Genomic DNA, 72,089 nt, shown 5'->3' with positions numbered 1-72,089 from the left:
GGAGTTCTTAAATATTTGGAAATTGAGCAATATGCATTTAGATACTATACGGGTCAAAGAACAACTCTAACGAAAATTAAAATATATTTTGATCTGAATGGTAATGAAAATAAAACATCTAAAAATATGTGGGTTCTATAGCCATATAAAAGAAAAGAATACAGACTGAAAATCTGTGATCTCAAGAAGCTGGGCAAAGACCACATTAAACACATAAACTTAATGAGAAAAGGGAATAAATCAAAGTAGAAAAGATATCGAACATATAAGAGAGAATATCAATAAGTCCAAAAGTTATTTGTTTGAAAAGACTAATTAAATTTATAACCCCTACCCAGGTTGTTCACAGATAACAAAAGTGTAGAAGAAAAAAACAGAAAGGAAAGTAGTGACTTTGCTAGAGATTATAAAGCTATTGAAAAGATAACAGGAGATTATTCTAAACAACTTTAATATAACAAAGACTTAAATGGGAATGAAATTGAAAAACACTGTCTGTCAAAAATGATAGAAGAAGAATTAGAAAATCTACATACCTCTCATAGCACTTGACTATGTAATTAAATATTATTAAAAAATATCTCCAGGACTGCACAGCTTTATTGGTAAGTTCTTCCAAAGTTTTAAAGAAGAAATAATATCAGTCTTACAAAAGTATAATAGTCTATAATAATAAAAGCATAATATGCTAATTAGACCGGACAGCTGAACGACCTTCCAGACATCATTCTAGCCGTCCTTTTGGACAACCTTCGGGACGAAGCCGCAGCCCAGGGGCTGAGGCAGAGGTGGCTGCAGTGACAGGCAGGACCAAGGCAGAGGTGGTTAGAGGTGATCAGGCAGGCAGGCAGAGTGGTTAGGGTCAATCAGGAAGGCAGGCGAGTGGTTAGGGACAATCAGGCAGACAGGTGAGTGGTTAGGGGCAATCAAGCAGGCAGGCAAGTCATTAGGGGTGATGAGGAAGGCAGGCAGAGAGGTTAGGGGTGATCAGGCAGGCAGGCAGGTGAGCAATTAGGAGCCAGTGGTCCCGGATTGTGAGAGGGATGTTCGACTGCCGGTTTAGGCCATATCCCAGTGGGATCCCTGTGGGATTGGGCCTGAACTGGCAGTTGGACATCCCCCAAGGGGTCCTGGATTGAGAGAGGGTGCAGGCTGGGCTGAGGGACACTCCCCCCATGCACGAATTTCGTGCACTGGGCCTCTAGTGTATAGATAAAAAGAGAGAATACTTCAAAACTCATTTCATGGGGCTCTCATTGATAACAAAAATTTAAAAAGACATTATATGAAGGAAAATTATCTCCTCATAAAAATAGTTAAAAACTCTAATCCAAGTATTAGAAATTAAAATTCAAGAAATATATTAAAAATGATAATATGCCCCAGCCATGTTAATTTTATTCCTGAAACATAAAGGTGTTTGAACAGTCAAATATCAATCTCGGTAGAGAATGGGATTCTGGGAGGTTGGCAGAGTACGAGGCACAGAGAATCTTGTCTCCCCACCTAGACAACTGCAGGGGCAGAATCTGCCTGATAGAGCTTTTTTAGAACTCTGGAGTGTGTTGAAGGCTTACAACTTCCAGGGAAAGACAGAGGTAAATTGTGATTAATTTCCATCAATTTCAGCTCTTAGCACAGTAGCAGCCACCGATCCCCCATCTCCAGCCACGTGGCAGGTACCAGTACACATGTCCTAGAGCAGCTTGCACACAGCTTATGCGAGCCCGCGTGAGCAAAAAGGACTCTGTCCTCTAAATACTGGAGATATTTTCTCTGATCTCTGCTTGCTGCTTCTGGACATAATCCTTCTTTTGTGGACATACATTCTCATTCCTTTGGAATAACCTACCAAGGATTAGAACTGCTAAATAATATGCTAAATATATGTTTAGCTTTATAAGTAACTACCCACAGCAACATAAGAAGTTTTCAGTTGTACTATATCCTTGTCAATAATTGGCATTATTGTATTTTTATTTAAGTGTAAAGTAGTAATTAATTGTGGTTTTAATTTGTGTTTTCTCTATGACTAATTGAGAAAAATTCAAAGTCAAGGGGTTCGCTACTTGGGGTGCTCTATTCAAGAATGAGATGTGGTTGTCACAAGGTAGTTTTATTTACTTGTAGCAAGTAGAAGAGACAGGGAATTATATCCAGAGCTCTGTGAAAGGAGGCTTAGCCATTGCTTATACTTGTATACACTATTTGGTCAATTATGTTGTGATTTCTTGTTTGCAATTGACTACCTTTATCAGGTTGTGTTATCAGGTTTTGTTGTGTTTGTGCTTCTGTCAAGCTCATCCCGATTACAGCTGGTCTGCAAAATGCTGCGGTACATTTTCACATTTAACAAGAATAGTATTTAGTAAGCATGGCCCAGACCTTGAGACCATTGTCCTATTGAAAGGAGTTAAAGCAGAATTTGGTAGACAGGAAAAGGGGTGGAAGAAGGAGGAATCGTGGAACTAGCTGAAACCACAAAATGTTTAGCAGGAAAACAGGATAGCAAAAAAAACAGGGTGTTTTGAAATAAGGAATTTTTTTTGCAAGTGCAAAATAAAATGTTGCAAGAAGGCCAGGAACCAATCACAGAATGGCACCGATAGACAAAGGCACAGATATAAGGGGAAGAGCAGAATGCTTCGTTGCAACCCATTTGGGTTCCCTTCCCTAGCAGGGAGCTTCTGTTTGCTTGCAATAAACTCCTGCCTTGCTTGAGCTCCTCTGGTCCTCGGCTTCATTCTTTGATACCTTGAGACACCACCCCGGGAAGAATCCCTGCTCACCGGTTCTGGTATCACGATCTTAACATATGATATTGAGCTTACTTTTCATATGCTATTGAAAATATTGAAACTTTTATTTTGCTCTATGAGTTTAAATCATTTGTACTGTGTGCATTGTACTTTTTATATTTCTACATTGTGCTTTTTATGGTTTTGAGCTTCTCTTGATTATGGATTACATTTTTCTTTTTCTTGCCATGTCTAATTAATTTTATGTGTACCAGACATTAATTATGATATGATTTAGAGACATTGTATCCATTTCCTTCTGAAGTTTTCTGATTTCTGTTGTATCAGACAGTTCAATAATTTCTGATTACATTTATAATAATAAAAGGATGATATGCTAATTAGACCAGACATCCTTCCGGACGGCCTTCTGGACAAAGCTGGGGCCGGAGCGAAGGCCAGGTCCCAGGTGCCAGAGGGAAGCCAGTGCCGGCAGCCAGGGGAAGGAAGACCTACTCTTGGACAAATTTCGTGCATCGGGCCTCTAGTTGTGTAATAATGGTTTTACCCTTTGTCAGGATAAATCTGTGGCAAGTCCAAGTCACTACCTAGTCAGGACTCAAGCTCCAAACATGGTCTTCCCTTAAATCATTTGAATTTGTTTTCAGGTTTTGTTAGGGTGAGTCTAGAGTAGCCCATACTCCTGAGAGCATCCTTATTCTGAGAGGAAAGCCTTTCTCACATCTCAGCATGCACCTAGTGGTAAGGGATTTCCTCCATCCAGAGGCAGATCTCCTCTGTTCCAAAATTGACCTATAATATCTCTGCTTCATTTTTAACTCCATGGCAACTGCTTTCTGGTACTCCTATAGTCTCTATGCATGTAAACCGAGACATCAGCCAAAGGGTTAAAGGGGATCCTCACTCTCCAGGCCCATGCTCCACCAATTCCAGCCCCTTCAGTAGCTGCAAACTCTGATTCTTTAGCTCAGCAGGACTACCTCACGCTGCCTGGAGTCCAGCTTACTGGCGAGGATGATCATGAGGTTGACCTCATGAATTCCCCTTCTCTGTGGGATTGCGTTCTTGGACTGGATATTTTACAGTTCCTGGGAGGGTTCCCTTTTCTAATATTTCACTCAGATTATGATGTCAGAAAAATTTAAAGGGCCCCAATTCAATAGTCAGACAAATTTTTAAACTGTTACATTCTTTGAAGTACATCCCAAATATGTTTTCTCCAATATCGTTTCCTTGCCCAATGTCTTATATACATGATTGTTAACTTTATTGCAGTGGATTTTAGGATTTGTTGAGGTGTGATAATATTACAAAAACAAATCATTCAAAAATTTGAAAACTATTATTTAACAATCAATTAATTTTATTTTCTAAATCTGGTTCATAAGTAGAATATGATGAAATGGATGAGAGTCAACTATTATGTCCTAACTAGAAGCCCGGTGCACGAAATTCGTGCACGGCGGGGGGTTGTCCCTCAGCCCAGCCTGTACTCTCTCCAATCTGGGACTCCTGGAGGGATGTCTGACTGCCCGTTTAGGCCCGATCCCACCAGGATCGGGCCTAAACGGGCAGTCGGACATCCCTCTCACAATCCAGGACTGCTGGCTCCCAACTGCTGCCTGCCTGCCTTCCTGATTGCCCCTAACCGCTTCTGCCTGCCAGCCTGATCACCCCCTAACCACTCCGCTGCCAGCCTGGTTGATGCTTAACTGCTCCCCTGCCAGCCTGTTTGCCCCCAACTTCCCTCCTCTGCCAGCCTGGTCACCCCTAACTGCCCGCCCCTGCAGGGTTGATCACCTCCAACTGCCCTCCTCTGCCAGCCTGGTCACCCCTAACTGCCCTCTCCTGCAGGGTTGATCACCTCCAACTGCCCTCCCTTGCAAGCCTGGTCCCTCTCAACTGCCCTCCCTTGCAGGCCGGGTGCCTCCCAACTGCCCTCCCCTGCTGGCCATCTTGTAGTGGCCATCTTGTGTCCACATGGGGGCAGGATCTTTGACCACATGGGGGCAGCTATATTGTGTGTTGCAGTGATGATCAATCTGTATATTACTCTTTTATTAGATAAGATAGGGGCCTGGTGCACGGGTGGGGGCCAGCTGGTTTGCCCTGAAGGGTGTCCCGGATCAGGGTGGGGTTCCCTTGGGGCGTGGGTCGTCCTGAGCGAGGGGCCTGTGGTGGTTTGCAGGCCAGCCACGCCCCCTGGCAACCCAAGCGGAGGCACTGGTATCTGGAATTTATTTTCCTTCTACAATTGAAACTTTGTAGCCTGGAGCGGAGCCAAGCCTGGGGCTCTGGCAGCCATTTCTGTGGCAGTTAATTCACCTTCTACAATTGAAACTTTGTAGCCTTAAGCGTGTGAGCCCTGCCAGGGTGTGCGGAAAGCTTTGCTTCCCCTGTTGCCACCGGCAACCCTGGCCTGCTCTCTCAAGCTCCATTCTGCCGCCATTTGTTTGAATTTGTTTACCTTCTATAATTGAAACTTTGTAGCTTGAGTGGAGGCTTAGGCCTGCAACGGCTATGGAAAGCTTGGCTTGCTCTGTTACCTGGGAAACCTTGCTCTCTGTGGCTGTAGCCATCTTGGGTTGGGTTAATTTGCATACTCGCCCTGATTGGCTGGTGGGCGTGGCTTGGCTGGTGGGCGTGGTTTATGTAGCGGAGTGATGGTTAATTTGCATATTACCATTTTATTAGAGAGGATGATTTGAAGATAGAAACTATGCTTTTTAAAATTTTATTTCTTATTTCAGTGTACGTTCAATATTATTTTGTATTAGTTTCAGGTGTATAGCATAGTAGTAGATAATCATATACTTAACAAAGCAACCTCCTTGATAGTTCAAGTATCCATATGGCACCATACATAGTCATTGCAATATTATTGACTATATTCCCTATGCTGTACTTTATTTTTTTTCAGGTTTCTAGACAAGTGGTAATTCTGTTTTTCTGAGAATGCAAATCAATTTTTCCATATGTGTAAGAAAGTACTGATACAACTTTTGACAGTATTGCAAACCTAATTTACACCTTAGAAATATTGTACCCTTCGGGAAACAGTTTAGGGGATAACCGCTACAAAATCTATAGATTTTATGAAACTTCTGACCATAAGTATAACTTTATTTTGAAAAATAAGTGATAACAGATATCATTTTTATACCCAGGACTATATTTCTTACACTCTCTGTCAAGCAAATAATCTTCTGGGTGCTGAGTCAGCAGAAAATTTATTTTAGTAAGGCATATGTAATACATTAATTTTCACTGCCTTTAAACATAATTCAGATATTTATATAAGTTGTGTATATAATATCCATTTACATGGTAGTATAAATTTTCTATAATGATATTATGTCTCTGAGCTTGCTTTGGTGGATCAGGGTAAAAATCTTTTGTTGTATCTTTTTATCATGCCTTATGTGAAGTATATATTGTCCTCAAGAGGTTGCAGGATTTTATAATATCCAAACCATCATTTTTTTTTTCCTGTTCCCTCATTTTGAGACAGAATAGCACTTCTGCAGCCATAAGTAGGCTCAACCTTCCCCATTTTGTCCCAGAGGATACAAGCCAGTTTGGATGAATTAAGTGTGAGTTGAGAGAGCACTATGGGTAATGACCAGAAGAGATACCATGAGCAAGAAACAAGTTCATTGCCAAGATTTGAAACACTTTCACCTCATGCAAAATCAACTTAAACCACTGGGAATTTCAGATGAGGTTTTGTTTGTTTGCCTCTTTTGAGGAAGTTGTTTTCTCCTTTGCAAGAAAATGGGTCCCCTAAGGTTTATAAAATAGGCCAATGTACTTTAGGGATTCCATATTGTGTTAACAGAGCAACATTTTAAACTCCAATATAACTATTCATCAAACCCCAAATATATGTATATATTCTTATCTCTAATAAACAAACACTATAGGCAAAAATGTTGTTTAGCAAAAGTTTCCTCCTCTACATTTTTCTTACCATTATCATGTGAGGTCTTGATCTGCAATGTACAAAATTAGAAATGTATTTTAAGTATATCCATTTCCCCAAAAATAACCAATTCAAAATAAAAAATGAAGTATTTAGGGGAAACGTTTCCTTCAAGGCTTTAATTCTTTGTTCATCTTACCTTCTTTTCATTTATTTTATTTTTTTTAATATATTTTTATTGATTTCAGAGAGGAACGGAGAGGGAGAGAGAGATAGAAACATCTATGATAAGAGAGAATCATTGATTGGCTGCCTTCTGCACACCCCCTACTGGGGATTGATTGAACCTTCAATCTGGGCATGTGCCCTTGATCGGAGTCAAACCCAGGATCCTTCAATCCGCAGGCCAATCCTCTATCCACTGAGCCAAACCAGCTAGGGCATCTTACCTTCTTCTTTTAAAAATATATTTTCTTTTATTGATTTCAGAGAAGAAGGTAAAGGGGGAGAGAGATAGAAACATCAATGATGAGAGATAATCATTGATAGTCTGCCTCCTGCATGCCCAACTCTGGGGATTGAGCCCACAACCTGGGCATGTGCCCCAGCAAGGAATTGAACCATGACCTCCTAGTTCAAAGGTTGATGCTCAACCACTGAGCCACACCTGCCAGGCCATCTTACCTTCTCATCTAGACCTAATCTGATCCACCCAAATTTATGTTGTGATAATCAAATCTCCCAATGTCCCTTATTCACTCTTTCCCCCCCCACAGCATTTGATCTACTAAAAAGCTTTTTGTTTATTACTAGTGGCCCAGTGCACGAAATTCGTGCATATTAAAAGGGGATTAATTAGAGGAAATAATTTAATATTGCTATTTGCCCTTTATAATAGAAGTGTCAGAGATGAAAGAAAATTAGTAAAATGTATATGAAAACCTTCCTCCTGTCAGAGTCTGGGGCACACCACGGGACCCAGAGTCAAGTCCCCGCCCACCCAAATGCGCATCAAAATCGTGTGAGACCCAGACCCAGCCATTCCACCCCCCTCCCCCATTGGGCTAGATCCAGACCTGGCCAGTCCCACCTTTGTCAAGCCCCGCTGGGCAGGGGGCATAGCCTCAGGTCCCCTGTCCCTGCACCAGGACGGGGGGCATGGCCTCAGGTCCTCCATCAAGCCCTGCCAGGTGGGGGGGCGCAGCCTCAGGTCCCCCATCAAGCCCCGCTGGGCGGGGGGGGGGCACGGCCTGAGTTCCCCCAACCCAGCACTGGGGGTGCACCTTGAGGTCACCTATCAAGCCCTGCTGGGTGGGGGGCATGGCCTGAGGTCCCCCGTCAAGCCCTGCCAGGCAGGGGATGTGGTCTGAGGTCTCCCGCCCTGGTGCTGTGGTAGGGGGCATGGCCTGAAGTATCCTGTCAAGCCGCACCTGGTGGGGGGCGCGGCCTGAGTTCCCCTGACTCAGAACTGGGGGTGCACCTTGAGGTCCCCTGTCAAGCTCTGCTTGGTCGGGGGGCATAGCCTGAGGTCCCCTGTCAAGCCCAGCCAGGCAGGGGGTGTGGTCTAAGGTCCCCCTGCCTGGTGCCGGGGTGGGAGGCATGGCCTGAAGTCCTCTGTCAAACCCCACCTGGTGGGGGGCGCGGCCCGAGGTTCCTCGGCTTGGCCCTGGGGCAGGGGGAGCAGCCTGAGGTCCCCTAGCCCAGCACCAGGACAGGAATCGCACCTTGAGGTCCCCCATCAAGCCCTGCCGGGCGGGGACATGGCCTCAGGTCCCCTGGCCGGGCACCAGGGCAGGGGGAAAGGCCTGAGGTCTCCTCTCAAGCCCCACAGGGGCGGGGGAGGGCGTAGCCTCAGGTCCCTGCTGATTGCTCATTAAAGCTCCTTATGGGAACTTGGCCTCAGCTGTGGGTGCAGCCATCTTTGTGACAGAGTGATGGTCAATTAGTATATTCCCTCTTTATTAGATAGGATACTTACTGGTTTTGCCTTAGATTGTAAGCTTCATTGCCTGTCTGTTGATTTGTTATTGAGAAAGTTCTCCATGGGGCATTTTTATTTCTGGACTTCTTATAAGGAGAGGCACTACAGCTTTTTTTATTAAGATTATCTTTTTAAGGATTTTTATATAGCAAACACCTTTGGAAGAAATCATAGATACTATCTCCATTCAAAACAGAGGGCAGGTTTTCTTGTTGTTGTTGTTTCCTAGTAAAATAAATATAATATGTCTCTTCAGGGCAAAAGTTGACCATGTTTGCTTGCATTCCATTACAGAAGATTGGGGTTTACTAAGGTTGGGCTTCCTCAGGAGTGATGCAAACTCACTGTGTACATAGATCCTCAGAAACTACAGCCTTTCATGCTCTAAGGCTTAAGGGGCAAGAAAAGCTGGTGCTAACACCAAGTTCATTTTGTCTGCTGTGCTATGAGTAATGATTCCCTTTGTCTTTGCTCCAGGAGTCTTGTTTCTTGTTGTTAGCATCTATAAAACCATGGCAGGCTAACTTGTTATCTTGCAAGTAGGGAAACATTTTCTGACTCTCACACTTGTTAACACTGATAGAACTCAAATGCCTACAGCTCTTTGAACATACTTAATATATGTTGAGTTAATATGTGAGTGAATAAATAAGAAAGAAACTGATAGCACTTATGTGAATATATCTTAATATTTGTGAAGTAATAGACCTTGAGGATCATAATTTGTTGAACTAAAAAGAAATGTATATGCCAATATGTTAGTAGGACAGAGGGGTTAAGAATTTGGGTTCGTGAATGCATTTCTAGTAACTCATATTATTCTCTGTGTGACCTCGAATAAAAATTTCACAATCTTAATTCCTCATTTATAAGTTAGAAGAAATCCTATATAATAAAGAGGTAATATGCAAATTGACCATTACTCCAACACACAAGATGGCTGCCCCCATGTGGATACAAGATGGCCGCCACAAGATGGCTGGCAAGAGAGGGCAGTTGTGGGCGATCAGGCCAACAAGGGAGGGAAGTTGGGAGGGACCAGGCCTGAAAGGGAGGGCAGTTAGGGGCGACCAGGCCTGTAGGGGAGGACATTTGGGGGGGACCCAGGCCTTCAGGGGAGGGCAGTTGGGGGGAACCAGGCCTGCAGGGGAGGGCAGTTGGGGGGAACCAGGCCTGCAGGAGGGCAGTTAGAGGTGACCAGACTAGCAGGAGAGGGCAGTTAGGGGCATTCGGGCCAGCAGGGGAGCAGTTAGGAGTGGATCAGGCTGGTAGGGGAATGGTTAGGGGTGATCAGGCTGGCAGGCAGAAGCGGTTAAGGACAGTCAGGCAGGCAGGCGAGCGGTTGGGAGCCAGCAGTCCTGGATAGTGAGAGAGATCCCAGATTGGAGAGGGTGGGATGGACACCCTCCCCCCACTCCCCGCACCCCGTGCATGAATTTCATGCACCAGGCCTCTAGTAATAGTATAATATCTGTAATATTGTTGCATTAGATGAGATAATATAGTAAGTACTGTACTGAAATGTATTACTGTTATTATTTTGCCAAGCCCCCATATTGAGTCTTCCTTAGTCTATGAATAATAGCATGATTTAGAGAGTCCACAAATGCCTTGTGTAATAAGTCTGTTCTTTTTTATCTCCCAGGCGCCACTACACTCTGACATACTTCACATTCATAGAACAACTTTAATCTGTTAGCTGAAGGTCATTTATTCTTCTGAAAATTTCTCAGCAATTCTTTTTTTCAAATATTGCTTCTGCTTTGTTTTCTTCCTTTCCCTTATGAGCCTGATATTTTTGTTTGAGTGATGAGCATTGCATTTTTTAAATGTAGTGGGGGATAAAGCTTGGAGGCTAAATATAATGGTAGCTTCCTTCAGACTAAATTTATATTTGCTCTGGCAGATGGCTAGAGACACTAGCCATTTGGAGCATATAAATCTAATCTTAGGGAATAAAGTAATAACAAAACTTTGCTTTAGTCCTTGAGGGAAGTTCTATTTGTGTCTCTTGCCTTAATCCTATAATACATCCATTTAGAGTCCCTGCCCAGAGTTCTTGGGATTTCCATGGTACTTCTCTAGGAATATCCTTCAGCTCTAATTTTTGTCCTGTTAGACATACAAGACAGTTAACATTCCTCCCCTTCTCGGGTGCACAGATGCTTTTCTGCAAAGCACTGAAACCTCAGGGGCAATGTGGTTTCAAATACGCACAGTGACATTTCTACATGTTCTTCTCTTGTATCCAAGCCCTATAATTATTTACTGCCTTGTTAGCTTTCCAGTGTACACACACACACACTCTACATTTTTCCATTAGAACTTGCTCCTTTATATTAAGCTAAGTAGACCAATGACTAATTAAGATAGGGGATATTTCTTAAAATATACATCATATGTTTATGAATAGCCAACTATTATACCTGATTTACATTTCTAATGTATCCCATTATGTAACAGGGATAAAAGTATAGATAATACAAGTTATGAAAAATTTCTAGAATAAGAATACATTTTAACATCTGCAGCCAATCTTCAGAACAAGATATGCTTGGAAATAGAAAAATGATTATCAAGTTAAGGAGGAAGGGAAAGAAGGATCAATGTGCAGGGCTTTTAGAAATGAACTATTTGGTTCACTGAATTCAGTCCTAAATCTTCAGGTAACTCTGAATTATCCAGATGAAAAAATATGCAGTCATCTTACAACAATTATTTTTTTTTTAGTAGATGATAGAGGATGCGAGGAGGGAGAGAGAGAGAATGGGGATCCTGAAATGTAGGAACACTGATGGATAATCGATAATTGAGGGCCTACTGACCAGTGTGTGAGGAATACTCATCTGTTCTGTGCAGGGCCAGCAGCTCTGCTCATACCTGCCTTAGTGTACAGTATTCAGAGGGGAGATGATGACCTTTCCTCCCACTAAATTTGCCTGTGGGTACAAACTGATATAAAGTGGAATAGGTAAACCTCCATCTCATCTAAAGCCTTAGTGTCCACCAGAGCATTTCCTTCTTGTTTCAGAAATATATTTTTTTTCTATTTTACGAGAGTTCAAAGTAACTTAAATGTCCTTAAATCATCGTTTGCTTTACAGGTCACTGACCATAAATTTCTGCCCTATTTACTAGCAAAATAATAATAAAAAATAAGCTCAGCTCACTGACTTAATTATTTAACAATCAAAGGAGGTAGCTTTCTTATTGTGTATAATGTCAAACGTGCTGACCCAACTCTGGACAAACTTTAAAAGAATTAGTGAATCGTAGTTTCTTTTTCAGTGAGATAAGGTAGCAATGTTATTTCAAACTAGAGGCCCGGTGCATGAAATTTGTTCACTGGGGGAGGGGGAGAGGCGATCCCTCAGTCCAGCCTGCACCTTCTCGCCATCCGGGAGCCCTCGGGGGATGTCTGACTGACAGCTTAGGCCCACTCCCCATCAGCCTGGCTCAGGGCTTCTGGATAAGCAGTGCTCCCCTTATGGGAGCAAAATGACCACCAGGGGGCAGCTCCTGCATTGAGTGTATGCCCCCTAGTGGCCAGTGCACATCATAGTGACTGATCATTCCACCATTCAGTTGATTTGCATATTAGCCTTTTATTATATAGAATTTTTAATCCTGTTTTAAAATTGTATTCCTTGAGAAAAACTTTCTTTCATGAACATGGCCATATTTAGATAAAGAGTATGTTTTATGTTGTATTAATTTCTACATGTGAAAGGTGGTTCTCTTCCTTTCAACCCTTGGGTATCTTAAATCTATTGCCCCCCCCAAAAAAATTTATTGTGATATGATTGACATATAACAGTGTATACCTTTAAGGTATAATACCATGTTGATTTGATGCACATATATTGCTAAATGATTACCAAGCAAGGATTAGTTATCACCTTCATCACCTTACATAATTACTATTTTTGTGGTAAGAACATTTAAGGTCTTTTTTAAGCAACTTTCAAGTATACAATGCAGTATTGTTAACCAAGTCACTATGCTGTGCAATAAACCCAGAACTTTTTTATTTTATGACAAGATATTTGTACCCTTTGATCATTAACACCCCATTGTCCCCCAACCCCCCACCCCTGGCAGCCACCATTTCTAGTCTCCATTTCTATGAGTTCAGCTTTTTTAGATTCTATATATAAAGATCTTCTAGTATTTTTGTCTTTTTCTGTATGACTTACTAGTATTTCACTTATATTAATGTTTATGTCTTCAAGGCATAATGCCCCAAGGTCCATCTATATTGTCATAAATGGCAGAATTTCTTTTTTTTCTCATGACTAAATACTTAGGAAGTTTTTATAGCTTGGCAATTGTGAATAGTACTGCAGTGAACATGGGGTATGCAGATATCTCTTCAAGATCCTGATTTCACTTCCTTTAGTTATATACCCAGAATGGAATTACTGTATCATATGTTAGTTTTATTGTTAATTTTTTTTTTGAAGAAGCTCCATAGTGTTTTTCATAGTGGCTGCACCAATTTGCATTCCACCAACAGTGCACAAATCTTTCCTTTACTCCACATCATTGCCAAAACTTAACTCTTATCTTTTTAAAATATCTATTCTAACAGGTGTGAGGTAATATCACATTGAGATTTAGAAAAGCATTTCCTGGTGGTTAGTGATGTTAACCATCTATTTGTGTACCTATTGGGCTTTGTATGCCCTCTTTGGAAAAAAACATCTATTGAGGTCCCTGGTCTGTTATTTAATTATATTGGTGTGTGTTTTTCTGTTTATATTTTTTACCTTTGAGTTGTAAGAGTTCCTTATACATTTTGGATATTAACCACTCATCAGATAAATGATCTGCATATATTCTATTTAATTATGTAAGTTGCCTTTTCATTTTTTTTGGATAGTTCCCTTACCGTACAGAAGCTTTTTAGTTTGATGTAGTCCTACTTGCTTATTTTTGTTTTTGTTGCTTGTGCTTTTGGTGTCACATCTACAAATTCATTGCCAACTTCATTGTCAAGGAGCCTTTTTTTCCTATGATTTCTTCAAGGAGTTTCATGGTTACAAGTCTATGTTTAAGCCTTTATTTTATTTTGAGCTAATTTTTGTGAGTGGTATAAAATAGGGGTCCAATTATGTATTTTTTAATATATGGATATTTCATTTTCCCAACACCATTTATTGAAGAGACTATTATTTCCCCATTTAATATTCTGGACTCCCCTGTCAAGTATTACTTGAGGGTATATGCAAGGGTCTATTTCAGGGTTGTAGATTCTGTTCCATTCCGTCTACATACCTGTTTTCAATGCCTGAACATTCAGTTTTGATTCTTGCAGCTTTATAATATTGTTCAGATCAAAGAGTGTGATGCCTCCAGCTTTCTTCTTTCTCAAAATTGCATTAACTATTCAGTGTATTTTGTGATTCATTATAAATTTGAGGATTGTATTTTTTTATTTTATTAAAAAATACCAATGGAATTCATTTTGATAGGAATGTCATTGAATCTATAGGTGACTTTGGCTAGTATGATAATTTTAACAATATTAAATTTTGATACATGTACACAAGATATCTTTTCGTTTATTTTTGTATTCTTTAATTTTTTATCAATGTCTTAACAGTTTTCAGTGTGTGGATCTTAAATTTATTCATTATTTTGTTGGTGGTTTTTATGCTATGGTAAACATTATTATTTTATTTCTTTTTCAGATATTTCATTGTTACTGTATAGAAACACAACTAATTGCTCTGTCTAGAATTTCTAGTTCTCTGTTGAATAGAAGTGATAAGAATGGGCACCCTTGTCTTCTTACTGATCTTAGAAGAAAAGCTTTCCGCCTCAGTATGATATTAGCTGAGGGCTTTTCATATATAGGCTTTATTTTATTGCGGTACATTCCTTCTTTACCCAAGATGTTCAGGGTTCTTATGATGAGATAATATTGTATTTTGTCAAATGCTATTTCTGCATCTATTGAAATGACCTTTTTTTTGCCATTCTATTTAATTCGATGTATCACATTTATGGATTTGCATATGTGAAATCATTCTTGCATCCCAGGGATAAATTTCACTTGATGATAGTGTATGATACTTTCGTTAAGCTGTTATATTTGGTTTGCTAATGTTTTTGTTGGTTGTCTTTTTTATAAAATAACTAGAGGCCTGATGCATGAAATTCATGCAAGAGTGGGCCTTCCTTCCCCTGGCTGCTGGCACTGGCTTCCCTCTGGCACCCAGGACCTGGGCTTCCCTCAGGCCACTGGCTTCGTCCAAAGATTGTCCGGAAGGATGTCTGGTCTAATAAGCATATTACACTTTCATTATTATAGATATATGTGAAGTAACATACCATCTATGTTCATCAACAGTATTGATCTGTAGTTTTCTTTCTACATAGTGTCCTTACTTGGCTATGGTATGTAGGTGTAATGCTGACCTTGAAAATGAGTTTGGGTGTATGGACTCCCCTTCAATTTTTTTAAAGCATTTGAGAAGGACTGGCATTAATTCTTCTTTAAATGTTTGGTAGAGTTTACCAGTCATACCATCTAGTCCTGGGCTTTTCTTTGTTGGGAGGTTTTGATTACTGATTCAGTCTCCTTACTCATTGTTGATACGTTTATACTTTTTATTTATTTATGATTCAGTCTTGGTAAGTTATATGTTTTTAGCAATTTATACATTTATTGATTATCTAATTTGTGTACAATTGTTCATAGTAGTCTCTTATGATTCTTAATTTCTGTGGTACTGTAATATCTCCTCTTTCATTTCTGATTGAATTTAAATCTTTTTCTTTGCTTTGCTTAGCTCCATGGTCGGCAAACTGCGGCTCGCGAGCCACATGCGGCTCTTTGGCCCCTTGAGTGTGGCTCTTCCACAAAATACCACGGCCTGGGCAAGTCTATTTTGAATAAGTGGCGTTAGAAGAAGTTTAAGTTTAAAAAATTTGGCTCTCAAAAGAAATTTCAATCATTGTACTGTTGATAATTGGCTCTGTTGACTACTGAGTTTGCCGACCACTGGAGCCTTAGCTAAAGGTTTGTCAATTTTTTTTTTCTTTCCAGAAAAAGTGACACTTAATTTCATTGATTTTTTTTGCATTGTCTTTTGGTCTCTGTTTTATTTATTTGTGCTCCATTCTCTGTTTTTTCCTTTCCTTTGCTAACACTGGGCTTAGATCGTTCTTTCTGTAGTGCCTTGAGATGTAAAGGTCAGTCATTTATTTGATATCTTTTGTTGTTGCTGTTGTTAATGCAGGCTTTTATCACTATAAACTTTCCTCTTAGATCGGCTTTTGCAGCCTATAGGTTTTGATATGTTGTGTTTTTATGCCTGGTTGTTGACAGCCTCCTTTTTGTTTTCCCAAGGTTGGTGCTAAAGCTTAAATAATAGTTCTCCCTGGACCACAGATTCCAGCCAGCTCTCTGGACATGCTCGCTGGCTTTCTGCCAAAGCTCACTCTTGCTGCAATCAAGAGCATGCACAGGGAGCCAGCCATGGGGTGGAAGGGTGTGCAGGTGAGGCATCTGGAGCACTGAAAGTACCCAGGGGCCGGGGGAGCGGGGAGTCAGCAGGTGAGGCACCGCAGAGGCTTTGTATGGGTCTTCTATGGCGTCTATGATCTACAGGATCGATATCCCATTCATACATTCCTGATCCCTGGCTGCTGTCTCCCTGCCACTTATACCCTCCAACCCTCAATCCACACCACCTTCATGCAGCTCTCACAACCCAGTACTCTGGTTTGGTTGAGAGTGAAATGGTCTTCTTTGGCAGCATCCCATATAGCTGGAGAAGCCCAAGCTCCCATGCATTCACTCTTAACTGATTTGGTCCCTATGCTGCATTGGGGGAGGCGGTGATGCATTTGAAGTCAAGCTGTTCCTCTTATCCTCTCAAAATAGTCCGATCTCAGATATTTTTGCTCCAACGATGTGCTGAAACTTCACTGGATGCTGGACTTCCACAAAGTCTCTCTTGTATGTGGGTAGTTGTTGAAGTCAGTGTTCTTCATGGGCTCCAAGACTGCCCCCAAGAGGGGCTGCAGCTAGTTCACAGGCCAGTTCAGGGTCTGACCATGGGACCGTCTGTCTGCCAATGACCCAATACACCTGTGGACAACACTCCTCCTGGGTCTTTTGGCATATGGTGTTGGATCCCACAGTTCCCACAAAGGCACTTTTGTTTATAGAGGATGCCAAACTTAATTATTGTTGTTGGGGGGGGATGTGGGGGCGATATGTTGAGGGACATTGTATTTGACTGTCTTGCTTGATATATTGCTTTTTTATTTTATCACTTACTGTTTTCATGAATTATAAAATTAAATAAATTTTCTTTAAGAAACTTTTAGAAAAATCAAGGAACACTTTATTATCAAGAAAATATTTTATATATGCATACTTTACATACATAAGGTTCAACATCTCAAGTTCAGCATCTAGGGTACCTCACACTAAGAACACTTTCTGTTTAATTCATAAAGTATAAGTGCAGATGTGCTGAATTGCTTAAGGCAAGAAGCCTATTAAGCTCAAGCCATAGATTCAGTCGCTATATAGGGCTCCTTAAAAGGAGTGCCACCTCCTTTGAATGCTTCATATATCCCTTTTCTTTTTCTCTTTATTTTATTCTTATTAATTTATATTTGTTTTCTTTTTCTCATTCTTTCCTTCACTCCTTTGTTTCTTCTCTTCCACCTGCATAGATTTCTTAAGTTTTCTCTAATGTATGACACATTTTCATATTTGCCAGATTATTCAAGTATTTGTAACAGAAATAATGCAAGTTGAGACACTTTTCCCCCCTTCATTCTCACTTCTTTTGCTTTATTAAATTCCACCTTCTTCATTGTGGATTATGTATATATATTGTATATAGGCATGTATTTTATAGTTAAATAAGATTAAGGATAAATTATAAGAAACATACAAATATGGACAATTGTGTTAAAAGCATTTGGAATAGATTGACTACTAAGGAGAAACATGAATAATTTTCCAGATCTGTTTTATTGAGTCCTAAATCAGGAAAACATTATTTTTTTTTCTATTTTATGACTCTTTATAAAAAAGCATTGCTAAATTATATACATTAAAAACTTTACATCCAATAGCAAAGTACCTTTATTGACAAGAGTACAATGAGAGCAAAGGGAAGGCCTTGAAATTTTTGAATATGTCACTGTTATTTTAGGGAAAGATTTGAGATTTTGTTTGAACTATAAAGTCATGGCCTGTATAAGTAGTCATTCAGTATGACTGCTCAGTGAAGAACAGCTTTCTTCTTGAATTCATTTTTAAGTTTCTTATCCATGTATACACTATAAAAAGAGTCTCAAGATACGTTTCTTGGGCTGTATTTTTTTATTGGACAATTCAGTATGTTTCAAAAGATGTGCACATTTGGCATACACTACACTGTGAGCTTACTGGAGGATTGTGAAATAGATAAGTTTCATGGACTGTTTTATTTCCAGTCTTAGTGAAATGGAGACAATCTTTATATAGGCGAATAATATGCACTTCTCTTGTTTTTATCCCTCTGAGTACATGACCTTTGTTTATTTTATATAAAATATCTGTCCCTGGGGTATGGCTTACAATTTGTTATTGAAGTAATGAAAAGAGAAATAAATCATACTTAGCTGTGAGATGTGAAAAATAGAATATGGAATAAGATAATAGCCAAGTATTGATTTGAAAAGTACATTTCAGTGAGTCTGGAGTCTTCAAATTATAGTCTTTAAATATCTATTTAAATATACCTATTTTTCCATTAAGGCTTAGCCAGAAAGTTTAGAGTCAGGGGAAAGAAAATCTGAGTTAGGGAGAGAGAGAATTTGAAGCAAACTAAGTCCTTCCTTCTGGCTCTGGAGAATTGAGAATGGGAGAGAAGGTTATCATTATTGATCCTAATGCCTTTGGGGACAGAATTATCTGGTGCTAACCAAGAATCCACTCACATAAACTAACCTTTTATATATAGCTTCCCTTTTTTCCCAAAATAAATGTGGTGGCAGGGAGATGGAGTACAAGTAATTCAGGAAAAATAATGAAAATTCCTTTCTCAATTTACTATGCCCATAGGAACTGTGATATATCATTGCAGGACATTGTCACTTTGTGATAGCAAATATCTCTGTCACAACTTCCTAAAGGAAATAATCAGTATTTTCCCCCAAATTACTCCGTAATGAGCTCACTGAGTGAGTCTCTCAAATGATGCTTGAGAAGCTCTGTGAAGGACTGAAAATGGAGGGTTGGAGTCAACTCAAATATGTCAAAGAAATGACATCTTATATGGAACCCAAAGTCAAGGCAAAAAATTACAATAATTTGTTATTGGAAGTGAAGAAAAATGTGAAGGCAAAGGCCTGGGAGATAAGAATACTACAAATACACATAGGTAGTCAACAACACTATTTAGCATCTAGCTTATAAAAGCAGAACTCATAAAATAATCAATATCCCAAAGCCACTAGAATTGAATTATGCCATAATCAACAACTCTCCCTTCTCTCATCCAATTTGATTAAAGTTCTATGACTATATTGACTGTTTTAAAATTAGATATCATATGCCTCCCACTTAAAATGCATTGATTTCAAGAAAGCCCACCTACATAGTTTAACTGCTTAGACCTATAGCAGTCTCCAGATCTCAACTGCCTTGAGTACTTGTAGAATTAGTGACAAAATATTATAAAACCTCCCTTTCAAAAACATTATCCAAACACAACATAGTTCTCCAAATTAATACAACAAAAACATGTAAACATGGTCAATGCCTTTAGGGCAGTCTGAGTCAGAATTCTGACAGGATTCCCAGGACCCAATAGTAAAGATTATTACAAGACTCCCATGGCTGAAAAATACCATACAGAGTTTCTGGAAATACAGTTTCAGAACTAAGCATTACCTATACTGAATTGAAAATATATAAAAATAAGAGTAACATACCATAAGACATTGAACTTCATGCACATTTTTTAGTCATGGAAACATGTTTCAATTAAAGTTTTATAATTTCTATGGGCTCATCCAAATTCAATCAATGCAGAAATAGAATGTTTGTATTATAATTACACATCACTAAGGATAGAAGTATGCAAAGGTGACCAACACATTCCATGCCCATGTGGAACTAGACTAATGAGATTTAATTCATATTGGATTAAAAAGAGATAATGACAAAACTGGCCCTTTACTTCATTTTCCCATCTACAGGGACTCACCTCTTTTTCAAATGTGTTATTTACAGGAGACCAGCATTTAACATTATGAAACTGAAAGAAAGAATACCTATGAATACACTGTCAACTGGTTGTTCTTAGCACTTGTAGATCTTCTTAAGAAGATGAACCCTTACCTCCACCACACACACATACACACACACAGCTATAGCTCACAGAAGACTTTACAAGCTCCCTGAAAATTTCTGAGGACTTACACTTTTATGAAGTCTTCAGCTTCTTTGTCTTTAGCAGTTGTGGGTATTTATGCTAGATAGGAAATTTATCTATTCAAATATTTCATGTATATATATATATATATATATATATATATATATATATACATATTTACAATTTGTAAAAATTTTCATATATTAGTATATATTACTAAATATTTTAGAGAAAAGTATATAACAAATGACATTAATGGGGCAAATTCTTATAATACCACCTGACCATTCAATGCCAGTTATTTCTATTGGTCCTTACTTTATAATTCAACCTCTCTCAATTTTGCTGCATCCTCCACCTATTTTTTTCCATATTTTAGCTCTTAACCAGTTATCTTACTGAAGGTACTACATTGAACTTACCAGTACCATTTGAATCTGTAGGTTTTGTGCATGCAGGGGTGGAGTGTGGGAAGAGGTATATTTGATATTTATTCCAATAATTTAGTGGTTAAAAAAAATAATCCATGTTCTTAATTTCTCCTGGAATCAGTGTTGGTAAATTGTATTTTTCTAGAAAATCATATATTTTATGCCAATAAATTTATTGTTCAAATTTATTGGCATAAATCAGTTCATATTTCTTTTTTAAAATAAATTTTTATTGATTTCGGAGAGGAAGGGAGAGGGAGAGAGAGAGAGAAACATCAATGATGAGAGAGAATCATTGATTGGCTGCTTCCTGCACACCCCTACTGGGGATCGAACCCGCAACCTGGGTATGTACCCTTGACTGGTATCAAACCCGGGACCCTTCAGTCCGCAGGCAAACGCTCTAGCCACGGAGCCAAACTGGCTAGGGCCAGTTCATATTTCTTACTTATATGTTTTATATAAATTGCACAAATATTAAGTGTACAACATGATAGATTTTTTACTTGTGCATATTTTCATATAATTACCATCTGGATCAAGATAAAAAGATCAAGTACAGTGCTCCAGTGAGCTTTCTTATGCCTCTTCTGAATCGATACCCCCAAAGGCAATCACAGTTCTGATTTTTTATCTTCATAGATCAGTTTTGACTAATTTTGAACTTTATTTAAATCAAATAGTATGATACACATTTTTAACCTGGCTTATTTTACTCAATATTGCATTTGGGAGAATTATGCATGATGTGTAGTTACAATTTGTATTTTTTTAATTGTATATAATTATATTGTGTGGAATACCATGACTTATCCATTTTATTCTTGATAGACATCTAAGTTATCTTCAGTGTTTGTATTTTTAATAATAAAGCTTCTTTGAAAATATTTTATATGTATTTTACTGGACATATAAATTTATATTGTGGGCTTTTACTATTGCTTTAATTCCTGTGCTGTCATCGCAATATCTCTTTTTTAATTCTATATTGGTTATAATTAATTATTTTTGCATTTTCCATGTTTCTAATTAATCTCATCAAAACTTTGGGAAACATTGTTATTTACAGAGAGAACCATTTTTAGGTATCTTGAGGTATATTGTATATACATTTCCTTTCATTGATTTTTGCTCTTATTTTTACTGTGTCATTCTTACTAACATGGGAATGTTGGGTTTATTTTACTGTTGGCTATATAATAACTTCATGATAGATCATTAGTGACTATCAGTCTATCTTCTCTTCTAATTTAGCCTTTTCAAGCTATACATTTCTCTCTAAATATTGCTTTGGCTGCATTTCAGTGTTTTAAAAAATACTAAAACTCTTGTTTTAATTCTGTTCAAATTATTTTATAATTTCCATTTTGGTTGTACTTTTGAGCCTTGAATTATTTAGAATATTTTCTAAATTCTAAAAATATCAGGTATTTCTCAGTTATATTTTTGCTTAGATTTCTAGCTTACAACATTGTGATCAGAGAATATTAAATTATATCAATAATTTCAAATTTATTGAAATCTGCATTATAACCTAGGATACTGTTAGTTTTTAAAATGTACTATGCATACTTTAAGATACTTTAAGATAATGTAGAGTTAGATAATCTACAACTGTCCATCAATTGATGATTGGTAAATATGGTGACAGAATTTTGTGTGCTTTTTATTTTTTATTTTACATATAATTGATATACATACAACATTGTATAAGTTAAGCTGTGCAATGTATTGATAGTATACATCTACGTATTACAATATGATCATCAACATAGAACTAGCTAGCACATCTCTATCATATCACATAATTATTACCTCTTAATTTGTGGTAAGAAAAATTAAAATCTAGTCTCTCAGCAACTGGAAAGTTTACAATAGTGCAATATTGTTGACTATAATCTCTAGGCTCCTATTAGATCTCCAGGACTGGTTGCAGGTTTACACTCTTAAGCAACATTGCCCCAATTTCCCAACCCCCAAGTTCCTGGTAATGAGGGAGGTGTTTTAAAATCTCCATAAATATTAAGGATTTGTCTATATATCCAAATGGTTCCCTAGTTTTTGCTTCAGTTGCTTATATGCTATGATACTTGATAAACATTTTAATTATTATACCCATTGCATTTCAGTTTTTAAAATTATCAAACGACTTTTCTATTCCTAACAATAAATTTGTCTTTAAATGAATTTGATGATATACCCATATATGTTCCTCTTGATTCTTTTGCATTTTTCTTTTCCTTCTTTCTGTATTTTCTATAACATAGAACAAAATATATTTATTTTTTAAATCTAATTTAAAATGATGGTGTGCTGCTTTTATTATTATATTTGAAATGTTCACTATATTATCCGAACTCAAGAAACATGTTTCCATGAAGTAATAAAGCGCAAACATGAGTGATATTATGTTAAGCAGAGTGCATTTAACATTTAGATTTAGGCAGGGATTAATATAAAAGTAAATACTCCACTGAGACTTCTATTTAAATAACATGACACTAGTTTTGTACTATTAATACGTATGTTGCCAAGAAACAGAGTCAAGGGCCGATGATGAATTGCACCTACACTTAAGAAAAATAATTCTCATCTTTTCATAGCTATATATAACTCTAAACACAAATTATATTTTCAAAAATAATCACAGCCACATTTCATAATTTAAAGATGTCTTTTAGCTTTTGAAATGTGAACTGTGGTACTGAAAACACTGTAATTCCTAATTCTATGTTCTCTTAAAATGAAAGAATCAACATTAACCCAGGAACTCTGAGAAACTATAAATTCTTAATGTCAAAAAAGCAGTCCAAGTGGTCTGATACCTAAAGTAGCTGAGAAAGAGTGAATAGCAAGATTTTAAGAGGCATTGCTTGCAGTTATGACCATCAGTAACATCTATGACCACTGGCATTAGCAGAGACCCACCAAATTTGAATGTGAATTGGTTATCCACAGACCATAAGGATCTACTGTGCCAATGAAAAATACTGTGCAGTTTTGATAGTTTGACACATTTTTTTTCTCCCAGGAATGCCAGTTCTCTTCAGTTGTTGACAGAAGCATGGGCCCAAGCTGGCTACTAACAACCTAATTCAGTATGGCAACAACTTGGCATGGGATTGGACTAGTGAGTGCATGTAATTTATCCAATGAATTCTCCCATACTTTTGATCAGCCTTCCTACAAATTAGATTGTGTAGAAGCAGGCTGCCTCCTCAAAATCAGACCCGTAATGTTTCCTTTAGCAAAGAAGTCATAATTGTCATCTGCATGAGTGTTTTGTTAATGTAGAACTATGGTACTGTCTGCTTTCAGCATTTTTTTTACATAAACCTAACAATATAGCAAATAAAACTATTCAAGCACATTTCAGTTTCTGGACTACAAGAGATAGGCTCTAAAATCTGAGCTGGTTCATAATGACTTACAGAAGTTATAAAAGTCTACAACTGAAAGCTTTGCATTTCAAGTTTTCATTTCTTAGCAAATGCAGAATGCAGACCATGCGGGGTGAGAGCTGTTGCATTGGTAACGCTCAGAAATTGCGTTTGTCTTAATGTGTTTTCCATCCATGTGGCACACCTTGTGCTGCTCTCTGTGTTTCTGAATTTTATTATTTCATTGAGCCACATTAGTGATACCGTATAAGACACCTAAAGGTCCAGTGACTTAACCCAGACATGAGGGTTCAGCCACCTAATTTCCTATTCATATATTATGCTTGAAAATTAAATATAATTTGATTTGGTTTATAAATACTCTGTTTTTCTATTTTGCTGTCACTATAAACTTCAGTTATAGAAACACATTAAATGTTATTAACTATTTCTTTGTATTCCTTATTTTTCTTTATCCTGATATAAATAAAATTATCTGAATTCTTTAAAACTTGGTGTAAAAATTGATCTTTATTTTATAATATTACACATGATGATTTTTACACATAATTCCATGACATATACATTCATTACATTGAATTGTTATTCTTTTGTACGTAATTTGCATATAAGGAAATGTGAGTTGCTGGTAGAAGCAGTCCTGAAAATGGTCAAAAGGAATATAGAAGAAAGGTAAATTATTTAAAGACATGAATTTAGAAACATTGATTTGTGAAAAATATTTCAGTATAGTTTGAGTTAACAAAGACACTAGCAAGCAAATGATGCAGACAAAATCAGCCGCTGCCAGCTTCAATCCATATGACTTGTGAATTGAGGTGTCTGGATTACCTGCTCACAGAACTTACTTGTGCCCACTAGTCCTGCTTGAAATCCATCATGTGTTAGGACAGCTTAGGTATTGAGTATTGGCTATGATTTTGCAGGTGTCGAAGAGCTACCAAGCAGTGAATTTACCCTATCACCTTAAGTCACTGACAGTGTGTTAAATCTCATGTCTTAAGCAAGTATCCCCTACACAATAAATTCTTTATTATCTAGGTTTGCACTCTGGCCCCATTGATCAAACACCCTGAAAATCCAATCCTAGAAGTATTCCAACTAGTGCTTGAAATTATTTACATACACTGAGTGGCCAGATTATTATGATCTCTGAACACATAATAATCTGGCCTCTCTCTCTCTCTCTCTCTCTCTCTCTCTCTCTCTCTCTCTCTCTCTGTGTGTGTGTGTGTGTGTGTATTAGAGGCCTGGTGCATGAATTCGTACATGGGTGGGGTCCGGCTAGCCTGGCCAGGGAAGGGGACATGGGCGGTTGGCCGGCCTGCCTGCTGGTCAAACTCCTGGTCGAGGGGACAATTTGCATATTAGGCTTTTATTATATAGGATATACACGGAGTGGCCAGATTATTATGCATTCAGAGATCATAGTAATCTGGCCACTCAGTGTATATAGCCTCTTTCCTCAACTATCAGAACCAACACATTCACACCTGAGTTATATTAAAATGGAACCAAAATTTCTGGCCTGGCAACTAGGAAATGTGATGGGGGATGGCCCTGCGTGAGGCACATATTGCCTTATGAGAGAGAAGTTTCTGCAAAATATTTCAGTTTCAGAAGCTTCCTGACCCGTCCAGTGGAAGTGCTGGCCACCAGCACAAGCAGAGAGTCTAGGTAAGAATGGGTGATCGGAAGGCCAACATCCTCAGAAGCCTTCATTCATATGTCATTTTCTGAGTGTTCAGGGTCATAGATTTTCCTCACCAGGGCCCTCATTTTTACGGAACAGATTTGTCCTGACTAATGTCTTCGCAGCTCTGTTAACTCTTAAGGAATTAGGTCTTCAGTCTGCTACTCAACTGCATCTAACCATCCACTATAGGAGGTGAGGACTTCTTTTTAAGCTACCACAGAAGCTCTTACTTAGCCATTATCATCTTTGGTTTATCATTTTCTTTCTTCAGGGCATCAGTATGATTTAGCAGTAGTCATCTAATTCCCCCCCCCCTTTTTTTAATAAGAATCATTTTCTCCATATTATTAAAATAGCTGTATCATCACACCTGTCACAGCATTACTCACTTCTGAGCAGAAGGCAGGCATTTTGTACCTACCCAACTGCCATTTGTTAAAGGCTATCTCCCCCAGCCCACCCCAATTTAGACACTAAGATTGTATCCAAATGTTTAAATCAGAATTGAAAGTGTTAGTCCAGGATGGGTTTGCCCTGAAACAAGAGCTTCTAAGTCCTTTCAGAATTGACTTGTGGGTTATACTGAACTCTTCAAAACATATCGCTATCCAACCAGAATATGGTAATTGAGGTGAAAGGATAGAGACTGGTGCTGGCATCTCAGACAATCTCTCTTGTTGAAGATTATTACAAGTTATAGCTGAAGGTCTCAAGTAAATCAGAGTTTGTGGTGTTATTCTCTAGAATAGCTTGTTGTGGATATAGGTGGATCTAAGTCCGTATAGATTTCACCTAGGTGATCAAATCTTTTCAATCCATATTTAGAATTCAGTCAGAAATACATGCAAAAGGTGAGGGTCCAGGAGCCTTCACTGGGCTGAACTAATAACATGTTGCATGTATTGAAAAAGCTACTCAGCAGTGACCTCCCTAAACGAAGGAGAAGACGGGAAATCATAGCTGGGAGCTTTTTCAGGTACATGGAGAGATTTCTTAGATACCATGCTGTGATTAGAATCCAGGTGTGTATGGTCCAAAATTGATGTCCTTAATCAGAAATATGCTATAGGGACTCTCACTGTAGTGAGGGTAATAAGATTTTCTACCTTGAAAGTGACCACAAATGTAAACCCCAAAACAATTGAAGAAATACTGGAAATCACAATTGCAAATATGGACATTTATGAGATGTAAGAATATCCACAGTCATAGAGATAACTCGAATCCTGAGAACTTGAGGTTGTTGTTGTTTTTAAGTACAGAGCTATGAACTGAAAGAGCTTTATGACCAGTAGAGTCCAGCTGCCCTCCTCTGGGTATTAATGACTTTAATTTCTGTAAGCACCCACAGTGGTGATTCTCACCATTTGATAACTTTCAGGGACATTCACAGTAAATCAGGGAGTGGGAAAGAAGGGTGAACATGTATTAAACTGAGCATCAAATTTGAATCATACAAAGATTTAGATTTATAGACAGCCAGAATAGTTAAAAAGGTCAAGATTTTGTTTAAAAATTCAGTGATATCAAATGGGAGTGATAGAGCAAGAAGAGAAAACTTGATTACTCTGCCAATGATAGAACTCAAGACACAATGTCAAAATCCCTAAAGGAAGTGGGAATTAGAAGGCATAAAATAGATTCCTGTGTGTGAAGAAGATAGTTAATATTAGCAGTTATAGAAAACAACCCTAAATTCTTAAAGGTTTAACACACTAGAGGTTAATTTCTTTCCCATATCCCTAGTTGGTATATAGGCGGCCTTCCAAATGGTGATTGAGGGGTTCGGGATGCTTCTCTCAAATTGGCATGATTCAGAGTTCTCGGTCTCAGCTGTCCAATGAATAAGCAAGGAGGAAAAGTGTTCAGAGAATGCTACAGTCTAGGCATGGAAGTGGCATCTTTCATTCCCATTCATATCCTATTGGGTTAATATAACGGGGAGACAGTATAATGACGTGGCCTGGGTAGAATTTGTCTTTACCACATCAATCATCTAAAACTGACTTTTGTTTATGAGAAAGTTGAATTTAAATAAAATACAAAAAGGTGATCAAGAGCAGAATGAATCATTTGTGGTGGTAAAATTAGGACAAGATACATTTAAATGGCCTGATTATGAAACTTCAAAGCAGACATAAGGCTAATAGGTAAGAAGAAGGCAGAGAATGGAAGAATGAAAGGTAACACTGATATCAAACAGATAAGCTGAATGTATGGTGTGGTGTCAGCTTCAAGCGAATTCTGAAATTGACTATAATAATTGAGTTCTGAGTGATCTAAAGCTAAAACTAAAAGTTAGTTATTGTGGCTATAAGTTTATTTTGAATTACAATTGTGATAATTATATTTATATTTAAAATCCAGTCCACCTTAAGCATTTTTGAATCATAAACTCCTCTGAAAAACTAATGAAAACTGAGGACCTTCTACTTAAAAAAAACAAAACACACACACACACACACACACACACACACACTGAAAATACACAGATTCACGAAATCTCCACTCAATTTCTTTGAGTCCTCAAGTATTTTAAATTCCCAGGTTAAGAATTTCTGTTTTGGCATATAGAAACAAAATAAAACAATCTAAAAACTTTACTTGAGACACATGATTGTGTCAGGTTGAAAGCACTAGACTTTGTAAATACTAGTACTGGGAGAATCTGAACTTGCATCAAAGTATTTTCAGCCAGGATTTGGAAAATAGCTCCCAGGACAAAGCTATCCTATTTTCAGAGAGTCTGATATAATTGAGATTGAGGAAGCGCTGTTTTCTTTTCAAATGAGTATTAATCCCTCTATTGATTGAAGATATATAATAAGTTTTACCAAGTCCTCCCCCTAAAAATATATGGAGCTTCCCAAATAAGCGTATGAAAAGATATTCCATATGATATTATCAAGGAAATGCAGATGAAAACAACAATGGGATACTCTTACACACTTATGAGAATGACAGATATCCAGAACACTGATATCACCAAATGCACCCAGTATGCAGAGCAACTCGCATGTATTGAAAGATAGTCTCATAGTGTCTTTCAAAACCAAACATACTCTTTACCATATGATTCAGCAGCTCTGCTCTTTGGAGTTTACCCAAAAGCAGTGGTCAGCAAACTGTGGCTCGCGAGCCACATGCAGCTCTTTGGCCCCTTGAGTGTGGCTCTTCCACAAAATACCACGGCCTGGGCGAGTCTATTTTGAAGAAGTGGCATTAGAAGAAGTTTAAGTTTAAAAAATTTGGCTCTCAAAAGAAATTTCAATCGTTGTACTGTTGATATTTGGCTCTGTTGACTAATGAGTTTGCCGACCACTGCGAGTAAGCTTACATCTATATAAGACTTAAGTCCCTACAAATACTTGTACATGATATTTATGGAAGTTTTCTTCATAATTGCCAGATGTTGGAAGCCAACATGTTCTTCAGTCAATGAATGGGTAACTAAGCTGTGGTACGTGCAGGAAAAGGGAATATTTTTCAGTGCTAAAAATAAATGAGCTATCAAGATTGGCTTAAGTGAGCTATCAGGCCATGAAATGACATGGAGGAAACATAAATTCATATTACTAACTAAAATAAAACAATCTGTAAAATATACATTCTGTATGATTCCAATTATGGAACCTTCGGGGTCAGGCAAAACGGAGAGATGGTATAAGAAGATCAGTGTTTGCCAGGGCTTGGTGGTGGGGAGAGGGATTAATAGGTGGAGTAGAGAGGCTTTTTAGGGCAGTTGAAATGCGCTATAAGACATCATAATGGTGGACATATGTTTTTAGATAATTATCTAAACCTATAGAATATACAATACCAGTGTGAATCTTAATGTAAAGTCTAGACTTTGGGTGCTTATGATGTGTCACTTGTAACAGATGGATCACTTTGTTGGAAGATGTTGGTAATTGGGAGGCTGCGCATGTGTGAGGGCAAAGGGCATATGTAAAATCTCTGTACCTTCCTCTTAGTTCTTCTGTGAATTTAAACTTCTTTTAAAAAGAGCCTTTAAAAAACGTTTAAAAAAAAACCAGAAGCTGTATTCCTCAGGGTAGCCTCAAAAAATTCTACCCAGAATAAAATAAATGTAGCATATTTGTAAATGCACCACTTCTTCCAAAATTTTCTTACAACTTTTTTGTTTCCCCCCTCAAATATCTATTTTATTGATCTTGATAATAGGAATATATGATTGCAGATGAATGTGGAGCAGCATAAAAATAAGGAATTAATTCTTATGCCTTAGAGCTAAAGGGTACCTGGTGATTTGTGTCTTCAAAAAGCACTTTATGTCTACAGCAGGTGCAGTGATATCAGCTGAGAAAAAAAACTTCAGTTCTCTGTATTCAAAGATCTCATTGCAAAGAGAAAGGCCCCTTGTGGTTATTGGCAAACGAAATGATGTATCAAAAACATTTAGCTCTATGCCTAGCTTGCACTCTATGTGCAAAAAAGGTAAACTACTCTTCAAATATTAGATTTTAACATTCTACATAAGAAAAATATATAAGAAGTATTACTATTTTTTCTAGTGAGTATGCAGAGTTATATATTAGTTTTCTATTTTTATTTTCTATTGGCTATCAGCTTTCTTTGGCTTGTGGTTGCATCACTCTAATATTTGTCTCCATCTTCACATTACCTTGCCCTCTTTGTGTATATAAATATCCCTTCCCTACCCCTTATAAGAAACACTTGTGATGACATTGACTGTCCATCCAGATAATCTAAGATGATCTTCCCATCACAAGATCCTTAACTTAATCACACATATAATGACTCTTTTCCAAATGAGGTAATATTTACAGGTTCTAGTGGTTTGGACCTGATATCTTTGGGGGACATTTTTCAGCCTATGAACCACAATCATTTGTATTTATACTCAGAATAGTCATGTGAAATAGATATGATGAATCTCATGGTACTGATGAAGACACTGAATTTTAATCAACTTAACAATTAGTCAATAATCACACAGTCAGTGATATTGTCAGAATTCAAACCTTTTGTACTCTAGAGTCCACAGATGCTACCCCTGCACATAGCTACACTCCCTCTCCAGCACCAAATTGTACTAATTATTGGTTTTCACTCAGTCATTTATAAGGCAGTGTTAATATTTACCAACATACTCCATAAGACTAGAGTAAATGGACAAATATGTGTAAATTTTATAAATGTGCCATTCTACAATAAATATAATATATTATTTACATATTTTAAAAGGGTAGATTCGTCTTTTGTCATTACAATGATCACAACGTAAGTGTTTGAAATGGGCTATTTCTTTGTTCTATAAATCAAAGTTCTATCTCTATTATTGACTTACTAGAGGCCCGGTGCATGAAATTCATGCACTTTGGGGGGCGGGTGTCCCTCAAGGGATGTCTGACTGCCAGTTTAGCTAAACCAGCAATCGGACATTCCTCTTACAATCTGGGACTGCTGGCTCCCAACTGCTCACCTGCCTGCCAGCCTGATCACCCCCTAACCACTCCCCTGCCAACCTGATCCACACCTAACTGCTCCCCTGCCAGCCCGATTGCCCCCAACTGCTCTCCCCTGCCAGCCCAATTGCCCCCAATTGCCCTCCCCGGCTGGCCCGGTAACCCACACCTGCCTTCCCCTGCTGACCCAGTTGCCCCCAACTGTCCTCTCCTGCCGGCCATCTTTGACCACATGGAGGCGGCCATCTTGTGTGAGGGTCAATTTGCATATTACTGCTTTATTATATAGGATGCACAGGGGAGTTTTGGTTTCAGAGACTGTCGTTCAAGTCTGACATTAGTCACCAAATCTTACCCATTTCAGTGTAGTGTCAGGTTTTAAAGAACAACAAGAAAACTTGCTTCTTCATAAAGAATCCCTTCATGGACAAGGCCCATACTTTTTTTAGGAGGTCAAATCAATAAAACAATAGATTCTCTCAAAAGACTAAGTAAATGAGTGAAAGAATGCACGCAGAAAATGGGAATAGCTGATTTGTGATTGGAGATGAAGTTTCATCTGGGTGCCTTTGGTATTGAATTAAGTGATAGAAAGATCATGTATTAATATGAAAAGTATATTCAAGCAATGAGACTTTGAGAAGGTATAAAGACAATCACTTGAGTTCCATTATCCACCAATAGAGGAAAGAGTTTCTCCTCTGTACTGTTCAGATCATCAGGCCTGACTTCCAATCAAGACTTGCTAATAATATTTAAGAAAGAAAACTGTAGGAATAACATTTGGGACCAACACTTATAAACTGTGCAAAATTTTCAATTATTATTATAGATCTAATTTTGTGGTAGCCACTCAATTACGGGTTGCTTGCATATTTTATCATATTCTATGTGAACAAATCTTTTAGGACAATATTATGGGCCTAAGTGTATATTTGTATCCAATGAGAAAAGGAACCATCTCTTTAAGAAGTATCCCACTTTTTAAAAAGTTTCCTTGATTTATTAACTATCATTTAGAATTATTGGTGCCTATCCTGGTGATCATCTTCTTCCCTAACCAAGTTAGAGTGCCGTTCTTGTGATCCAAACCGGGTCCCCCTGCTTTTTGTCTAGCATTCCATTTTTTTCACCCTAGGTTATCGTTGTTCTTATTAGTGAGGGCAGGTTGAATGCATTCAGTCTGTGCAACTACAGTGCCCATCACCATGCCTGGCACTTAGAAGGTTCTCAGTAAGAGACCTTGTTCTGTAACACCTTTGCCTAAATTCTTCAATAACACACATGACCCCCAGGATAAAGCTCCAACTCCTTTAATTGTTATAAAAGGCTTGCACTATCCATTTTAAATGTTCTACTGTACCTGATCTCTTGTCACTACTTTCTTCATTCTAACAACATAAAACTTGTCCTTGTTCTTTTTTTTTCCAAATTTACATGCACACATTTTTGTCTAGATAGAACACAAATCTACACAGTTTCAGGATTTAAGGGTCAAATAACTGGCTGAAGTAGTGAAAGCAAGCAAACAACCTAAACTTAGTCCTTGGTATTTGTATACAATCATGTGCCACATAATGACTTTTCAGTCTATGATGGAACATGTACATGGAGGTGGTCTCATCTACACTAGTAAAAGAGAAACATGCAAATTGACCGTACCTCCACTACTCCCACCAGCCATGCCCACCACTCAAGCAGGAGCAAGTATGCAAATTAACCCAACAAAGATGGTGGCAGCCACGGACTGGAGCGAGCAGGAGGCTTGGGTTGCTCCTGGCGATGGAGGAAGCCAAGCTTCTGCCTGCCCTGGCGGGCCCTGGCCTCCGTTCAAGTCACAGTGTATTAATAGTAATACTATTGGATAGAAATATTGAGGCACTGACTTGAGCCCAGGGGAGTTTCCCACAGACATCTCCCCTTTCTAAACCAGTGTTAAAACTGAACCAACCCTTGTGTTTCTTACGATGGCTGCAAGATCTGCCGGCAATAATCCTTAGAAAACTTTGAAGAAGAGGGAAGCAAGCAAATACCATAAGGAATAAGCAAGTTCAGGAATTACACAATCTATATAATGCATGGGGACAACAGAGGGATGAAGATAATGATCTTTTTTAGAATTGTACTATTTGGGGGTGTTATTATTCCCTTTATAGTGTTCTAAAATGTTTTTGTCTCTTTATAATAAAAATGAGGACATTCATATCCCCTTTAGTTTTAAGTTAGCTAACAGAAATAGTTTTTTAAAAAATACTTTCTTTTAAAAAAAGTATCCCTTTAACCTTCCTTTGTACTTTTCCCCAACTCTGCTGTGACTCTTCCAGACAGTTCAAGGGCACCTGGAGCGGGAGTGGTTTCTAGAAAGTACAATGAGTTCAATTGAGTCTGGCACATTCGGTGTATTTTTTTTTTCTTCTTTCTTAACACCTGGATGCCAATTTTATACACACTTCCCTGATGTGCCTCACATAATAGCTGGATAAGGGAAAGAAAAGTCCCTGCTGCCACCGCTCTGTGTGCTCTGACCATGTGCGGTGGCTCATGGTCCTCATAATTGAGAGGCAAGCTGGGCTGCCCCACAAGTGGGGGGCCAAGAAGGTAGGGAGGTCTGAGGCAACACATCGTTTGGCTCCAAAAAGAAGGATAATGGTGCTTTAAGATTAGGGCTATATGTGCAACACACAATAGATAATGAACCAATTATGGGGTGCCTCAGTTCACTATAATTGAACTAAGTGGGGTTTAGAGCCTAAATAACTTTGGTAGTTATACTTCCTTTCTTTACCTCATGAGCTCCCTCATCTTGGCTCCATAATGACACACATCCCACTGTATTTTCCAGGTTCTGGTTCTTTGCCAACTCCCCCCTCACCCAGACTTGCCTCCAAAAGCACCCTGAGCACTTTTTTATGACATATGCTTAGCTCCCTGAAACTAAAACACTCTGGTGGGTAATACATCCTCAATAAATATATATTAGTTAAAGTACTTTAAATGTGACTTATTGGAGTGTTTTTGGGATTTTATTGGGGTCAGTAGGGGACTTGAACATAAATTAGGTTATAAACAGATGCATCTAATTGCAAATAATTGTTATATCTTGAAGCTTGCTGCCCATAGAAATTAGACAGAGTAAAATTGGATATATTAAATCTTAGTAGAGATTTTACTCCAATTCCTTCAGGTGGTGAAAGCTCCTTTAAAATTACTTATTTTCTAATATCTTTAATTTGTTAAAATACCCTCACAATGTTAGTCCCTACTTCCCATTATATAATAGCCAATTAGAGGAGGGAAAACCAAAGTACTCTTCAGGAGGGGAAAAGTACAACTCTAGTTTTCATAATTAGATTTTTCCTTCCTGCTAAGATTTACTAAATTTTGTTTTGATCAGCATATGATAATTGTTTTGAATTTTTCCTCTTTGATATACCTTTTTACTTTCTCAAACTGTATTCTGGAAAATACACACACACACAGATTCACACACACACACACACACATATGGTATGGGTTTATAAAAGATATGTCAAATATTTTTGGCCACATACGTTTCCTTTGCCACATATGTTTGCCATATATACTTTTATTCAAATTTAAGATTTTCTCCTGGATGTTTGTGATCCTAATTTTATAAATAAATAAATGCTTAGTAAGCAATGTAGGTTACTTTGTGTGTTTAACAGACCAAAGAAATACTATCCTACCTAATAATAGACAAATATGCAAATTGACCGCACCTTCGCTATGCCAAAGCCACGCCCACCCGCCAAAGCCACACCCACCAGCCAATCAGGGCGAGTATGCAAATTACCCAACAAAGATGGAGGTTAATTTGCATATGCTGAGGGAGGGAGGAGTGAAGACTGAAGACAACTTAGAAGGAAAGGGAGGAAAAGCGGAAAGCAAGGTGGCTGCCAGAGGGAAAGCCCAGGTGGGGCGGGGCGGAGCGGGGCGGGTGGCAGCGGTGTGCGGGTGCAGGCGCTGCAGCCACAACAGCGGCGCGCCGGCGGCAGCGGCAGCGCACGCGGCCGCAGCGGCCGCTTGCAGGATTCTTCCTGCAAATGGACTACTAGTAACATATAAGAACTTATTATCAAGAAAAGATTCTTAATGAAAATCCAGATAATATTTCTACACTTAACCTTCTAAACTCCAGAGTCCATTTAATGTTACAGATAAATTCAAAGTTACTTACAGATTTGCCAAATTCTATAGAATATTGTAATTTAATGAATGCTTCTGCTCTAAAGGAGGGTTGTTCTTAACCTGGGGTCAATGGACCCCTGGAAGTCTCTGCATAGGCTTTAATGGGTTTGGAAATTGTTGAAATTGTATCCATATTTTGCATAAATTTGTACACATAAATACATATCATTCTATCGAAATTGTCTCAATATTTTGCATAAATTTATACACATAAGTACAGCCCACTTAAGGGGTCCATGTCACAGTCAAGGTTAAGAACTTCTTTCACAGGTTCCTTGGTAAGACACCTAATTCCAAACTGTGTATTTCACATCAGAGGAAACTGAGGATTCAATGTTAGCGATATTGCATATCCAACATCTGGCATACACATGACAGGAAGTTGACTCTCCTGTTTTGCATCTGAATGCTCTTTATTAATTTTGTAACTCTGGACTAGGTTATTAAAAAAACAAACAATTCATTCAATTCATTTGTTCATTAATTTAGTAAAGAGTTTTGAGTGTCTACTATGCACACATCTCTTAAGTTAGACAAACACAATCTACTGAATAAAACAGATATAGTCTGTGATCTCAATTTATAATCATGTGAAACAGTAAAAAAATCTAGTAAACAAAAGTACATACATAATTTTAAAGTTTCAATACATTCAATAGAAAATGTCCCAAATAGTAATATTCAGGGAAAACAGAAAAACTTATTTAAGGAGGTGCTCAGGAAGGACCTTTTGAGAAAGAGACATTTAAGCACAAACATGAAGCATGAGAAGGAACAGCCAGGTTAGAAGTGAGAGAAGAGTTTTCTAAAGATAAGGAAGAATATAAGAAGAGTCTATGAGAGGATAAAGGTTTTTCTAGATGTTTTTGATGAAGGGAATGGAATATAGATTTGCTGGAGTTCATGAACTTGTTAAGAAAGGGAGAATCCTAGCCAGTTTTGCTCAGTGGTCAGAGTGTTGGCCGGAGGACTGAAGGGTCATGGGTTTGATTCCAGTCAAGGGCACGTACTTTAGATGCAGGGTTGATCTGGCCCAGTAGGGGTGTGTGCAGGAGGCAACCAATTGATGTATCTCTCTCACATTGATGTTTCTCTCTCTCTGTCTCTCCTCCTCCCTTCCACTCTTTAAAAATCAATGGGGAAAATATATCCTCAGGTGGAGAGAGAGAGAGAGAGAGAGAGAGAGAGAGAGAGAGAGAGAGAGAGAGAGAGAGAGAGAGAGAAAGGGTGGAACAAGTCCAGGATGAAAATAGGCAGGTGTGCATATCATGGAGGCATTGAGAGGGCATTGGGCAAGCACTTCAAATTTTCTGGAACACTGCCTCATTCTTGACAAACACAACTCATGTGTTTCTTATAGCAACCTTTTGGAAGTAGATGTCAACCTGCTTTTAGATGTGAATAAACAAAAGCCTGTCCAAGGTCATATATTTAGTAAGTCACAGAGGTAGAATTCAGAACCAGGTCTTTGAGTCAAATGATGCTTCTGCTTTTGGCCCCTACACTGTGAGTGGCCATATTTTTTATTTTATTTTTTTGCCTAATAAATCAACCTTATTTGATGTAAGAGAAGTCACTTATTTATTTATCCACTTATTACATAAAAGCCCTGTGTCCTACACAGTCTAGGAGTGGACTTCTAATATAGAGGATACATTATACATATATGTGTAGGAGCAAAATGTATTATGATGTAATTGGGATCAAGAATATTTTTTTTCTATTTCTCATTTTTTCATTCCCTTCATCGTTTCTCTGCTTATGGAAATACACTGGCTTTTTCAATATCCACTACTAACTTCCTCTTAGGTAAAACTTGCCATATCCCAGTGACCTGAAAAAGCTCAGTCTTTGCCCCATAGAGTATGAACTTTCAAACAGCAATGAACTTGCTAGGTCAATTTAGGCAAATATGTATAAAAATACCTCAGAGTCATGATAAGAACATAAATTTGTGTTTTCAGTGTACTTTAGAAACAGAACATTCCTTTCTAAATATATATTTTATCCTCATTGGTAAAATCTGATAGAAATAAAATAGAAGATACAGAAAGCATTAAAATATTTCAGCACCTAGATTATAGCCAAACCAAGGACAACACTTTATTGCAAAGAAAGTTAACCATGTGCCTTTAATGTCTAATATAACTTTTAATTCAGTACAAAAGGTAAAGGCATAAAATAAAAAGAATGGCATTAATGACTTGACTTTTTTTTCTATATAATTATAGAACATTGTTTAAAAGATAATTGTGTCTGCTTTTCATATGTCATGAGACTTTCCAACCTATCTTTGAAACTTGAAATTATAATGAAAAACATGACATCTACTGATGGAAACGTCTAAATTAGGCAGTGCAATAGAGAAACCCGCACAAAGATCTTCAGTGGAAAAACTTCTGTTTTTAAACTTCTGTGTGGTGTTGAGCAACTCTCACTGTATATAGATCATAATTTTCTCATCTGTAAAATGAAGGAGTTGGTCTAGGTTAATGAATGAATCAGTTACGGTCCCAATAGAGAAACAGCACTCATAGGATATATATATATATATATATATATATATATATATATATATATATATATATATATATATCACCTAATAATAGAGTAATATGCAAATTGACTGTGCCTTCGCTACACCCACAAGCCACGCCCACCAACCACGCCCACCAGGAAACCATTGCAGGGACGTTGGGGTGTGGCGGAGCACAAGGCCGGGGAAAGCCTCGGGCAGAGGCTTTTCTGGCCTTGGGCACCAGCGGGGAACCTGCACGGATCACAGGCAACGACCAGGGGGTCGGCTCCTAAGATCCATAGCAGGGACGCTGGGTGCGGCCGAGCCCAAGGCCGGGAAAGCCTGGGGCGGAGGCTTTCCCGGCCTTGGGCACCAGCGGGGAGCCTGCATGAATCGGGGGTCGGCTCCTACAATCCGTAGCAGGGAGGCTGTGGTGCAGCAGAGCCAAGGCCGCCACCCGGGGCCAAGCCCCGACCCTGAAAAAGGCAGAAGGGGGTGGCCACAGCCAAGTCCTGGGTCCCCGGTGCCGGCAGAAAACAGGTGCAGGCAGCCAGGTGAATGAAGGTCTATTGCACGAATCTTCGTGAAAACGGGCTGCTAGTATGTATATATATATGTATATATATATATATATATATATATATATATATATAGAGAGAGAGAGAGAGAGAGAGAGAGAGAGAGAGAGAGAGAGGGAGGGAGGGGAGAGGAGAGAGGAGAGAGAGGACAGGCTATTGCTAAGGGCAGGCTGGGATTCTTGAGCAGGAGCTAAAGCTGCAGTCCACAGGCTGAATTTCCTTTTCCTTAGGGCAACCTTATTTCTACTCTCAAGGCCTTTCAACTGATTGAATTGAGTCAATCTAGATTATCCAGGATAATCTCTTTACTGAAAGTCAGCTGATTATAGAATTTAATTACATCTATAAAATATCTTCACAGCAACATCTAGATTAGTATTTGATTGAATAACTGGGGATTATAGCCTAGCCAAATAAACACATAAAATCAGCCATCACAATTATTTCAAAACTTCTAGATTTTATGGTTTAGTAAAACTTAAATAACTAAGTAGAAGGGGTGATATTGTTGGTTTACTTTTATTTTGCCATATAAATCTACCTTATTTGATTTACAAAGAGGTATTTAACACATATTTGTTAATTATTAGTAGCAGATATTTTTTAGTGGAATATATTTAGTTTTTTAAATAAAATAAAATATTTTTGTTTTTCTCCTACTGTCATGGAGCAGCTCTAGTTTGGAACCACCAGATGTTGTCATCTCCACTGTCTCTTGCAACTCTAACATTCCCTGAATCTATGAAGCCAAACAAATGACAAATGATTGCTGTATTTGTGGACTTCTATTGTTGGTGTGGGCCAGTTAAATATAAGAGGCACTGTGTTGGTAACATTCTCACAATGTGCTCATTATAGAGTCATTAGCTAGAGTGGTCTTGGGCAATTTAACTCTTCAATCTGTGCCTCCGTCTCCTTCAAAATAAAAACAATAGTGCTTACCTCAAAGGATTGTTCTAAGAATTAAACATGTGAGATGTTCAACACATAGAGTTCATAGAAGGAGTTCAATAAGTATCCCTATTTGTTGCTAGTATTGATACCGAATTTTTGGACTGGAACCTGGATTCTTTGTCCGCCGGAATCGAAGAATGAATCCATGGACAGAAATTGTTATAGCAAAGATGGAGATTTATTGAAGAACAAGTACAGACTCCCATGTAGGGAGGGGGAAAAGAGTCCCATTCCCCATGGCTTATATAGGCTGCAGATCCTGGTGCCTTGATATCCGCTCTGATTGGTCACTATTCCCTTAGACTGGTTACTATGGTAACTCCTGGGCTCAAAGGTTGAACCTCACATGGGACATGTGAGTTTCTCCCCCCTCCTTCCTTATTGTTTCCCTATTCCCTTTGGGCTTTCTTCTCCTTCTGGATGAAGGGTTTCCTTCTCTTTATTTTGTAAATATGACCTTTCTTGGCTACTTCCAGTTCCCTTGTCTTATGAAATATACCTGTTGCTGCTTCCTTGGCTTATGCAGATGAAACTGCACCTGGCTTCCATGTGTTATGGAAATGTACCTTCTCCCAGTCTGCAGCCCCGCGCTTTTCCTTGGACCCCAATTCTAAAAAATCCCTAAGCCTGCCTATGTTCCCCCCAAATTCCTCCTTCAGTATTGTTTCTATGTATTGTTCCTCTCAATTAATCTTAGATGATCATCTTCTAACCTGCCCTGTAGCAAGTACAGCCAGTCACACCAAAGGAAAACAAGCAAAATAGACACTACCTAAGGACATTGAGTGTTTGCTATGTTATAGACACCATGCTAGAATTGTTAAAAAGTTAATCCTGTTCCACACCCTATCAGAAAGTTTTATTATGTACATTTTATAGATAAGGACACCAAAGGGGAAAACATTTCAAATAACAAGTTCAAGATTATAAAGCTAACTCTGTAAAGGGTATATTTCAATCCAGGTCTCCTAATTTTAAATATCTTATTATCAAGCTTCATAGTGTTGATTTTGAACAGATCTGTCCAGTTCAGTTATAGTAACAAACTACTTGATAACTTCCCTCTTTTCCCCATTTCCCCCTTAATTGTTAAAGTGGTCCTGGGTTTCAATGTGGTTGCAGCTTTAGGTGGATGAATTCAGCTTAGCAGGAGTGAAGCATCCATCTTATATAAAAACTGCTGTTTGAAATTTTAACCCTGCTATTCGGCTTCTATAAATGCTTGCTTGCTTAAATAATAAGGAAAATAAGACTACTCACAGTTTAGAGAGGCCATTAAACCTTCCCCGGACAGAATTATCAGTGCTGGCACCAGGCCAAGCCTTTGGTTGAGGTCTCAAGGCCCCATAGGGGCTCTTTAAGAACTTGCAAAGGGGGCTGGAAACACCCCATATTTGGGAGACAAAGAAGGTAAAAACATATAAATAGGGAAAGTTCCTCCATATGGGGGCCCAGAATTTGAGAGACATTTTCCTCTGGATCCGCGTGTAATAAATGTAACTCCATCTCTCTAAGTATTGCTTGGTTCTTCTCCAGTTTTCTGTAACAGGAGGACCATTGATAGGAAGGGAAGGCATACTAATGTCCAATCAAAACCAAAGTTTAACGACTCTTTAGTCTTTCTTCCATACATCTCTTCCATTCATTTTTTGCTCTTTAAAAATTTTTTTTTTCTCATGTTCTCCTCACCTCTGGGTTATTATACCTCCCGTATATACAAGTGTGGCAGATGTGAGAAGTCCTACATATCATACCACTGACAATTCAGAAAAAATAGAAAATAGTCTTTGATTTACTAGCCCTTCCTTAAAACAAATTTAAAATGTAATAAACCGGTTATATGCTTTGGAAGGTTGGTGTTTCAAGTACCATATGCCTGCTGTGTTATGAATACGCTCAATTCCTTAGCAGTTTGTGGGGTGGAAGTATATTTTTTAAAGAAGACTGTGATCTTTTATAATGAACTTAGTATACAAGAAGGCATTTTGATCTCTGGGGAACATTTATCCAATCTAATTTGTTGCTCAACCACATGGAACAGTTAAGTTTAGAAAAATTAACTGAATATATTTAGCTTGCAGGGCATGTCTAAGTCATGTATTTGCACTTTCAAGTTCAGTCAACTTTTCAAAATAGTTATTCAAATGATAAAATATTTTTAATTCAAATTTTTTTCTAGGAGAATTCAAAAAATGGAAAATCATATTACCTGAAGAGACAATCTACTACTGCTCTAAGTTATGCCATATACTATTCCAGGCAAGTTTTTTTCTATTTTAATACAAATGAATTTTTAAAATGTTTCTAAATTAAAAATGGTGCCTTTTATATTTTGCACTAAGTATGTTAGGACATGGAAGAGATGAGGCTAAGAGGACTCATCTAGCCCAGGTGTTCGATAGAGTGGCTTATAGAATGGTGGCACCAAGCTGGCTGCATCAGAATCACCTAACTGAGCTTGTTAAAAAATAGATTCCAGAGCCACATAGCTGTCCTACTGAGTCAGAATCTCCCAGGGTTGTACCTTGGGATCCCTGCTATAAACTCCTGAGGGAAATGTTGTTTTTCTAATCCTCATCTGAAGATGTTTTTATTGATTTTTTTTTGAGAGAGACATTAATATGAGAAAGAAAAATCAAAACATTGATCATTGATCAGTTGCCTCCCATATGGACCCTAACTAGGAATTGAACCCACAACCCTTTGGTGTATAGGAGGATGCTCCAACCTACTGAGCCACCAGCCAGAGCCTGAGGGTAACTTTTATGCCCAGTCAGGTTTGGCAAACGTAAATCAAGTCCATGTCCCTTAGGACATAGAAATTATCCCACAAAGAGAAAATAGGATTCTACTAGTAACTTTAGAAATAATACCTTCATCATAATTTTCAATAGCCCTTCTAGTAGTTTATAATTTAGGGATTTTATTTATGTTCTTTAACTATAAGAATAATAATTTTGTTATAGGTCTCTTAAGACACGGACATTATAAGTGCATTGAGAAAGGGGGAGAGAGAAAATGAGAGAAGCTTATATAAGTCCATTTATCTCACAATGCTTCACATTGCTAAGAGGCAATTCTGAGCCCAGTATCTAGTATAAAGTTTCAATTATTTCCACCACCTTTTCTAACAATTCTTTTCACCTATCATACCTCTTCTCCTTTCTACTCCCTTGTCCTCTGTCCCAGTCCTCTTCCCTGTAGTTCCAGAAACAAAGGTTGTTCCCTTTGACTTGTTGGAGCCCTTTCTTCACTTCACATTACAACACATATAATACTGAAGTAGTTTTATTATTTTCTTATGAATGAGTGTTTTATCTACTTATGTGTTTTATGGAATCCCTACAGACAGTCTGTATTTTTTCTATACATGAATTTTAGCTTATTGAGCTAAGATATGCAAACAATAAAATGCACAGATTTTAAATGTATGGTTAGATGAATTTTGACAGCTATACACAGACAACACCTTTGCGCCCTTTGTTGACAATCCTGCACCCAGAGGCAGTATGTTTTTTATTTCTATCTAAATAGCCTACATTTACCAGTTCATATAAGTGAAATCTCACAATAGCATTTTTTTTATCTCTTGCTTCTTTGATTTAATATATACTATTATTTATATTCATCTGTGTTGTTTTGTGTATCAGTATTTCACTCCATTTTATTGTTGAGTGGTTGTATGTGAATGCCACATAACTTATTCGCTAACCCTTGACAGTTGTTTGGATTGTTTCTAGTTTCTGCATGTGAAAAAAGTACTACAGAATACAAGTGTTTGCATGGACATATGTTTTCATTTCTCTGGGTAAATAATAAAGATGGTATTTCTGGTTCAGAGAGTAAGTGCATGTTTAACTTTAAGAACTTGCAAATTCTAATTCTAACTTGCATATTCTTGACAGTATTTGCTATTGTCAACTTTCGTGTTTGTTTACCATTACATTAGTAGTGAAGTGGTATCTGAGGATTAGTTAATATGTATCTTGTTCATGACAATGAGCACCTTTCCTTCTGTTTCTTAGCCATTTCTATTATTCTTTTTTTTAGCTTTATTTTATTGTTGACGCTATTACAGATATCCAGTTTTTCCCACTTTGCCCACCTCTATAGCTTTGGCCCTCCCTTCCCTCTTGCCAACACCTCACTGCTGACTGTGTCTATGGGTTATCCTATTTAACAAAGAGGGAATATGCTAACTGACCATCACTCCATCACAAAGATGGCTGCACCCACAGCTGAGGCCAAGTTCCCTTAAGGAGCTTTATCGAGCAATCAGCAGGGACCTGAGGCTACACCCTCCTCCACCCCCATGGGGCTTGAAAGGGGACCTTAGGCCACACTTCCCACCCATCAGAGCTTAACAGGGGACCTCAGGCCATGCCCCCCACACACACCCAGCAGGGCTTGACAGGGGACCTCAGGCCATGCCCCCCGCCCTGGCGTCAGGCTGGGGGACCTCAGGCCATGCTTCCTGCCTTGGCACTAGGCCAGGGGACCTGAGGCCACGCCCCCCGCCCAGCAGGGCTTGATGGGGGACCTCAAGGTGCGCTTCCCATCCTGGTGCTGGGCTAGGGGACCTCAGGCTGCTTCCCCCACCCCAGCGCCAGGCTGGGGGACCTCAGGCCGCACCCCCCCACACCCAGCTGGGCTTGACAGGGGACTTGAGGCTACACCCTCCTGCCAGTGGGGCTTGATGGGGGACCTGAGGCCGCACCCCCCGCCCCAGCACTGGGCCAGGGGACCTGAGGCTGCACCCCCTTGCCTGGCGGGGCTTGACAGGGGACCTGAGGCTGCGCCCCCTGCCGGTGGGGCTTGACGAGGACCTCAAGGCACATCCCCCGCCCCATCTGGGGGACATCAGTTCATGCCCCCTGTTCTGGTGCCGGGCCAGGTGACCTGAGGCTACACCCCCTGTCAGGCAGGGATTGACAAGGGTGGGACTGGCCGGGTCTGGATCTAGCCCAATTTGGGTGGCAGTTGGGTCTGGGTCTCACACGATTTTGAGGTGCATATGGGTGGGTGGGGACTTGACTCTGGGTCCCACTTTTAATGTGTACGAATTTCGTGCACCGGGCCACTAGTATATACATATGTTCCTTGGCTCATTGCTTTACCTTCTTTCATCCAGTCCTCCTCATATTCCCTCCCCTCTGACAGCTGTCAGTCTGTTCCATGTATCCATACCTCTGGCTCTATTTTTTCATCAGTTAATTTTGTTCATTAGATTCCACATATATGTGAGGTCATATGATATTTGTCTTTCTCTCACTGGCTTATTTCACTTAGCATAAGACCCTTAAGTTCTATCCATGTTGTCACAAATGGCAGAATCTCCACCTTTTTTTATGGCTAATTTTAAATTACTTAAATTAACATTAACTGGAGATACCTTGAGAAAAAGTTCTAAAGCAGAAGTTATCCAAAAGATAAATATTAAATGGGAATTAAATTTAGGAAAAATACACTTCACAGGCTTTGATTTTAACTTTGGTAACAATAACTTCAACCAGCCATGTGAAAATTTTTGAAAAATAGCAAGAGACTTAGGTAATCATTTATGTTGAGAAAGACACACACACACACACACACACACACACACACATTTCTTGGCCAAGCCAAGAATGGATAATGGTAATATTAACATCTAGGTAAATATTTTTCCAATCTTAGAGTTCTGTTAGCTCTATATTTTTGATGTTTTCATTTCTTTAATTTTATGGAGCATTGACACTTTTTAAATGATGGGGCTTGATGGGGGACCTGAGGCTGCACCCCCTCTCCCAGTGCTGGGCCTGGGGACCTGAGGCTGCGTCCGCCCCGCCTGGCAGGGCATGACAGGGGACCCCCACCTAGTGGGGCTTGACAGGGGATCTCAGGCCGTGTCTTCCACCTGGCGGGGCTTGACGGGGTTAGTTAAATGATCTCTTACTGTTTGGAGAGGGGTGGTTTGGTTGTAATTTGCTTGTCATCTAATTATGACAAAACATTTGCATAGTTAATAAAAGGGGGCAAAGAAAAGGATAGGTTGTCCCCTTATAACAATAAATATTAACTCTATCCCAGTTTTGTATTTATGTACCACGTTCTTTATCCAATCATCTATTTATGGGCACTTAGGTTGCTTTCATATTTTGGCTATTGTGAGTAATGCTGTAATGAACATAGGGCATTGGGGTGCATATATCTTTTTTCATTAGTGTTTTCTATTTCTTTGGATAAAGAAGTAGAGTCACTGGGTCATAAGGAAGTTCTAATTTTAATAAATTGTATCTTCTTAAGTCATTGTTACATTGATTGGCGTTCCATTCTAATGTAGTTTAGCTTCTCTGCTCTCTTCCATTTTTAGGCATCATTCCCGTGTGCAGAATTTTGGCAAGGCTTAATAATTTTTCCATAGATACTTTACACAGTAAACATAATGCTTTATATTGCAAACCATCTCCTGTGAGCTCAAGTTGATTCAACTTGATGAGTAAAGTGGTGGTTTTAGATTGGAAACATCTTGGGCACAAACTACACAGAAGACAAAAAGTTGATAAAACACATTTAATTTCAAATTAATTCACTGAATCAGTTAATAGCTGGAGATGTAGTAGTCCAGGATTAGGCCTAGGGCCCAAATACAGCTACCACCTGTTTTTGTAAATAGAGTTTTATTGGGAAACAGCCTTATTTACTTACTCATGCCTTGCCTAGAGCTGCTTTTGCACTACAACAGCAACATTAAGTAGCTGTGACAAAGACTACCTGGACCTAGCATATTTACTCTCTGGCCCTTTAATGAAAAGCTGTCCAAACCCTGCAGTCGTTTAATACTCTCACTGTATGTCAAATGGCATTGACTACTTAAATAATATCTTCTGTTAAGGATTTTCCATGGGCTCTGCGTATTGTTTGTTACAGGGCTCAGAAGTGAACAGCTTCACCTACTTGTTGCACTAAGACAGCCATCAGCTAAAAGGTGCTTAAACAACCTCCAAGAGTTAATCAGTTTTCAAAAGGCCTGTTTTAACCTCCCTGTATGTGTGACCACACTGAGACTGGGTCAGGGGTGTTGACTATATTTGAAATGAAAGGCATGTAGGTGGGAGTCCAGCAAACACATGAAAATGTTCGTCTCCACAGAAACCCTCATATTCAATGATACCTTGTGGAGAGACCAGCACATCAGGCACAGGGAGATACAGAAAGCTGGAATAAAAAGCACCTCCGGAATTGCACGTCCAGGGTAGAATAAAAGGACCTAAGGGAAGGCGATGCAGGGGCCAAACATTCAGAGAGGAAACTAAGAAATAAGAGCTCATGGGAAACAGGGCAGGAAAGAATGGAAGAGGAGATAGGTGGGAAGCAGAAGAGCAGAGTAATCATGGTATTCAGTTTCCTTTATAAAAACGCCAAATAGCCTGGCCAGGAGTTTATAGCACAGCAAGCCTTGGCGCTAAATGGGAATTTTTCAAACAGCATTCTTGCCTTGTCCTCATCAGATACTGTACCTGCTCTCTCCCTCAGCTAAAGCGCTTTCAGACCCTGCCTGATTTCATCCTTACTTGCTCCTCTCCGTGTTCTTAGAACTGATGTGCTTTGAATTTAACCTGCCAGTAACTTGTAACCACTTTTGCAACCTGAGTCTAGTTGAGTCAGAATAACATCTGATGTCTTTATTCTGATTTCTTTTGGACCCTCTTCTATCCAGTATGCTAACTTGAAGTCTGTCCCAGCTAATGCGGGCAATTCTTGATTTTGTCCCGTGTTTTTTCATACACATTTCATATATAATAGCACTGAGATTCAAATTCTAGCAGGTCTAATGTTCTTCTTCTTTTTTTTTTTTTTAAATCATGTCCATTTATTTTATTTTTTTAGAGAGAGTGAAGGGGAAAGAGGAAGGGGAAAGAGGAGGGAGAGAGAGAAACATTGATGTGAGAGACACGTTGATTGGCTGCCTTCCACACCTGTGTGCCTAGACCTTGACTGGGATCTAGCTTGCAGCCAAAGTATGTGCCCTTGACCAAGAATCAAACCTGCAACCCTGCGGTCTGCATGCCAATGCTCTAGCCACTGTGACAACTGGCCAGGGCCCAATGTTCTTTAACGACTTTATGATATAACACAACCTTTAATATCCTAATGGAATTTACAAAAAAATAGTAAACATTTATGTTACTTAAAAATCAAATTTGAATACTAAACAAAATAATTTTTTTTAAAATATGTTTATAATTGTCATTCAATGTGTAAACACTTTGGCATAGCTACATTAGAATATGTAATGAAATGGTCCTATGCTTGTTTTTATAAATGGAATAAATATTAATGAGTCAGCCATAAATTCAAACGGATGATTGTATGATGACTCAAATGCCCCAAACTGGCATAGCTACCCATGATGTGATTTTTCTAAAAGTGAACAATTCATGATAACATGCCAACAAAATAAAATGTGATATTCCATTAATTTATCTTGTATTATATTCCTAAAGAACTTAATATTAAAATTCAGAAAAACTATAGATTTAAATGTTTTATAGATAAATATTTTAGGATTATATTTTTACATGTTTTGTGCATTAAAAAATATGCACAAATATATTTTTAAGTTTCATGGAACAAGTACAATCCTATATAATAAAGATGTAATATGCAAATTACGACCCGGTAATGACCGGATCACGGATCAGAAGGAGGGTGGGGCAGCGAGCTACAAGCGGACAGCAGAGAGCTAAAGGAGGGGGCAGGGCAGCAAGCTATAAGGTGGAGGGAACTTCAGGAGGGCGGGGCAGTGGGTGGTGAGCTACTGTAGGGCAGCAGCGAGCTACTGGCTACAAGTGGGCGGCTGAGAGCTAAAGGAGGGGTCAGGGCAGCAATCTATGGGGTGGGGCATGAGGTTGGGGGGAGCTACAGGAGGGCAGGGCAGAGGGCGGAGAGCTACTGGAGGGTGGCAGTGAGCTACTGGTGAGCTACTGGTGCACAGATTCGTGCGCAGGATTACTAGTGCTTTTATAAGTGGGATATTCCAGAATACTCTAGCAATACTAGTATCCTTGTCTATCACCTCCCCACCCCCCATTGTGACAACATAAAATACACTGAGGACATTGTGGCTCATTAAGGTAGAATGAGGAGCAAAGAACATAGCCTTCCTGTTGTGTGCTCCTACCTTGATGCTATAGTTTTAGAACCTTAACTGAAAGAGCTTTACACTGTGGAACCCTGAGAAAATTTTAAAAATAAACTTAAGTTTTGGATATAATAATTTATTACTAAGACTTAAGTTTACTAGGGATTGAAGGCAGAAAACAGGAGAGATGCTAATTATGACTGGAGGGAACACATCAGTGAAAAAGGGGACAGTCTGGACATGGGTGCAATGGCCATTTGAATATATAGACTATTATTCCATGCACATAATACTGAATCCAGCCATAGAATTAGAGTAGACAATCAATAAATACTCATTCATAATTTACATCAGTGATTTTAGATTTAAAAATCACATAGAGTGGTTGTTGAACACTTCGTTGGTTATATTTGGAGTCTCAGTTCAAAAGATTGATAATAATACTAACAGCCCAACAAGAACTAATGTATTTCAGAGGATGATCATAATCATATTCATGAATTTGCCTTCTGTTTGAATTTCAATCAGAAATCAAATGTAAGTCAGCTTATTTCTGCTTCAAGCCTGAAACATATGTTGTTATCAGTAAAAAGTGAGGTTCTGGAGGTGAAATACAAAGAGGTGAAATTCTGACATCTTATAAATTTCAAGAGAATTTTATATATTAACTAGAGGCCCAGTGCATGAAAATTCATGCACTGGAGGGGGGTCCTTCAGCCCGGCCTGCCCCCTCTCATGGACTGGGAACCCTCATGGGCGGGAGGTGACCTGGCAATCAGAGGAAGGCAATGCCCCATCATACCTCTGCTGCTGCCAATGGGGCAGTGCAAGCCTCGGCCGACCCTGGTTACCTGAGCCTTGAGCGGCCCTGGGCGGCTGGGCAGCTGCCATCTAAGGCTTGCCTGCACCTCAGGCTGGCCCTGGGCAGCTGGGGGGCTGAGGGACTCCAGAGGCAGGCATGCAGAGCGGCTGGACCCACCAGGGGCAGGCCTGGCCTTGCCGTGTGCCTGCCGCCCCAGCGGGGCTGAGGGGACTGGGCACCACCATCTTGTGGCTGTGGGCACTGCCATCTTTGAGGGCATGGCAGTCAATTAGCATATTCTCTCCTTATTGGCTGTGGATGCTGCTATCTTTGAGGGCGGGACAGTCAATTAGCATATTCCCTCCTTATTGTCTGTGGGTGCCACCGTCTTTGAGGGCAGGGCAGTCAATTAGCATATTCCCTCCTTATTGGCTGTGGGCGCCACCATCTTTGCCACAGCATGAGGGTCAATTAGAATATTCCCTCTTTATTAGATAGGATGGTCTTCTGAAGCCTCAAGAAAAGAATACCAGACATGATAAAAAAAAAAAAGCAAATGGCATGTTAACTGGAAACTGGAACATGCTAATTCATGGATTTGTAATACCTTTATCTATAGAGATATCGGTGTGTAAACTGATCAATCGTAACAATGCTCATTTTCCTATTTTTTCTTATCCTTCTCCTTACCACACATGCTAGATCCCAGATATTCTCCCTTTATATTTTGTGGGAAACTTTTTGTTAATCTGCCAGCCTTTGCTATTAATTTCAGCATTTCTAATTTTTCTCATAGTATGAAGTTATGTCAAAATATCTTGTCCTAAAATTTCAATCAAAGGAATGTCATATTGAAATATTAAGGATTACCAAAGATTTTGAGTTTTTGTTTTCAATGATGTATCACTATTTTTCCTAAATGATCATAAAGATAATACCAAAGAGAATGTGGCAGGTTAATTGGTAAGAGGGACATAATCAAGGAAACCTATGTGGCGGACATCTGGCCACACCCCCTCCCTATGCTGTGGAATACCAGCTGAGGGTTGGACTAAAATTGGGCATAAGCAAAAATATAAGGTAAACCTGAATCTTTCAGTCAGTCCTGGGATAAATCACTTAACACATATATCCATTTCCTTGTTTTTAAAATGACAAATGCTTTTTTCCTCCCAGAATGTACAGTAACTAGAAGTCTTTAAATGAGGCCTTGGAGTCTTATTTTATTAATAGAGTATTATTTTTCTTTTAAGAATAACGATTCTGGGGCACATATCCCCTGAGTCACTATCCATCAGGAAAGGAGAAAGCGTTCATAATGGTTGCCTTTATTTCAAATGATTTATTGTTAATGCTGAATATAGTTCTTAATGACTCCAAGCTTGAGCAGAACAACAAAACTTGATGTTTGAGATTTATTTTTACATTCAGATAACATTTCAAGTATGCTACAAGCAATTCAAATGTGGAGAAAGCCTTTGTTCCAATTTAGGCCCTTTACAAACTTTGAAAATATATCACCGTCTCTCCAACAAGAAATAGTCTCCAGCTGGGAAACTTCGTTACAGTAACACAGTGGGGACTGAGTCAGGTGGGAAAGCTTGGCTGTAGAAATCACCTAGGAATTTTATAAGGCAAAGCACAGGAAAGACATTTACATTAAAAATGTCTGGATTTTGGAGGTAACTGATTATTACTAGGAAGAATGACATCAGACTTGGTTTATGAGAAGAGACAAAAATCACAATTCTCATTAAAACTGTCTGCAAAGAAAAAAGCTGGCGAATCTCAGAGGAAAGGGGAGGGGAGAGCTTAACTAAAGAACTTATATGCATACTAGAGGCTTGATGCATGAAATTCATACAAGGGGCTCGGACCTCGCAGCCCCAGCTGCCTCGGCCCTCGCATCTCCAGCTTTGTTTGGAAGGTTGTCCAGAGGGTCGATCTGCTGTTCGGTCTAATTATCATATTAGCTCTTTATTATATAGGATATGCATAATCCATGGACACGGACAATAGTGCATTGAAGTTCTGGGGAGGGGGTGGGAGATAGGTGGAGGGGGTCAATGGAAGAAAGAAAGGGGGCATCAGTAATAATTTCAACAATAAAGATAAAAAAAATACCCCTTGATTTTAAAAAGATAATTTTTTAAAAAACTAATAAAATAGGAAAATTTTTAATGGACATTTGTAGGTGAAAGATATAATTGCCTGACTCCTGGGTATTTCTTTCTAATAAAACAGTTGACTATGGGTCATGGATATCAGGTACAATGCAGGATTCTTGGGCCGTGCTTGCTGCTTTTGTACCTTATCCAGCTCCAGACTCAACTGGCCCTAATTCAATAAACTCACATGAAGTATCTTCTTACATTTTACTAGGCAGCACATTAACTTGAGTTTGCACAAAGTTTGCTCAAGCAGCAATTCCATTAGATAACTCCATCATTTTTACATTCGCCCCCCCTCCCCCTTTGCACAAACACACTTGCATATTTTTTACATTTGATCTCACTTTGAATCAGTATTTAAAGCTAAAATGCTGGGGTGGGCAAAAGTGGGTTTATAGTTGTGAGTATGAGCTACACAGAGTTTATTCTTGTATCAATTTATTATTTATTTGTATTACAACTGTAACCCACTTTCCCCCACACCTGCATATTCAAATTTGGAAGAAAATAATAAGAGTTAGAGTTAGAAATCGGACCTTAATTCCTTTATGTGACTTTCACACAGTGTAAAATGGAGAGAAATACATAGTTTAAATTTTAATCTCTGTGTCAGGTATTTAAAAGTATCTCAAAATCACCGATTTGAAGACCAATGCTACTGGCTTTGCGGGTTAGTGATACGTATTGCTTAGGTTTCATGTCACCAACATGAGACTAAACTGGAAGTTGGAAAATATGTTCTAGTGAATTTTCAATAGCAATCTTCTCTTCTAAAGAACTGTGCATAGAAAGGCTGTGAGCTGACATGGGCTCTGTCCCTCATTCTGTCAAAAAATAACAGAACAACACTAAGTCATATTCCTTGATTGACTGATTTTAATATTCCCTTCAGCTCTAGCCTTCCTCAGTATGATTATGTGTATAGGAACACACTTCTGTATAATAAACGTGACCTCTAATATATTGAAAGATTTAAGAACTAGAGTCATGTGTGTTCTCTACCCAATAATACAGAATTTGTCATGTTAAGAAATGCAGGTGTAGGTGATAGTGAAAATGGCCGAGTAAGGAATTCTGGGGTTCATTATGCTCCAGAAATACTGAAAGGTCTAGCAAAAACTATCAGAATCAATCTTACCAGAACTCAACGACATACAGTATCCCCCCCCCCCCCCCATGGTTTTGTTTTTCAGTTTTGCTTTCCATTGTTTCACTTTCCATGCTTTCATGGTCTGAAAATATCAAATGGAAAATTCTAGAAAGGATCAATTCATGTGTTTTAAATTGTGCATTACTCTGCATAGCCTGATGAAATACATGTACACTAAAACTCATGGCAGCACAGTTCACAACAGATGGAAACAATCCAAGTGTTCATCAACTGACAAATGGGTAAAGCAAATGCAGTATATTCCTGCACTGGAATTTTAATCAGGCATAAAAAGGAATGAGCCAGACAGCGTGGCTCAGGGGTTCAGCATCGACCTGTGAGCTAGGAGGTCAAGGTTTCATTCCTGGTCAAGGCAAATGACCTGATTGCTGGCTTGATCCCCAGTAGGGGGCAGGCCTAAGCTGGCATGTGGACATCCCCTGAGGGGTCCCAGACTGCGAGAGGGCACAGGCTGGGCTGAGAGACCCCCCCCCCCCCGAGTGCACGAATTTTCATGCACCGGTCCTCTAGTAAGGTATAAAAGAGTGGATGCAGGATATGGTGAAATTTGTCCAATAATTCAGTTTACCACAGGAAGTATAAGGTCTTATTTATTTTCTACCAGAGCATGGTATAGTGACGGCTACCTAGCAGATAACAAGTAATACATGTTTGTTAAACTGAATTAAATCAAAGTGTGAATTTTTTATTGAAATCTATATTGGATCTTCTTGATTACAATCAGTAGACACTGACTCCCATTAACTTGAAGAAATGGGATCATTTTTGGAAACCTTTTGTTTAACTCACAGAATTGACAGGGAGTTTGATAAAAATGTCTAATCAAAATAAGCCAGTCAGAGAAAGGTTAGTATCCCATGATGAATAAAAAAAAAAAATAGATCCAGAGACATAGATGCATGGAATAGACTGATGGATTTCAGAGGGAAGGCAGGAGTGGTGTGTGGAGTGGGGATTGGCTAACTGGGGAACTTACCAGTATATGCGTATATGCACAACCCGTGGACACAGACAATAGTGTGGTAAAGGCCTGGGTATGGGGTAGAGCGGGTCAGTGGGAAAAAACAAACAAAGGGAACATCTGTAATACTTTCAATAAAGATAAATTTTTTAAAAAGTAAAAAAAAAAAAAAGAGTAGAATGTAAAAAAAAAAAAAAAATCTAAGAAAATACAAGAACCAGAATAGCACTAGTGAACATGAATAGGAAATATTCAGTCGATCTTTCTGGGTTGTATTGATAAAATGATTTAGTACATGTGGATATTTGTAGAGCATAGCCTCTGAGAGAGGAGGCTGTTGTTGGTTTTTAATCTCTTCTGTACACTGATTTCTATCTCTAGAAAGAACCTGGCACAGAGTCTCCAAAAATTAGCATATACATGTTTAATGAGTAAATATATTTCTGTCCTTATACAAGTTCAATCTAATTTCAAGTTCTAAGAGATAGGATCTGACTGCCTAAGGTAGGTCACATACCTATCAGATGACCAATGGCTCACCTGATTTGCTATCATGTGGATTCTGCATATAAGAGGTAGGAGTAATTTCCTCCCCCCCAAAAATTGGGATGCTGTTTCCAGAAATTGGTTGATTACATATATACACTAAACTGATCACATTACTAAACTGCTTAAACATCTGATGATCCATGATTATGTATATACAACAATGCAAACCTCTTCTATATGTCTTCAAAATCTAGTACTGTTATTTATTTCCAAACTTAGTTCATATCACTGTGGTACATTTTTTAATGTACCACAAGCATGCCATGTTACCTCAGTTTTTAAAATGTTTTGATTAGACTATAGACCAAGTGAATGTTACAAGGGGAATAGTAAATTCAGAAGCTCTGAGAAGGTATGATTTTATTTCTTTCTCATCGAAAGTCCAAATACAAGCAGACGATCTCAGAATGGACAGGATCTAGTTCCCTTCTGGTTCTTTTATTAGGCTGCTCCGCTATTTCCTAGGCTAGAGCCCTCATCTTCATGGTGAAAAATGATTCAATATCACATTGTATGTTTTTCAGTGTATTAAGCAGGAAAGGAAAGAGGCAAAGACGAAGTACCTTTTTAAAAAAGAATATGTGCCCAGCCAAAGTGGCTCAGTTGGTTGGGCTTTGCCCTGTGCACTAAAGAGTTGCTGGTTTGATTCTCTTTCTTTCTCTCTCTCTACCTTCCTAAGCATATCTGCAGGTGAGGACTTCAAGTAAAAAACGTTTTTTAAAAATAATATGACTGTTAGTGTTTTTGGCCAGTGACATGGGCTGTGAAAGAATTCACAACTAAAAGAAGAGACAGATGCAGAGAGAAAGTTTATTTTACTTTCCCTGAAGGGCAAGGGCCAGTGCATTGCTAATCTATACAGTGGCAAGAAATAATCAGTGTCCTGCTCTTTAAAAGCCTTGGCTATGGTTGCTAGGTGACAAGGAAGGGAAGCGGGGCTGAAATTGAGCAGACATTAGGGGGATGGTCTTTCTTAGTTCCTCAGGAGAAGGTCCAGGCAGGGGCAGATGTCCTAGGGAGGTGTCTTTATCAGTACCTTCAAAAGCTTGTAAAAGTTACAGAAGAGCAGAAGTTACAAAGAGTTTGAAAGGGGGACAGCTTGGGTTTGAAATGGAGGGAGTAAAGCCCTTCTATCAACTAGAAACTTTCTAGCCAGGTTTCCCCAGAGTCATTAAAACTATAGGACCCTGACCGGTTTAGCTCAGTGGATAGAGCGTCGTCCTGTGGACTGAAGGGTCCAGGGTTCGATTCCAGTCAAGGGCATGTACCTTGGTTTCGGACACATCCCCAGTAGGGGGTTTGCAGGAAGCAGCTGATCCATGTTTCTCTCTCATTGATGTTTCTAGCTCTCTATCCCTCTCCCTTCCTCTCTGTAAAAAATAAATAAAAAAAATATATATATATAACTATAGGGAGGAGGGGTATGTAAGAATGTAGCCTTGAAAACAGCTTATCTTGTCCTGTGGTTTGAACAGAGGGGCTGGTTGAATCATAGGAACTAACAATCTTGGGTTTTACTTACCAAATGCTTCTCATAAATTGTGGAAGGCCACAGCAAAGAAAAAGAAAGGCCTTTTTCTCTGTCCTTACAATGACGTGGAAGATGCAAACATGACTTCTGCTTACTTCCTAATGTCACATGGCCACATCTAGCCAATAAAATGTTAGAGGACAGTTACTTTTTAAAAGAATTGGGAGTGGATACTGGAAAACAATTAATAATCTCTATCACAAATGTTTTTGCACATTGTTTTTCTTTCTGAAATGCTGTACTTCTTCTTCCCTATGACCATGGTATCTATAAGTGCATTTTGTCCCGGGAAACGTTTTCTAAGTTCTCCATGGAGATTTAGTTGCTCCATTTTGGACCTTTAGTGCCTTCACTTTGGAATTTACTACTTACTTCTCCACCTTCTTAAAGACATAGAACTTAGCTGTTATTTCAAGTGGCTAGGGCAGTTCATTTTTAATTGAATAATCAAGAAGTCTCAAGAGAATATTTGTAGTCCAACCCTATATAATAAAAGGCTAATATGCAAATTGACCGAACGGCAGAATGACCGGTCGCTATGATACGCACTGACTACCAGGGGGAAGATGCTCAGCACAGGAGCTTTCCCCTGGTGGTCAGTGCACTCCCACAGGGGGAGCGCCACTCAGCCAGAAGCCAGGGTCACGGCTGGCGAACCCAGTGGCAGTGGTGGGAGCCTCTCCTGCTTCCGCAGCAGCGCTAAGGATGTCTCCTTCAAACTTGCCTACAGGTTTGAAGGAGACAGGGGTGCATCAGGCAGCAGAGGGAGAGTGTGGGCAGCTGTGTCAGGCCAAGGGGCCTGCACTTGTCTACTGGTTTGAAGGAGACAGATATTCCCTGAGAGCTCCCGGACTATGAGGGTGCAGGCTTGGCTGAGGAAACCCCACCCCCTCCAAAGTGCACGAATTTTGTGCACCGGGCCTCTAGTTTACTATAAGATCACAAAATATTATTCATGATTATAAATTAGGTGTTATATCAGGAAGCCTTTATTGGAAATGGGAGCTACTGTACAAAGAAATTTGCCTTCAACCTTAATCTCTTAAATGGGTTCATCAAAGCTTAACAACAACAAAAACTAAATTTCCCACAGATATCTCTGGATGCAGATTTCCTTGGATAAGGCCAGTTTGGTATTTTTAATTAAAATCTATTATGAACAGGGGAATATTATTAGGATACGTTCAAATGCAGGAGTATTATGATGTATGCCTTGAATGTATATGTGTAAAGAATATTTTAGGGGTTAATGTTCATGATAACGCAGTAAGTAAAGTAATATACTTTTTCTGAGACTGGCTATATTCCAAAGCAGAACTGAAAACTAAGTCAGCTGATAACTGAAAAAGTCATTCTTTGCATTTATGTTTCAATATGGGGAATGTAATTTTCGTTGAACATATTTTCTCTTCAAAACAAATAGTAATAAAAAAATCCTATTCACTACTTGGTTCTTTGAAAGTCTCAGGTGCTCTCTCTCTCTCTCTCTCTTTTTTAATGTAGTTCACTTCTGTTAAACTATTACATAATTATTGAAGCAGTTCCCTAATAAGCAGAATTTTTAATATATGATTAATACAAAAATGCTCTACTTGACATAAAAAGTTTCATCATATCAGCTTAACTGCTCTTGTCTACCAAAGTACAAGAAGCATAAAAGCAAGTATTCCTTTAAAAACAGTAATTACCATGAGACTTGGAGATTACTTCTTAGTTCTTTATATGAGACCTAAGAATATCTTGATAGGTATGAAAAATCCCGTCAAACTGCAAATTTGTGTTTTATATAGACCATCATAAAAGCTGCTGTGCTAAGTAGCTGTTGGTGCTTTTTATTTTTAATTTTTCTTATTCTGGATTCATTTTTTAAAAATGTATGTCAAGATTCATCTAGATATTTTAGAGCAGTTTTCTCAGTCATCTTTTATGTCTTCCTCAGTGCAATATGTGTCTCTGAAAAGAAAATGTTGCATTTTCTTGATTTTTGACACTTGAAAAATCTTTCTAATAATCTGTATTCCTGCTTCTCATGGTCTTGGATACCTTTTCTTTATATCACCCAATGACAGATCATGACAGAACTTGAAAACTGCCACCAGAACTCTGGACCAAAGAAAAACAGACAGAAAGAAAAGAAAAGTTTCTGTACTACTCAACCTAGTTAAAAATATTGAGCCACAGCCCTGGCCAGTTGACTCATTTGGTTGGACTGTCTTCCTGTTCACCAAAGGGTTGTGGGTTCCATTCCAAGTCAGGGCACATACTCAGGTTGTGGATTTGAATCCCAGGGTGCATGTGGGAGGCAACTGATGGATGTTTCTCTCTCCCATTGATGTTTCTCTCTCTCTCTCCCTTCCTTTCTTTCTAAAATCAATAAGAATATGTCCTCAGGTGAGGGTATATATACAGGCAGTCCTCGGGTTATGTTGAAGATCCGTTCCTACGGCACGACATAACGCGATTTCGCCGTAAGTCAGAACCCACCTACATAAGCACCTATGTTACTCACATGGAGCACATACACAGCAGTAATTAAGTGAAACAGTGAAAAAAAAAATTAAAAGAAAGATAACAATTCCTGACCTTTACTTGTGGTAAATAAATAATAAAAAACATAAAGCACATATGTATGTACATAGGTCAAAATTACAGAATATTTTTTTTAATATAAATAAACCAGAGGCCCATTGCACGAAGAGATTCGTGCAATAGGCTTTCCTTCCCTTGGCTTCCAGCACTGGTTTTCCTCCAACACCTGGGACCCAGGCCTTCGCTCCGGCCAGAATCTGCCTTCTTCGTCTTTGCTGCAGACTCCGGCCAGAGTCTGCCATCTTCATCTTCGCTGCTTCGCTGCTTCGCTGCTTCGCTGCAGACTCTGGCTGGAGTCTGCCATCTTTGTCTTCGCTGCTTTGCTGCAGACTCTGGCTGGAGTCTGCCGTCTTCATCTTTGCTGCAGACTTTGGAGTCTGCAGTCTTATCTTGGCTGCGACACTCCACTCCTGTAGATCCCTTCACCCCCCACGCTCCCTCTCATAGCAGGCGTCCTGCCCCGCCCGGCCACTCCGCGCCTGGAGCAGCTGGGCGGCCGCCATCTTTGGCCTTCTAATTTGCATACTCACTCGGATTGGCTGTGGGTTTAGCAGAGGTACGGTCAATTTACATGTTTGTCTATTATTAGGTAAAATGGGAGATGGCGATGTAACCATGAAATGACGTACGTTGAGTCCGACATAACCCGAGGACTGTCTCTCTCTCTCTCTCTCTCTCTCTCTCTCTCTCTCTCTCTCTATATATATATATATATATATATATATATATATATTTATATATATATAATATATATACACACATATATATGTATATATATGTATATGTATATATATATATTCAAAGCTAAATAGAATAGAATGTCTTAATATTAATATAAAAAAGACTCATCTTAATAGTTATGCATAAATGTTAAAACATGTCATGTGTCAATTCATTTATTTTCTTGAACACACATTTAATAAACTCATTTGTTTCACATATTAGCAAGAGTTCAGCAATAATACTTTTGAAGTAATATATTTGGGATTAAACACAGATTTAAGAAGATATTGAACAGACACTTTCAGAATTGTGTCCTTGTGACTCATTAGAAGGTAATTGAAAAGCATTCCTGGCAACCATCTTTAAGTCTGAGTGACATATTAGTATTAGGTGGAATGCAATGTAAGCCCCATCTCAAAACACTTTCCAAGCTCATGATAGTGTTCAGCTTTACCCATATTTTTCTAAGTCAAATTCTTCTACTTTAATTGAAGTTAGTTAATCTTCATTCCTACAGATTTTGACTTCAAGTCTGTTTGTTCTCTCCATGTATCGATCTGTATTCAATCAGTATTACTATGAGTCTATGAAATAAGGAATTTATAATAGCAATTAAACCACTGTAGGGGAAACTAGGGAAATAAAAGCATAAAAAGAATTGTCATAGGATCATAGAAAATTATTACCCAGTGGTGGCACGGGCAAATGAGTCTGGGCTTGAAGGAAATTTGGAAGAATAGCCAAATCTTCCACTGGAGTGGGATCCCGAAGGGATGTTGATGTTTATGGCAGGCTGTTGGCGTTACAGGGTCACCACATAGAAGTTTTTGGCAAAGCGTGTGGTGGTGGGCCTAGGGCTGCTTTTCTTATACCAGCCAAATCTCACAAATACTTTTGTCAACTTTAACTTGAAATCATAGAGTAAAGGAGATTCTGGGAAATGTAGTTCCCAACATAAGGAGGGTGACAATAGAGCAATCCAACTTAGCTCATCCCTTCTCAACCTAACGTCTACACAGCCCTTCTTAGCTAAATATAACTTCCACATAAAGGTGGGAGCAAAGTCATGCTTCTTTTTAATAGTACACACAAGTCCCTACTTTCATATAATCACGAACACTGACATTCTCCCAAAACATGATTCCTCAAAGCCTACATTACCTATCTTTCAATTATTTTCTCTTCTAGCAGTCACACTTCCCATCCTGACATTCTGTGATTTAAATACTGAGATATAAGGTTAACTATTATTAACATTTCTTATGTTAGTGGGGAAATGAACAAAGGGAAAATAAAGCAAAATAATTATAATCTTTCTGGATAGATAATGTATTAATGGAGTTTGTTTCTGATAATAGGTACTGTTCATTCTCTTTTTCCTTCTTCTATTACCCCATCTGACCAGAGTCAGGAATAGATACAATAGATTGTCTGGAGTTCTCCTATTGGATCAGTATTGAGCATGTACACTTGATCAAAGGCAAATGTCAGAAGATCCCATGCAAGACTTCCACTTGCTGGAGCATTTTCTTTCCATATAACAATAAAAAGACAGGATATTTTGTTTTATCTATTTGCTTTATATTGTTTTGCTTTCAATAACTAAAAATAAGGTAGGCAGGTAGATAGATAGGTGCTAGACAACAACAAAGACTGATTCTTGAAAAAAATAATAAAGTTGGTGATTTATTGTTTTTAGGTTTAATAATTTCTCCAAAAGCTCCACCCCCATTCTCCCTTACTAAGCAGATATATTTTCAGTGAGTTATGAATTCTGACTATAATTTGAAAATTTACTCCTACAGTACATATTTTTATTAGAAAATATTCACCTCTAACGTGTGGCCAATAAGCCTGCAAAAAGCAATGACTGTAATATAATTACACTCCTCCTTATTAAAATGTTCAACCATTTGCTACAGATGCACAGTTCATGGTTATGGAAAGGGGTAATTTGTTTAATAATATATTCACTCAGCTACGCATAATGTGATTTAATCAGTACATTATATGCAGGCTTCAAATATAAAATATCTCAAATGATCAAAATGAATTATTAACGGTTTACAGCCAGCAAACCCTCATGAGGGAGGGAGAGAGATGGAAATTCATCTTCTCTCTTTGTAAATCTTTTCCCTTTCTCCTGCATAGAAAGAGTAATATTTTGAAAACCATCTGCCATATCAAACAATGGAATAGCAGCTCTACCTGTGGTTGACAAAATCAAAGCATCATTTGACATTGGTTAGTTCAGGTTGTAAGTTCATGTCACTTGAGAATAATATAGCAGTAAGTTCTTATTGAATCTATTGCACAGCCTTCAGCCCTACCTGAAAAAAAACACACATGATCTGAGCAGTTTTGTGTTTACTGATGTTACCATGAGCCAATCCACCATCATTTATCACTTAGAATATTGATACACACACCTGTTTAATCTTTCGTCTCTGTCCTTGCCTCTGTTAAGCATACTTTCAATTCAGAAGCCAGACTGATACTATTTAAATGAAAGCGAACTCATGAACTCCTCTGCTAAAAAAATTCTCAAGTAGCTCTTCATATAACAAACAGAAACTGCCAAAGTCTTAGACTGATCTGAAAAACCTTCTGGTTATCTGTTCCCAACTCTATTTCTGACTTCATTACTCTAAAGCAGATTACTATCCTCATCCTTCATACTGTCTAGCCTCACTGGCCTCCTCTCAGTTGCTTCAAAACACCAGACATCTTTCCACCTTAAACCTGGCACATTGTATCTATATGGGATGCCCTTTCTTCAGATATCCTAAGGCTCCTTCTTTTCTTGGGAGTGTTTATCAAACATCACCTCCATAGTTAGGCATTCCTTCATGGTCCTATGCAAAATTGCAATTCTTGATCCTTCTTTACTTCACTCTGCTATATTTTTCTTCTCAGTACTTAACACTTCCTACCACCTGTTACTTGTATGCTATATAATAAAAGCCTAATATGCTAAGTGTCTGGTCATCCAGTTATCTGTTCAACCAATCAAAGTGTAATATGCTAATGATATGCTAAGGCTGCTCAACCGCTTGCTATGCTGTGCACGGATCACCAGGGGGCAAATGCTTCAACTGGTAGGTTATCTTGCTGCTGGGGTCTGGCTGATTGGGGTTGAGCGAGACAGGCCAGACATACCCTGGAGCCCTCCCACGTCCCTCTGTGGCTTTGATCGTGCACTGGTGGGGTCCCTCGGCCTGGCCATCCAGTCTGAGGGACTCCACCCTCCCCAAGTTCACAAATTTTGTGCACCAGGCTTCTAGTATCTACTATAGATATTTTTAGTGTTTCAGTGTTATATCTCTAACACCAGATATAGAGTAACACTGAATTAGTAGGTATACTAAAGATAATCAACAACAAACCTACATATCTTGAATGTGCACTCAAATATAGCTGTTATCTGTTGACATGATGGTAGTAATGAAAAAATTGTCCCAAAATTTGAATCATAAATTAAGTATTTTAAAATGCTATGTTAGTTGTTTCATTAAGAACGTACTCAAAACTGAGTGGTTAAAAATAAGAATTTATTTAACTTTAGCTCACAGGACTTTAGGTTAGGTGGATAGTTCTATTTGTTTGTTTAGAGTTTACCTGATCTTGATGAGGTTTGCTCATGGGTCTGTGATTAGCTGGTTGGTTTACTGGGGATTTTCTGATCTGAGGTAGCTTCAACTGGGATGAATTAATGTTGTACCACCTGATTTCTCAGCCTCTAGCAGGCTAACCTGGATTTGTTCACTTGGTGGTCACATGGGTCCAAACAGGAAAGTGAAGCACACAAGCCTCTTGAGGTCTAGGCTTAGGATTGGCACACCTTTCTTTTTGCCACACACAATTAGCTCAGACAAATCGCAAGGAAGCCAGACTTAAGGGGTGAGGAAACATTGCATTCTTGCTGGAGGAGCTGCAAAGCCACATTGCAAAGAACATTTACCATATAAGCATTTCAACAATATCTCACAATGTCACAATGGCCATGAATAATTAAATTTGATAGTAAACTCTGGCCATTGTGGCTCAGCTGGTTGAGTGTCATGCTATGCATGGAGAGATCGCTGGTTCTATTCCCAGTTAGGACACATGCCCAGGTTACAGGCTCAATTTCCAGCAGGGGCAACACAGGAGGCAACGATCAATTTTACTCTCTCACATCAATGTTTCTCTCTCTCCCTCTCCCTTTCTTTCCCTCTATAGTCAATAATAAAACATGTTGAATTTTTATAGTAATAAGAAAATGCTAGATGATCTCTTTGTATATCACAAAATTATATTATATTATTCTTTATCAATTATGAACTGGATATCTATTTTGTGTATATCTAGAGTGACCAAGATTAGATTATAAAAATATACACTCAGAATTTCCTGGTTCTATTTTCATATTCTCAATGGAATCTGTAGTTTAAAGTTTAACCCTTTCTTAAAGAGGAATAATTAGCTCTGGCCAATGATTAAGAATGAGGAAGGATATTTTGAATAAAACTAGTTATATATAAAGTTAGCAGGAACTTTGCAGAAGGAACTGAAATGAAGCACACATTAAAATCATAGTAGAAAAACAGCAATGAGATACCACTTAACACCAATTATAATGGCCAACATTTGGAATACTGGCCACACCAAATGCTGGCCAGGCTGTGGAGCAATAGGTACTCTGGTCCTTTGCATCCCTATGTTTATTGCAGCATTATTCATTGCTGGTGGGAATTCAAAATGGTCCAGTGACTCTGGATGACAGCTGGGCAGTTTCTTACAATACTAAACATATTCTTAACACACAATCCAACAATTGTGCTTTTTGGTTTAACCCAAAGGAGTTGAAAACTAATATTCACAAAAAATGTTCCTAAGGATATTTATAGTAGCTATGCATAATTACCAAAACTTCGACACAACCAAGATGTTCTTCAGTTGGTGAATAGATTAATAAACTGTGGCACATCCACACAGTACTATTCAGCACTAAAAATAAATGAGTTCTTGAACTATGAAAAGATATGGAGGAATGTAAATGCATATTTCTAAGTGAAAGAAGCCAACCTGAAGAGTCTGCATACTGTATATATCCAGTTGTTTGACATTCAGGAAAAGGCAAAACTATGGAGACAGTAAAAAGATCAATGGTTGGCAGGCATAGCCAGGGAGGGATGATTAGACAGAGGACAGAGGATTTTCAGAGCAGTGAATATACTCTCTATGATGCTATAATGATGGATACATGGTTTTATACATTTTTCCAAACCCATAGGATGCACAATACCAAAAGTGAATCTATGGACTTCGGGTGATTATCTTGTGTCAGTGTAGGTTCATTCTTGATTAAAAAAAAAAAAAAAGGTATCATTCCAGTGAATAGGGAGGTTATGCCTCTGTGGCAGAAGCAAGTATATGGAAAATCTCTACTTTCCTCTCAATTTTGTTGAAAAACTGAAACTTCTTTAAAAAAAATCTTCCTTTACAAACCTGATGATTTCTTATTCTATTTGAAAATGTGTTCACAAAGATATATGCACCCCTATGTTCATTACTGTGTTATTCACGATGGCCAAGACATGGAAACAATCCAGTGTCCTTCCATGAATGACTGGATAAAGAAGTTGTGGTACATGTACACAATGGAATACTACTCAGATCTAAGAAAGGATGAAATAGTGCCATTTGTAACAACATGGAGGGACCTTGATAATATTATACTAAGTGAAATAAGTCAGAAAAAGCTAAGAACCATATGATTTCACTCATATGTGGGATGTAAAACTGAAACTTGCAGACACAAACAGCAGTGTGGTAGTTGCCAGAGGGAGGGAGTGGGGAATGAAGGGGGCCTAATATATGGTGACAGGAGAATATCTGACTTTGGGCGGTGGCCACACAGTGCAATATATAGATCTTCTAACGTAGAAACCCACACTGAAGCCTGTGTGATCATATTGACCAATGTCACGCCAATAAATTTAATTTAAAAATAAATAAAATCTTAAAAAATCATATTAGAGAACTCAGAACTTTTTGATGCTTGTACACCAGTGTTTCAACGTGGAAGTGTGGTCTTGGAAAACAGATGTAACCTCTGCAAGTCTCTCCAGAGCAGCCAAATGCAAACACAATATAGACATTCTATGCTTCCTTATATGCAGTGAAGCATATGTACTTTAATACGTACATTCTATCCTTGATATGCAGGTAAGCATATGTATTTTAATATGTACATTCTATCCTTTTTTATATGCAGGTAAGCATACGTATTTTGATTATTGATTTGTATTGCTATTTTATCTTTGATCAAATACCTATTCTTTTCCTTTGAGGTTTTTCTGCCTTTTCTCTGAAGTAACCCACGATTCTTTGTCTTTTGACTTTGCTGACCTTGGCATCAGGCTTCTCTTTGCTTTCTGTCATCTTCCCTTTCTAATTGAAAATTTGAATTTGAGGTAAAGGCAGAATTTTCTCTTATTTGGCAGATATTTAAAGTCTCCCATGTAGTATTTTCCATTTGTGATCAAAATACAAACACAAGTAATTAAAAGAAAACCCACAGGGTAGATGGGATTTGGAGTGCTGTATAATTACAAACAAAATGCTCTAAGAAGCAAGGGGAAAATAGTAGATTCAAAATATAGTTTCTGAAATATATTTTCCTAAACTCTAAGGTGATCATCTGTGTTGATTTAGTTGGGGGTATAGAAGAGGATAAAGATTCTGATCCTGATGTTGCCCCTTTAGGATAAATATAGTTTCTAAAGAACCCCCAAATAGTGCATCGGTAGCATTTTAGTGTCAAGAGCCCCAGAATTTGGTTTGACTGCAAATGAAACCTCACCATCATATAAACAATTTATGTTGACAAACTATGCATAGATTCTACCCAAATGTAATTAATGAAAATTCATATATGACAATATAATAACACTTGTAGGGGATTTAGTTATTAGAGAGTCCTGGATGTAAAAAAAAATGTTGTTTTGTGTTCAGTAAATTATTTTACCTCATGTTCAAAGACTTGACTGAAGTTGCCTTCATGAGCCTGAACCCTCCTGAATGTACACATGTATTTACTTTCCTCCCTCTTGTGGAAATAGTGTCTCTATGTTATTCTCTAGTAAGTTTCCCAAAGATCTGTAGGGTAATCTTTCTCAGAAAAACAAAATCAGTATTCCTTTAGCAAATATAACCTGTACAACTAGAAAAACATTTTTCAAAATCCTCATTCAAAAAATGTTGAACACTTGCCACTTATTGCTGCTACTAAGGAACAGAGAGGAACTGGCCTATTATACTCTCTAAGTGAGGTAATGGGATTTGTTTGGACATCCTACTTGCAGTAACGGCTGCCCTCGGAGAGGTGAGGAAATGGGTCAGAACACCTCCAGCCTTTGAAGCAGCTTCCCACATGTGATTAAACACCCCTGAGCATGTCTCTGAAAAATCTGAGGTGACCCAGATCTGCTTGGATGCGTAAAAAATAAATCTTGAAAGCAAAAGACTGAAAAACAGTGCTGTTGTATTTAAATATTAGTTAGTTTGGTGCTGAGTAATGAACAAGGAAACTAGTCTCTAAATCTTTTACATTTCTCAAATTTTTCTCCTTGCTTATGAGGATTATGTTAGATAATATATAAGTGCTTCCTGTTATTCTAAGTCACATAATTATTTAAAGGAGCAATTAGTTATAATAATTCAAAACCATTCCCTATCACCCTGTGATTGTAAATTCCAATTACACTCCCAATAGACTAGTAAATTTCCAGAATAGCCATCCTTTCTATCTGATGTCTCTGGGCCACAATAACTGAAAGTCAGGGAACAAAGCCATTTCCCATTTTCTCCCCAGGCCCAGCCCAGCTCCATATTAATTGGGCAGTCCAGCTCTAAACATAAGATATACAAGAAAAAAAAATCTTATAAGCCCCACCTTCATGGGAATGTAGGAACAGGGGACTATTAGCTCTATTTCCCTATCTAAATTAGTTTCTGGCTTTCCCATTTCTAGGTCCCCTAACTGTTTTCTTAATGTTCCAGACATTCACTGGGCAGTCTTTCTAAGTGGGTGAAGTTCTTATGTCTTAGAAACAGAAACTCATCTTCTGTTCTTATTAATGTCCATCTTATCCTACTTTATGCATCTAAAGTACATTGGGTCTGTGCCCTCTTTTAGAATCTGAAGGCCTTTCATCTCTCCCTGGTCCCTTGTACCCAGCTATATGAATTGTTATAGGGTTTACTTATCCAACCCTTCCACCGTGACCCACCTCCTATTTAACCTTCTTCCTCAAAATTGGCCAGAAGGTGTACAAATTTCAAGATTTAGATGCAAGAGAAAATAGCAGATTTCATTAAGGATTCCAGTTTTATCTGTGTGGTTCAATTCAACCTGCTAGACTTCGTAATACTGACTCAGATATTAATGGAAGACTACTGAATTCATCTAGTACATTCTGTTGTTTCATGTATAGTATACTTAGTATGGACTAATTGGTGGTGGTGACAGATAGCAAATTATATTTTGTGCATCCTCATATCTATGCCTATAATATCACTAGAGGCCTGGTGCATGAAATTCGTGAATGGGGTGGGGGGTGTCTTTCAGCCCAGCGTGCACCCTCTCCAATCTGGGACCCCTCGAGGGATGTCCAACTTCCCATTTAGGCCCAATCCCAGTAGAATCGGGCCTAAACGGGCAGTTGGACATCCTTCTCACAATCCAGGACTGCTGGCTCCCAACTGCTCGCCTGCCTGCCTTCCTGATTGCCCCTAACCGCTTCTGCTTGCCAGCCTGATCACCCCCTAACCACTCCCCTGCCAGCCTGATTGATGCCTAACTGCTCCCCTGCCAGCCTGTTTGCCCCTAACTGCCCTCCCCTGCAGGCCTGATCACCCCTAACTGCCCTCCCCTGCAGGCCTGGTCACCCCTAACTGCCCTCCCTTGCAGGCCTGGTCCCCCCAACTGCTCTCCTCTGCAGGCCTGGGTCCCCCCAACTGCCCTTCCCTGCAGGCCTGGTCGCCCCCAACTTCCCGCCTCTGCCGGCCTGGTCCCCTGCAACTTCCCTCCCCTGCAGGCTTGATGGCCCCCAACTGCCCTCCCTTGCAGACCTGGTCCCTCCCAACTGCCCTCCCCTGCTGGCCATCTTGTGGTGGCCATCTTGTATCCACATGGGGGCAGGATCTTTGCCCACATGGGGGCAGCCATCTTGTGTGTTGGAGTGATAGTCAATTTGCATATTACTCTTTTATTAGATAGGCTAGAGGCCTGGTGCATGGGTGGGGGCCAGATGGTTTGCCCTGAAGGGTGTCCAGGATCAGGATGAGGGTTCCCTTGGGGTGTGGTGCAGCCTGGGTGAGGGGCCTGTGGTGGTTTGCAGGCTGGCCACGCCCCCCGGCCATCCAAGTGGAGGCCCTGGTACCTGGGATTTATTTATCTTCTATAATTGAAACTTTGTAGCCTTGAGCGGAGCCAAGCCTCCTGCTTGCTCCGAGGCCACAGCCATTTCTGTTGGGATTTATTTAGCTTCTATAATTGAAACTTTGTAGCCTTAAGTGGTGGTCAAGGCAGGCCAGGGCTGTGGAAGCTTGGCTTCCTCCATCGCCGGGGGCAACTCAAGCCTCCTGCTCTCTCCAGCTTCGTGGCTGCCGCCATTTTCGTTGGGATTTATTTATCTTCTATAATTGAAACTTTGTAGCCTTGAGTGGAGTCCACGGCCAGCCAGGGTGTGTGGAAAGCTTGGCTTCCTCCATTCCTGGGGATATCCAAACCTCCTGCTCTCTCCATGGCTGCAGCCATCTTGGTTGGGTTAATTTGCATACTCACTCCTGATTGGCTGGTGGGCATCACTTGTGGGTGTAGTGGAGGTATGGTCAATTTGCATATTACTCTTTTATTAGATAGGATTAAATGCAACCCAAATCTCAATAAGCTGAATAAAGTGAGGAGGAAGAGGATGGCTTGATATTTGACTACCCAGGTAGATAATGCAGAAACAGCTCATGTGTTTGTAGTGGATCTTTCTCTAGCCCTCCAAGGTTCTCTTTACTGGGGGATACAACTCCCAATGTCTGGACTGAATCTGCCACACCTCACCAGCAGTCTATGGTGTATTAAATTGAGGACTGGGAAAGGAGAAATTCTACTTCTAGCCAAAATAATTAAAAAATTTAGCAAAGTAAAAGAGAGCAATGAGAAATGAATGCATATTCACCAGTAATAAAAGTACTGCATACATTCAGTTGAATATTGAAGTAACTTGAAAATACAAAAGAACTGACTGGCATTTTTTTTTTATTGTTGCTTTGAATACATGTTTCTTGCTTTTCTTCATATTCATCTACTTTCTCTTTTTTTTTTTCCTGTTTTATTGAATTTGTTGGGGTGACTTTGGTTAATAAAATTATATAGGTTTTAGGTATACAGTTCTATAATATGTATATGGTATTGTGTGTTCAACTTTAGTCAAGCCTCTTCCATCAGTATTGATCCCCCTATACCCTTTTCTATCTCTCTCCTCTTCTTTAGGTCTGGTAATCACTGTACTGTTATCTGTATCTATGAGGTTGTTGTTGTTGTTTTTGTTGTTGTTGTTTGTTTTGTTTTGTTTTGTCTTACTTATCCCTTCACCTTTTTCATCCTGGTCTGCAATGCCCCTCCCCTCTGACAGCTGTCAGTCTGTTATCTATGATTCTGTTTCTATTTTGTTTGTTATGATTTCACTCATATGTAGAATCTACTGAACAAAACAAACTTATTCATCTACTTTCGTAGTTAAAGAAAACGGTCATTTAATTAAGATTTCATAGTGACAATTCAGGGCAGTGTAAAGTGTAATTCTTCACCTTAGAATCCTCAACCAACCAAACTCTGTTTCACTGACCTTCCCTTCTTTTTCCTTTTCCTTCTTTATTATTTTCTCTTTTCCCTTTTTCAGCTGTATGTTCTTCTCTTCATTTTTTCCTTCTGCTTCCTTCCTCTCCCTCCTCCCTCTTTCCCCTTCCTAAATTCTTCTTCCTTGCCTCCCTCTTCTCCCTCGCTCACTCCTTCTTCTTTAAATCCTCTTTACTTGCCTCCACTTACTTCCTACCCTCTTCACCACTTTCTTTCCTTTTCTCTTATTTTTTCTCCTTCTTTTTCTTCTCTCTCCATTTCTCTAAAAAATTCCCTCACCTTGCTCTTGCTGATCTAACATTTTAGTCCTGTCTAAAAAGAATGGGGACATTTATTTTTCAAAAAAGGAATCAACACATACATATAAATCATATAATATCCTCCACTAGTTTCAATCAGTGGAATTGCCTGGTTTCAGTTCTGAAGCAAGTGATTTTAATAGGTGTATTATGTTGTCATATGAACAATTTCCTAGCATCTGTTAGAAATGAAACATCTTTAGTAACTCCTGCCAGTTCAGTATAGCAGATGAATAAGAATTTCACCTTTAGCTGATAAAATTATGCATATAGAATAATGGCAAAACTCACTCTAGATGATTTTTCTATAAATCTCTATTAATGGATCTCTTTCAACTATAAAATATAGTCACTGAAAAAATCTCTTCTTTAAAAAAAAAAATCCTAATGATGACCTGAAGTTGCAAAACAGGTATTTTCATTTATCAATTAATTTTGTTAATCTTTCCTTTTAAAACAATATTTCAAAGTAAAATATTGAGATAATTTTCCAAGATCCCAGCCTATGTACTTCTTTAAAGAAGAATACAAATTTTCAGAAAAACAAATTATCAAGAATCAATAATATGATGCTACATGGACCAAGGAACTCAAACTTTAAATTTTTTCCCATCCCATATAATAAAAGCCTAATATGCAAATTGTCCCCTAGACTGGGAGTTTGATTTGAAGTTTGACCGCTCACTATGACATTCACTGACCACCAAGGGGTAGCGTGGAACATGGTGGGAGTTGGCAACATGGCCCTGGCAGCAGGCAGCAGTGGAAGCACTGCCAGCCTTAATGGGCCCTGACTAGAGCAGGACTGTGGTGGCATGGTGGAGCTGGTGAGCAGGCGGTGCCAGGCCAAGGCAGGTGCGAGTGGGGGGTGGGGCCATCACCCCGCCATTTGCCTTGCAGATTGTGACCAGCAGCAGAGACTGGGGGCAGTTTTGCTGCCCAGCTCCCAGGTGATTAGGGAGCCGGGCAGGAGCCCAATGACTGAGGCAGAGGGGGTCCTGTGGGGGCCCAGGTGTTGCCCAGAGCCCAGAGGTCAGCTGGGACCAGCCCTTCCATGCCAGATGCTTGTGCTTCAATCACTGGCCAGGCCTAGGTACTGCACCCATGCACAAATTTTGTGCACTGGGCCTGTAGTCTAATAATATACCAGAATCAGTTTAAGTATTGCCAGTTATGAATACAAGTTCATATTATTTGTTTAGCAATAGAGTCCACTGATGAAACTATTTCCTTCAAATCTAACTAAATAAGTATTCTTTACTTTTGTAAACATTTTAAAGTAAAGCTAAAAAAAAATTATAATAGTTTCAGTAACTCAAATTTACCATGTGAGTTAGTGACTCCAAATGGCTCAGGTAACTGTAGGTTAAGCACTTCATTACCTAATAACCATTCCCTATCTTACCTAATAATAGAGAAACATGTAAATTGACCGTACCTCCGCTACGCCCACAGCCGATCAGAGAGAGTATGCAAATTAACCCAACAACGATGGTGGTTAATTTGCATACATACCTGGGTCCTGGGAACCTCCTTGGCACCCAGGTCACTCCCAGTTGGCCATCAGAGGGGCGGGGGGTCCCCCTACCCAAGCCTAAAGCCTGGGGTGGAGGCTTTAGGCTTGGGCAGGGTCCGAGCCTGGGATCAGAGGGAAGGGGAAAAAAAATCAATGGAAACATATCTTCAGGTGAGGATAAAAAGAAAAATAAAGAAAGAAATGTCATATCCTATGAAAGACACATCTTGAAAATGTGTAAAGAATGTTGTCATTTTTTCATGGTGAAGGGACTAGAGTCCGTGTTGATGGAAATACCTTGGCGGCTGCAGCAGTGGGGTGATGGGGCTGGCGCCTTCCCCTGATCAGCCCGGTCGCCTCCCGCAAAGAAAGGCCAGACTGTGACTTAAGTCCTCTCCCAACAGGGAGCGGGCCTAAGCCATCAGTAGGACATCCCCTGAGGGCTCCCAGCATGTGAGAGGGTG

Source organism: Cnephaeus nilssonii, assembly GCF_951640355.1.
Source record: "Cnephaeus nilssonii genome assembly, chromosome: 13".
Classification (NCBI taxonomy): Eukaryota; Metazoa; Chordata; class Mammalia; order Chiroptera; family Vespertilionidae; genus Cnephaeus; species Cnephaeus nilssonii.
This window is presented reverse-complemented; position numbering follows the sequence as displayed.